We start from the raw sequence: 70,917 nt of genomic DNA on the forward strand, positions 1-70,917 counted from the left end.
GGGCCAAGTGACGAGGCCTTGCCTGCAATTAAGAGAGGAAGGAAAGAGGAAGTGGAGTAATAAACACAGGTACTCCGATCCCAGTTGTCCAGGCAACGATGGGACCACAAGGAAACAGAGCTTGTTGTTAAGCTAAGATGGGAACATGATATGAGAGGAAGGCAAGCGCCACTGGTCCTCATCCAGATAAGGAAAACAACAATAAAGGCGAAAACGGGTTATTGAGGACTTTGGAAAATGGGTCACACCTGCTTCTTTTTGTTTACTCATCTATCCAACCATGCATTTCCTTATCAATAAGGTATTTATTAAGCACTTACTTTGTTTCATCTAGAAGAGGACCCTGGTTTATGTGTTAATATTTGCAACTAGTTCACCTGTGTTCCCCAAAGGTACTGGCAGTTGAACTATTTTGCAATCTAAAAAGTTTCTCTAGGAGACAGCATCTTAGCCTTCTGACTTCCTTTTGCTGGTTTTTGATCTCCAGTTGGGGAGCTGAAGTGGTAGTTAGAGAAGAGGGGATGTGGTGTTTGTGGCGACAGTGTCTGCAGTGGGGTATGAATGGACTGGACATTGGACAGGGTGGTGGGAAAGGGGAAGTGTCTCTGATGGTTAATTCTGGCAAGAACTCAGCTAAGTCTGTGGCATTAAAATTTCGTGGGGGAGTAAGAACAAACTATCTAAAAAGACTTCTGGGGGAGGTGATAATGAAAAATAGATTGAGAAAGCTGATCTAGCTTATCTCAAATGATATCGTTATGAAGCATATCATGTCTGTTTTTGTTTTTTTTTTCTGTCCCTTTGTCTTTTTTCCCCTTTCTGTGTCACCTCTAGAACACTTTTGCTACCAGAGCCAAGATGAATATATGCTTGAGACATTTTAAGACAAGCCTCATTCTTAAATTTTCTATTCCTTTGTCCCCATAAGTGTTTTAAATTTTTCTTTTTAAAAAAATCCTCACCAGAAGATTTGTTTTTATTGTTTTTTTTAGATAGAGATACAGGCAGAGAGAGCCAGAGACAGAAAGAGAGAGAGATGAGAGAGAGAAACATTCATCAATTGCCTCCCATATGCGCTCCCACAGGGGATCTAACCTGCAACCTGGGTATGTGCCCTGACTGGGAATTGAACCTGTAACCTTTTTGGTGTACACCAACTGAGTCACCAGGCCAGGGCCCCAGGCATATCCTTGATTTGTGACTTGGAAAATTATGTTCAGTTTACCCAGGGCCTTGATGGTCTCTCGACTTCTCTTGAATAGAAGTGTTCCTAACAGTTTCTTAATGTTCTTTTGTGGGGGTTGTAGAAAGAAGAGCCAGGGTCAGCTTATGTATGTGGAATTTACAAAAGTTTATTTTGCCTTGAGGTATAATAAAGGAAGATGCACATTTAATCTTTCACTTAGGAGATTGAGAATGTTTGGGCTTAGAGGGTACAGTAAATCAAAGATAGTTTTCCTGTCACTGATACCTGGCTAATAGAGTGATTTTGCGTTGAGAGATGAAATGCTGAACACTAGCTCTGTAAGTAAATAGAGGAGGCAGATGTCTGTGACGCACCCGTGGACAAAACATCTCCCCAACTAGAGAACATCGTCTCCTGCGGGGTAAAGCACGTGAGGCTAATATAAATGAGCCCCTGTATCTCAAAACTATTAAACAAACCAATGAGAAGTAAGATCCTACCTCCAGGGTAATGCCCTGGAAGTGAGCCAGAGCTCTGATGGACAGAAGGGATGGAAGGGAACACTATACGACACTAACACCTAGCCAAAGTGTGGGACCATGACGGTGACCTTCTGCTTGTTCAGATGATGCTCTGAGACTCGAGTTGACCCCCTTGGCATATAATCATTGCTCAGTAAATATTTATTAAATGAATGCACACATGAGGAAATGCCTGTCATCAACCATGAAGATTCCCAGAAAGAACAGCTAGATTGTGAGGATGCCCTGCCCTGGACACAAGGGTAGAGCAGTGATGGGGGGGGGAGGGGGAGATGAACATCCTGTGCCCCTTTCTTTTTTTCCTCACTTTATCCACTGCTCCCAGTAAATAGGCATCTTTTCTTTTTTAACCTGAATGCTTAGTTTGAACTGTTCCTCTGGGTGGCGACTTCATTACCTAAATGTAGGAGTCCTTCTGAAACAGCTCCTGTATTCTTTATCCTGTTATTCTACAAACTAGAGGCCGGTGCACGAGATTCATGCACTCAGGGGGGTCCCTCAGCCCAGCCTGTGCCCTCTTGCAGACCGGAAGCCAACAAGGGATGTCCCAGCGGGCCTAAGCTGTCAGTTGGACATCCTTAGCGTTGCCACTGAGGAGGCAGAGGCTACAGCCACGGCCGCTGTGCTCCGCAGCTATGAGCCCAGCTTCTGGTTGAGTGGTGCTCCCCCTGTGGGAGCGCACTGACCACCAGGGGGCAGCTCCTGCATTGAGCTTCTGCCCCCTGATGGTCAGTGCGCATCATAGTGACTGGTTGTTCTGCCGTTCGCTTGATTGCATATTAGCCTTTTATTATATAGGATCCTTGCTACTCAAAGAGTGATCTGTAGACCAGTAGACTCAGCCTTGCCTGAGAGCTTGTTAGAAATGCAGAATCTTGTCTGGCCGGCATAGTTCAGTGGTTGAGTGTTGACCTATGAGCCAGGAGGTCACGGTTCAATTCCCGATCAGGGCATATACCCAGGTTGCAGGCTCAATCCCCAGTGTGGGGCATGCAGGAGGCAGCCAATCAATGATTCTTTCTCATCATTGATGTTTCTGTCTCTCTATCCCTCTACCTTCTGCTCTGAAATCAATAAAAATATATTGGGAAAAAAAGAAATGCAGAATCTCACCCATTAAATCAGTATATGTGTTTTATCAAGATTCCCAGGTGTGATTCATGCAAATGAAAAATTGAGAGAAACTGCTGTATCTGATTATAATGACAATGACCTCTTATAAGTAATAAGAGTGTAAGAGAAAGGAAAAATGGTATAAATAAGCAATTGTTCCCATCTGTGAGCCAGAAAAGGAAGTTTTGTGTGGAAAGATGCCCCAGAGACACCTTACCTCCCCCATCTAGTGAACCAGTTATTGGCACCTCTTCCTTTGAGGTGAGATGTCCCCATTGGATGTGATGTTCATAATGCTGACTGCCTCAGAAAGAGAGCTGGACCATGCCTTTCTGATAATGATATGGTAAGGAAGGAGTTAATCTTCTCTTGATTTCAAATTCACTGCTTTTGAAAAGGTTAAAGACAAATCTAATAGGATCTTTTAAAAGAATAATTAAAGACTCCTTGATATTAAGAAATATATTTTACTTGGAAACCATTTTATGATCAGAACATTTCCTTAACTGAATAGTTTATTGCTCACACGAGCACAAGAACTATCCATGTACCATGTCCTATTGTAGGATTGTATAAATGCTCACTGTGGATCCATGAAATGCTACATTTTACAGTGTGGTGCTTCTCAAACTTAAATATGTGTCATATCAACTCTGTGTTCATGCTTGTCACCTCTTGGTCACAATTTGGCTACTATGGGTCCAGGCATCACCATCACATTCGAAGGTCGAAGCAATGTTCTAATCAGTGGTAAGAGAGCACATCTTATGTTGACCTTGCTTTTTCTTTTAAGATGGGAGCAGAATATCTCCCCACATTCTTTCCTCTTCATAGATGTCACTTTGTGGCTCACTGGCCACTACTAGCCACAAGGGAAGCTGACAAATTGGGTTTCTGGTTTTTCATAGCCTCTGTAAAGAGAGAGCAAGGAATAAACAAGTTGGGAGAAATGGCTATTGGATAAGTTGACCAGTTGTGCCTGTCACACTGAGAAAGAGGGTTTTGTGGTATGAACATGAAGAGATCATTTATTAACAACTTGAAAAAAGACGTACCAGTCATGACTATAGTATTTTTAAATGACACCTGGTGAAGACAGTTAATATCTTGGATGACAGAATTTAGTTTAAAAAATTATATTTTTTCTTAAAGATAATATCCTTACATATAGATGAAACACAAATTCCCTGAGCACAGAGGCATACCTGACTTGACATCAGTTATGTGAAAAAGCCATGGAGATTTAAATTAATCACTAATTCCAATATGAGTAACTGAGAGTATGTGACTGAATTCACAGAAATAGAAATACACAAATTGTAACTTAACTACAGATAGGCTTAATCTTATTTTGTGTGATTATATCTCTATTCTATTATTAATTCATTCATCCATTCATATACCTTCATCGAGTATATCCTATGTGCAGGACAGAGTGGTATGGTACAGGCACTGGAGAAACACCAATGCAAAAGTTAGAAACCAACTAAGTAGTAGAGTAATCAGCAAGCATGATAAATCCTACAAAAATAAAAAGTTATGGGAACTATGAAACTGGACAAGGGGAGGTTTGGACTTGGCATTGGGGATTGCAGAAGATTTCTCTGAGGAAGTGATGATTCTGCTGAGACTGCAAGGATGAAAAGAAACTGGCTAGGCAGATTCATGGGGGAAGCAGGTATAGGCAGAAAAAACCCCACGCTTTTGAAGGTGCTGATGTGGAGAAGAGCAGGGTGAGCGTGAGGAAATGAAAGCCCTGTGTGGTTTGCAGAGTGGAACTGGGAGGGGGCGTGGGAGATGGGAAGGTAAGTAGAGGTGAGGCTGTAGAATTGTGCAAAGACACAACTTCACAGCTTTATGGGCCACGATAATGTTGTCGATCTTTACTCTAAAAGCATTAGAATGCATTGCTTTGCCGTGTAGGAAGATCCCCCTGGCTGATGTGTACAGAATGAACTGGAGGGGGCAGAATGGATGCAGAGACACTGGTCAATAAGACAGAGATGCTGGCAGCTTGGACGGTGGAAGGAAAGAGAAGGAGAGATACTTAGAATTTGGAGATGGAGTAGCTGTGGGATGAGGCAGACGGGAGGTTTCAAGACTGATTCCCAGTGTTCCCACTTTTGAAATTGAGCAAATGGATCTACATTCACTGAGAAAGGAGGACATTGGAGGAAGGGATGGAGGTCAGTTAGGGACACACTGAGTTGGAGGTGCCTGTGAGACATCCGAGGGGCTCTTGTCCACCGGCAGCTGTACTGATGGGCCTGGGGCTTTGAAGAAAGGTCTGGATGGAGATCAAATGTGTGGCCATCTGAGTAGAGATGGTGAGGAATGAGGGTGTGGGTGAGATTGTTGAGGTAGAAAGCACATCAGAGAGAAAAAATGCTGGCCTGGGACCAAGCCTTTGGAGGCAACATTCAAATATGAGTTGAGGAGGAAGATCTTGCTAATGACCCTGAGGAGTGGGATGATGGGAGGGAGGAGGAAACCAGGAGAGTTTGGCATCGCAGAAGCCAGAAGAATGGTATTGAACAGGAATGGGCAGACTGTAGAATGCAGGCTTCACATGCATGAAGCCTGGTGGACTAAAAGGCCTCCTTACCTGCCCCTCATCTGAAATTGAAACACATTCTCCCAAATCGGCTATCCCTAATGAATGTTTAAAATTCCCTATTCTGAACATTTAAATGGTGTGAGTTTAACCTCTGATGCATCTTGACCTAAATTACTTTTGGTGATCATTTCCCACCCCATTTTGTGAGCCACTGGCCCTAAATAGAAGACAAAGTTTCCAAACCCTCAGCTCTGGAAGTTTTCATTTCAAAACACCCTTCAGGGGCTGCCGCAGGCCTTCGATGGGTGAGCAGTCAGTCTTGGTTTTTCACTTCCTCTACCGGGAAGAGCGGTGCGGCTCACTAAATGAGGACAGGGTGTTGACCTGGAGTTGGCCCCCATCCACTGTGCATTTCAAAGCAGATTAGGAGACACTTTGAACAAGCCCTTGCTGCACGCAGGTGTCCTTCCCAATGCCTGAGGTGGAACCAGAAATGAGTTCCATGAATTGTTAATGCTGATCCGAAACAGGGCTTTCAATAATTCCTGCCCTCATCTCTTCTCTGGCTGAAGCTCACATTCCAAAGGATGGCAGGAGGCAGTCCTCACAGAGCAGCCCCAGAAGTGATCACTGACAAATTAGAGAGCTCAGAAACTCAGGGGCAAAATACAAGTTCGTTTGGTTCCTTTTTAGGTCACTAACTTTCCATTCTGAGTGGATGTGTACACATCTCCCCCACCATCCTTTCCTGACACTTCCCCCTCCTTTCTGGCATCTGGGGGTGATCTCTCATGAAGCATTTGGGGGGGGCATCATTAACATTTTTGGTTGCTGTGCTCAAACAATAGCTTTGGTTTGGTGAATTTTTGTGTATCCTAAAGCAATTTAAACACATGCACATACAACTACAGCTTACTAGACTTTTTTTTTTCTTAAAGAGAGAGTAGAAGCAAGGAAGGGGTGGGGGAGAGAGAGGGAAACATTGATGTGAGAGAGACATATTGATTGGTTGCCGCCGGCAAGTAAGTGTGTCAGGGCCGAGGATTGAACCTGCAACCCAGATATGGGCTCCCACCTGGGAATCCAACCCGTGACCCTTCGTTCCATGGGCCGATGCTCTAACCATTGTACCACACTGGCCAGGGCTAGGTTTTTTATTTTTAATTAAAAAATGCTTTGTATCTGCTGACTTTTCATAAATTCTGCCCTCCCAACACCCCTCCCCGCCAATCCCCAGCGCCCCCGGCATGTTGTTTCTGCCCTCGGCAGCTTTTGCCCCTTCCCGGCTAAGTGAATTCTCCAGGCACAGTGACATCTGGCAGTACAAGAAAAAATAATCAACTGCCACTAAGAAATGTTCCCCAGTGATACTTGCAATACTGAAGTTTCAGCCTAGTGTCAGGGGGAGAAGCGAAGGACTGCTTGCAGGAAGTTTCCCTTTCCAATCTGAAAAAATATTTAAGCAGAGAGTACACAGTCACGGATTAGGAAGAAGTTGGATAATGAGGCTTTCTCAGTATTATCAGCACAGGAATCCAAAGTCATAGGGTTTAGAAGGACCTTCAGGGGTCATTTAGTTCAATCCCCTGCCTCTAGGCAGGATGGAACCGGAATTATTTTAGACAGGTGGTTGTCTACATCTGATTTTAAATGGCCTCCGGGGGAAAAATTTCACAGCTTTTCTTAGTAACGAATTCCAGTCTATAATAATAGTGATGGCAACGAGGATGGTTTACTCTGAGATGTCGGACCACATCACTGTCAGTTAACGAAGAAACGATGGGTAGGACTGGACTGCGCCACCTGTGAGTTTCTCTAAGTTTAGTCCCTTTTCCAGCTCTCTCATTTTAGTCTTCATTTTACAACCTTGACAGTCTAAAGGCTCTTTCTTCCAGCTCCTCACCAGTCCTCTTGCTGTATTTTAAACAAGTTTCTTTTTGTTTGGGCCTTAGGGGAGAAGAGGCTGCGGGCCTGCCCCTTCCTGCTCTGGGCTATCTTTCGCAGACGAAGGAATTGTTATTTCACATCTGTCTGAATTTTACTCTTTGCTACATACTCAATCTGATTGGCATTATTAATGGGAAGCACAACAAAAAAATTAAGACAAAGCTGCTCACAATTTTGCCATATTTATGGTTCAAATGTTTCATTTTTAGGGGCTTCTTTCTAGTACATGTCCATATGTAAATTTAGTGGTTTTTTGCATAATTTTTATTAGCTATACCTTAAGAGTCTGTGTTTTTTAAAAAATGTAATATTATAGGTTAAGCATTCACCTCTTCCTCAGGACGATTTTATAAATCAGTGCGTACAAGTATAGTACAGCATTGGTTTCCCCATAACTTATATAGCCATTCTTCTTAGTGGGCATTAAAATAATTTCCAGTTTTTAAAAACAACATGAAAAAATTAGTGTCAGAGCAAATAGAACTCTTCAGTAACACCCCCCCTCCCCCCGCCCCGCCACACACACACACACACACACACACACCAAATTGGCAGCTGAATGGAGAGGTGAAAAGCACAGAGAGGTCTCTGGAGTGTCCCTGATGTTCACATTCCAAGACATGATGAAGGCAAAGCCCTGATCCTTCCCTCAAAGCATTTGAGCAAAATCTCACTAAATGAGCTGCCAATAAGGCTCCAATTCAGCTCAAGCATAAATTAAATTGTCTCATTCCTGTGCCCCTCTCCCACCACCATGCACTGGCAGCCTGACGGAGGAATGGGCATGCTCTTTTCAAGGGTAAATATTATTGACTTCAGTCTCTACTGTTCCTTTGCATACAGTAATAAAAATAAACCATGAGACAAAGTAGGAAAATATGACCTATAAGCCAGAGGAAAACAGCCCAAGGAATTGACCCACCTATGACACAAAGGTTGGAATTAGCAGTCAGGAACTTATAAATAGCTATTATAAATCTGTTAAAGAATCTAGTGGAAAAGCATAAACAAGTCTAGAATCTTAGCCAAAAAATAAAAGGAAAATGTTAAAAGGAATCAAATGGGAATGCTAGAACTGAAAATATCTATCAAAATTGATTTTAATAGTTGAATTGCTAGACTTAAAGGCAGGAAAGGATCAGTGAATATGGAGACAGGTTAATAGAGATTATACAAGCTGAAAACAAAGGGAAAATAAGAATGGGAAACCAAAAATAACAGCTGAGACCTTCGGGAGAATATGAAGTGATCTACTATAAGTACTGTGGAAGTCTTAGAAAGAGGGGAGAGTGATAATGGAATGGAAGAAATATTTGAAGAGATAATGACCTTGAATTTACCCAAATTGATAAAATATAACAACCCACAGCTCCAAGAATCTCAATGAACCTCAAGCTGGATAAATTCAAAGTAAATCATAGGCAAACATAGTCAACTTCTGAACAGCAGCAATAAAAGGATTTTGTAAAATTAGCCTGAAGAAAAAGATACATTACTTACAGAATAATGGCAGATTTGTCACCAGAAATAATGTATATAATATACATATCCACACACACATATGTTCTTTAAAAGATTATTTGCTCTTTAAAACAGCAATAAAATGTATTGTGGGGTAACATGTAGAAGCAACTTATATGATGACAAGAGCACAAAGATTAGAGAAGGCTAAATGCAATTAGACTGCAAGTTTTCTAAATTATTAGTAAGGTAGTTGAACATTCTTTTACTGTTGATAGCTAAAGAAAATACTTGTAAGGCCTTTTTTATTCCCAACTCACACATACACATGTGGACATTCTCATACTGACCAAAAGCTCTGGCACTTTTGCAGGCAGGATCATGCCTCCAGGACTATGAGAAAGGTGTAGGAGTGTTGGTTCATAACATGAGCAGGAGAGCCCTTTACTAGTACAGCAGGGCTTCCTGTTGCTCAGCAATCCCAGGAGGAATAACGTGTGGGAAGATGTAGACACTCAGCCCTCCCAGCTGCCAGGAGGAGTCTGTCCCCTCAGCCATGAAGAGGCTACCATTTCCCCCAGTGACCAGATTTATCGGTGTGCCATGATGTAGAAAATGTGGGAAAACTCTGTTCTGTCATATTCTTCCCTTCCCTTCCCTATCTCCCTCCCACTGCTGGTCTGTTCTTGTTGCCAGGCACTGGCTTATATATTTTTTTATTCTTAGTGTAAACTGTTTATTGTAAGATAATTTATAAATACCTTGCTGTCTTCAGTAATTTAAACAATGGGCCAATAATTTCTTATGACCAGCACAGCAGCAAGGTAAAAACAAAATCAGCTGGCTGAGTTTTCCTCCTTTACCTCTTTGTCTGAGGATGAAACTTGATTTTCATTAATCCAGAGCTGCAGCACTGGAGATGATTTCAATCAACTCCTTTGTGCTGACAGCTTGGCCTATGTGGTTGAAGGTCAAAGTCAATTTGTCGATCACCTTAGAAGCATTCTTGCTCGCATTGTCCATGGCCGTCATGCTGGCATTTTGCTCACTAGTGGTGTAGTCCTTCAGAGAATAGGAGGTGATATTGGCCAGATGTATTCCTGGTAATTCTCCAGCATGTCAGCATCAATGTCGTCATAGGTACTCGTGCACTCAGCACTTACAATGGTATTAAGAGAAGAGAAAAGATGGGCTATTTTTTTGTCTTGTAGGAGATGACAGACCTGAATCGATTAAAGATGATAGATCCTTCATCAAGTTCATATCCAGAATTTAGTAGTTCCAGGGCAATGACTGACACATCTCCAAAAGTAGGGGGTTTTCTTCCCACTTCTTTGAAGGTGATCAGAAACTGGTCAGAATGAGTCTTATGAAGTATACCCCTAATTTTATCACCTATTCCAACCATCTTAACTTTCCCAGCTGCTGTGAGCATAGCCACCTCCCTTTATTATTTTATTTTATTTTATTGATTTTTTTAGAGAGAGAGGAAGGGAGAAAGATAGGAAGATAGAAACATCAATGAGAGAAACATCTATTGGTTGCCTCCCACATGCCCCCTACTGGGGATAGAGCCCTCAACCAGGGCAAGTGCCCTGACCAGGAACTGAACCAGTGACCTCTTGGTTCATGGGTTGATGCTCAATCACTGAGCCATACCTTCCGGGCTCACTTTTCATCTGTTTAGCAAGCAAGAAATGGGTAGCACTGCAAAGCACTCTATCTGAGGACATACCGATAAGGAGGTGTGTAAAACTGGCAGGCACCAATTTTTCTTCTTGTTTGCAGGCACCTTATCACAAGCCTGTTCATACAAAGCTGAAGATCCTGTTCCACACATTCGAGCTGATTGCAGCTTCCTTTCAGCTCGGGCATATTTTGCTGCTGCTGCCATTTTCATAGACTTGCTAATTTTCAGGATGATTATGATTGACTTCAGTCACCTGGGAATGTCTTTCAAAGTTGCCATATTTCAAATTTGTATCTAGTTGCACAGCCCAGGCCAAAACCCTCAACAACGCCTACCTGAGAAAACTTGGTGGTCCTGGCCCTGCTGAAGGTCGGTCAGACAGGCCTCACTGCACATGTTGTCTTACGTTCTGAGTGGAGCATTCTGTAGTGCCCCTGTAGTCTCTTGAGGTCAGTAGGGCCCTGACAAGCTGAGGCTGTTCTAGTAACCACTGGTGCCACAGAGGGCCTGGCGATGGCTCCTGGAGATGCTGTGTGGGCTGAGGGCCCCGCTTGGAGGTGTGAGTCCTGGTCCAGCTCTTGGTGATGCACCTGCTACCTGGGAGATGGTGACATAGGCTTTCTTGTAGGTAAAGTCCACTTTTAAATGTTGGGAGAAAGAGCTTGGCATAACTTACTCTGCCCCAGATTTTTAAAAAGCAAAATTTTTTGAGTTTGGGTATATTAAGAGAGATTATGAAGCAATGGAGTCCTTTTTGAAGGAGGTCAGTCTTGAGAACAAGGATCAGAAATGCTGGGCCTGGAGGCAAATAATAAAAAAGCTTTAAAGGTTCCTTCTCGAGGTTAAGATAGACTTGTCAGTAAAAGGATGGAGGATAGAGAAATCTAAATGTCCAGGATGAGCATCACAAGGATGCTTAGTGACTAACAGATAGATCAAAAGCCATTCAATCCCAAGTGGTACTAGAAGAATGAGAAACAACCAATGACAACATCAAAGGTGTGGATGAACATGACCATTTTCAGGAAAGCACAAAACTACTTTCATAAAACAATGAAGCATAGAGTGAAAAACACAGTTAAAAGAAAATAAATGGTTGAAAAGTCTAAAGCAACAGTTCTCAGTTTTGGTGACAGGACCCATAAGGGTCCTGTCATAAAAATTATTGAGGACCCCAAATGGCCATTGTTTATGTAGGTTATATTTATTGATATTTACTGTATCAGAAATTAAAATGGAGAAATGTTAAGAATAGTATTTATTCATTATTGCATTTGTTATAATAATACAATTACTCATTATAAACTCCTATCATTAAAAATAAATAACAAATATTAATGAAAAATTGCCAAATTTCTCCAACTCCCCCCTATAAATTAGTGAGAAGACTGACATTATTTTATAGATTTGTAAATTTTTAAAAGATCTAACTTAATAGAACATAGCTGGATTCTTATATCTGCTGCATTCAATATATTGCAGTATAATGCTATAATTCAGATATATGAAGAAAATTCTGTTTTGTGCAAAGATGTAGTTGGAAAAGGGAGAAATATGTTAACAGCCATTTTAGATACATGTGGGTATTCTTTGTTACTATACTAAAACTTGACAATTGTTTATTAAAGGGTAGTTGCAATGTGGAATCTGACATCATATCAATGAAATTGACATACTCCGTTACATTAAAATTCATTGGTCTATCTTGCACTTTATATAGATCTTTTACCTATGCATGATTTTGCAATATCATATTAGGTCACTTGAAAATTTTTGGTTTACTGACTTATTCACGCCTTCCAAATGTTGACATATTTCATTATTAAATATAAAAATATCATGTCTGTTAATAAGGCCATTGATTTAATCAGAAAAGGTTTTAAATATTGGGAAGCTGTCAAGCTCATGGTGATAGATACAATTTTTCTCAAATTCCAATATTCACTTGACACCTTGAATTGGCAAAATATATGCTGTCAGTTATTTTTCCTTGAAATGACAGGCTTACTTTTTTATTTTCAAAAAATTGTCCACTAAATACCTAAGTCTGTACAGTTTATTAATTTTTATTTCAAGTGAATATAGTGTTCAATGGAAAAAGCAGCTAGTTCTGCTTGTAACTTAACAAATTGTACACAAGCTTTCACGTTAGATAATCATATACCTCAGAATGAAGCAGAAGTGTTTTATGTGTACTTTCCATTTTGTCGTTCAAGAATGTTATAGATCAAAGGTCAACTTTTAATAAAATTGCACACCACCTAGATGACCAGTCAATATGAGCTTTGAGAAAACTGATGGATGCCGTCAAACTAAATGTTTCCTTTTAAACCCTTGAAGAAGAAAGTAACCAAATATATATTTAAGCAGCTGGAGAAGAAAAAACAATCACTAACAGGTTATACAGCACAATTCTCCAAATAAACAAACAAGCAAACAGAAATGCATTGTTGGATTCAGAAAATGCAAAGATTAAGTGAGGTTCCAAAGCTTCAGCCTATACTCAAAGACCAAACTGTGTCAAGACAAGAATAAGAAATCTCCCAGGAAATTTTCCTGCAGAGGAAGAAGAATAATTTAGACGAATTTCAAAGCAGATAAAAACATGAGCCAGGCCATGAAGAGCTGGTTACCAAAACAAAACACACATACGAAACCAAACAAACCAAAAATCAAGCCAAAGCTCTAGGAGAAGAAATGGAAGAACTTACTTGTCCTCTGAGAAGCCAGCTTATTGCTCTTGATTATAGTAAATTCATGTGGAAGGCCAAAATTAACCACAGATGATATAAACTTGGGAGATTTTAGAAAAGGATCCTCAAGGACTCGATGATCTAAGTGCAGCATGTGGCCAAGGCCCATGAGAACCAGGGAATCTTCTGGATCAGTGCATCATCAAGGCAGGGGGTATGTCCAGCTACGATGGTTCAGAGATTCAGGGTTCAGTGTTTCCCTGCATCACCAGATGTCATCTCCCTGGGATCTAGTGTCCAGGATGACATAGTGTCTACCAGGCCATCTACATCCTGGTCTAGCTCTTCCTTAACAAGCACAAGACACAATTTTCATTTCTGCTTCAGACACTGGCTATCTTTCTACACTAGCAAGATTTATAAGTTTTAATGGGCCTTGTTTAGAAGGAAAAATTGGTCCATATCTTTAAAAAAATGGGATCTGGTGGGACCCATCCTGAAGATGCTTTTGGTAATGTAGGTCCTCCTGATCCATCTCTACTACTTGAAAGTGAAGTTGGTGTAGGCTTTTTATTCTTGTCCACCTCATCCAGTTGAAGGTTGCATGCTGGGAATGGATCCATAGGGTATGTTACAAGAGGAGAACCTCATCTGTCATCTTCTCCAGGAAACCTGTACGAATTCTTGATATTACTTCCCACAGGGGATTTTCCTGGCCCCTTCAATCTCCATTAGTGCCGAGTAACATCTGCCCACCAAGGGGGTTTCTGTGTGATTCTTGTTCAAGAGCTATAGCCAAAGTGTGCATTTCCTAGGGCTGAGCCAGCCTTCGGAGAGCCTCCTTCTGAAGGGCTGAACCAGGGCAATCATGTTAATAATGTTCCTGTCACTCTTCTAAAGACATTTTGAATTTTTTTTTTTTAGTGTAACAGCTGTTGTCTAAATGATTGTACATTTGTTCAAATCAAAGCTTGATAGAATTATAATTCTTAGGGTAGTATTTTAAAAGTAGTGAAGTTGGTTTATAAATTAGAATCTTATGAATGAATTATTTCCATTCTATTATACTCTCTAGGTAGTAGAAGATTTGTATTTTGATTTGACTAACCAGTCTATCATAACATAAGCCATCAGAGGCATTTTGCATGAGCAACTACACACATTTAAAACTTGGAAGGCTGATTTTTTTTCTGCAAAGAACTAGGTTTTCTATTATAGTATTGAGAAAATGTTGAAAGTGGTTTGAAGTTTACTGAAATACATTTTATTGGTTTTAACAAGTAGTAAATAAGCGAATAAAGTGGTGTCACAGAATGCCTTTTTCAGAGCTGCAGCTGGGGTAAAAGAGTGTTGTTAAGTGTCCATGCATCTACAGAGGGGTGCCTGATTACCCACATGGTCCTTCCTAAAGGGAGATCCAAAAAACTAACTCTCCCCACCTAGCCTATGGCCCACCCCTATTCTATATGTATTGGAAGACAGAGGAATTAGGGGATATTACTAGTGAGATTCTCTTTGGGGAGAGCTGAAAGAGTGCTTTGGTTTTGCCTCATCCCCCCACCCCCCAACTCAAGTGATGTGAGGGGGTCCACGGTAGAACTCCTGCAGGCGTGTCTTGTGTTGGAGAAGAGAGGCTGGTGTCTGGTTCACACCCAGAAATAGATAAAGGTGAGAGGCTAGTTATACCTTCCGTTGAAGTCCGAGCATTAAGAGTGCTTTCAGCTGTGGGTGGGACAATGGTGGTCCTCGGAAGGTAACTGGCCTTGCGTTCAATTTAAAAGATCCTACCAAGAGGTCTACCGAAAACTAAGAATCTGTGCTTAACTGGAACAGTGTAGGGAGGCCCCCAAGTGAGGCATTTCCTCCACAAAAGGGACTAAGGAGAAAGGGCTACTAGTATTCAGGTATCTGTAACACACAGAGGGCTCTGACCCCACATTTACATTGTTCGAGTAAGACTTTTCACCGTCTTTACCTCTCCTCTCTTCTCCCGGTCCCCATGCTGAGCGGGGAAGTAGGGAAGAAAGTAAAACAAAATATAGAAAAAGCTATCTCCTTATCCCCAGCCCTCGGCTGCTTCTCAGTCTTCATTACAGGTTTCTAAGCTCAGATAAGATCAAGAGTTTTAGTTAAATGAGGTTAAAGTTTTGATTTAGATTGTATTAAACATTTTAATAACCCAAATAAGACTGTTATTTATTTTTAATACTTTAAAGTGATTAACAAGCTCTAGGATCCGCTTCAAATATCATCCAACTGACAGAAAAGTTAAGAAAAAAGAAGATATTTCAATATTTTACTCCCACTTGGTTTGGATTGTTATAATGATGAATATCTTTGGGCCTGGACCTTTGTTCTTCATTGGAGCAATTTCCTTAAGATAACAGGCCATGTGTGGAATAATTGATCAAAGGTTATGAACATCTTTATGGCTTCAGATAAGCAATGCTAAACGGACAACCCATATGTTTACCAACATAAGCTGCCACTAGCAACATAGAAAAAAATCAATTTATGCCGGATTTCATTGTACCATAGTCGCTTTATTTATTTATTTTATTGTCTAAAGTTTTACATGTCTCCTTTCCCCCCAATTGATCCCCCGCAGCCATTCCCACCCTGGGCAAGCCCCCACCTTCCCAGTGTCTGTGTCCATTGGTATGCTAATATGCATGCATACAACTCCTTTGGTTGCTCTCTACCCCCACCCTCCCATCAAATTATGTTGATCATTATATCCCACATATGAGTGAGATCATGTGATGCTTATCTTTCTCTGACTGGCTTATTTTGCTTAGTACAATGTTCTCTAGTTCCATCCATGCTGTTGCAAATGGTAAAAGTTCCTTCTCATAGTCACTCTTGTGAGAAGATGTCCCAAGTGTGGAATGTAGAACAGTACTCAGAGCACCTCATTTTCTCTCTGCACCTATGACTATGTCTTTAGGGAAAAATATGTAAATATTCACACAGACTTTTTTCCCCCAAAACAAAATTGTGATTATATAGTACATATTTATATTCACAGTGTTGTCTTTTTCCACATCAGTATGAAAATTTCTACCTTACTCTGCTAATGGATGTCCCAATTTCTTTTCTTTTTTTAAAAAATATGTTTTTTATTGATTTCAGAGAGAGGAAGGGAGAGGGAGAAAGGGATAGAAATATTAATGATGAGAGACAGTCACTGACTGGCTGCCTCTTACATGCCCCCTACTGGGGATTGAGCCTGCAAGTAACCTGGGTGGGTGCCCCAACTGGGAATTGAACCCGTGACCTCTTGGTTCATAGGTGGGCACTCAAGCACTGAGCCACACCAGCCAGGCTGTTTCAATGTCTTTTAACAGAATCAATAGCATACAGTAGAAGTCAACTTTAGTCAAAAATCACATTAAATTTCTCAATTAATTAATTGATTGATTGATTTTACGGACACTGTAGTCTTTTTTCCTTCCTCCCTCTAGGGTCCCTCTCTTTATTATTGCATCCTGTATTGTGCATTATTTGCCATGAATAAAACAAACATAGCATCTGCCCTCTGGAGTTTGCACCCAGTGGAGTTGTTTTTCTCTTTCTACTTTGCCTTTTAAGGGTAAGCTTAATATTTAAGCCCAAAATACACATCATCTTATATTGCTTGCTAGAAGTTTGGCCACTAAAAGTGTTCTTTCTAGTACCCAAGGCAAAGTGGGAAATTTAATCAGATTCTTACATTATAGTTGCTGAAGAAATGAATAGTTATTCATACTTCTGGGGATGGAGAGAATTTTTCCTGATTTTCATTGAAAAGATACCTTATGATGTACTAGTAGAGAACTCTGTTCTTAATATTATCTCTTTAGCACAAACTGAATGTTATAGTACTGTTTTCCATTATGTTTTAAAATATAGGTCAATGAGCTAATGGCAAATGTAATTCAGAAAAATAAGTTTTCTAAGGAGTACAAAGCTTGTAGACTAGGCATACAGCTTTCTGACTTAATTCAATGACATAATTTAGAGCAGGGGTCCTCAAACTTTTTAAACAGGGGGCCAGTTCACTGTCCCTCAGACCGTTGAAGGGCCGGACTATAGTTTTAAAAAAAACTATGAACAAATTCCTATGCACACTGCATATATCTTATTTTGAAGTAAAAAACCAAAACGGGAACAAATACAATATTTGTATTTGCATATGGCCCGCGGGCCGTAGTTTGAGGACCCCTGATTTAGAGGGTCTGGACCAAGCATGTCAAACTTGCGACAGGCAGGTCACATGCTTTTAAACGAGGCATGTGGTCCGTGGGCTGCGAGTTTGACATGCTTGGTCTGGAATCTAGGCTCCAGACACTAGAAGAATACATGGACCATATTTGTTTCCTGGAATCCTCTATTATATCTTGTGAATTGAACTTTCAATAAGAACAAGGGACAGGGAATTAGAGAGTATATTTCATGATGAGTGGTAGATATTCCATGTCTCTAATTTATGGCAAATATGGATACTTTAATAGGCTCTGCAGTGTGTCAAACATGATGCTAGAAGCTGGTGTAGAGTGTGGGTTTGATACATTCCTACCCACAATGCTCACAGTCATTCATAAAAGGAGTCAAGATTTGTATACAAACAGCTGCAAGACACCAAATATCAAGGGCCATAAAAAGAGTCCAGATAAAGTGCAATTCATGCATTAGGTAATTTGACAAATATTTATTTAAATGCCTGTGCTTGATCTACAGCTCTTTGTATGTAAAAAACAATTGCATTAGAAACTTTCTGTGAAAATTGTATGGAAATATAAGAGATTTAGGAGAGCTGCAGTAAGCAGATTGAGCCCCAAAGATGTCCACACCTAATCTCTGGAACCTGTGACTATGTTGCGTGATATGGTAAAAGGACTTTGTAGATGTAATTAAGGCCATGGATTTTAAATAAGGAGGTTGTCCTGGTTTATCTGGATGGGCCCATTCAAATCATATGAGCCCTGGAAAGCAGAGAACTTTCTTTGGCTGAAGACAGAAGAGAGGCAGCAAGGAAATTAGAGGATTTGAAGTACCATAAAGATTCAACATGCCATTGCTGATTAAAGGTGGAAGGGGAAATGTGACACGTAGCTTTCAAGAACAGACAGAGGCTCCCAGCCGACAGCCACAAGGACACAGAGACCTCAGCCTCATGGCTATAAAGGACTGAATTCAGCCCACCACCTGAATAAGCTTGAAAGCAGATTCCCCCTAAGAGGCTCCAAATGAAATTCCAAGCTGGCTGATGTCTTGGTTTTGGCCGTGTGAGACCCAGAGCAGAGGAACTAGCTGAGCTCATCCAGACCTTTGGTCTACAGAACTGTGGGAATCAATTTGAGTGGTGAATTGTTATGGCAGCCATAGAAAACGAATACAATGCCAAAGGCAATTTTAAGAACAACACCGGAGGACTTACGCTCCAGAAATCAAAGATCCTACCTTCTTAAAATCTACACTTTAATGCCACGAGACTTCAAGGAAGAGATGGTACTGCATTTATCAAAAATTGTCAGGAGTCATGTTAGGTACTTGCTCATCATGACCCTTTACAGCCAGGTCTCACTATCTCCTCTATGGGCCCTGCTCATTTCCTCCTTGCCAACGTCATTGTGCCACATAGAATGTCTTTCTTTCTCCCCTTGTCCTACCTAAATTCCACTAATAATTCCAGGTCACATGCTATAAGACACAAGAACAACAACAAAAATAAATTTTCTTGAATATTTCGGATGACATTGATCACACTCTTTCTTGGACTCTTATATTCAGTCAGCCTCACAGAGTTTAGCATTTAATGACCTGTTTCATGGGTGTTGATGTAATCAACCTATTTGGTGGTATCCTCTCAGTCCATACCCTCATTTCTAAGGACTGTTCCACTCTTCTTTCAGGTTCCTGCACTTGAATATTTTTCTTTTCTGATTTCTCTTCTGGGGTCTCCAGCCTTGGTAAATTCCACAAATTGCTTTTTCTAGTTCTTATTTGGATGAGCTAAAATACAGGTATTATTTTGTATCTTGTTTAATTTTATTCATAACCTTTCCTGTACTGTCTGGCTTCCTTATTTTCCTGTTTTCTGTCAGGCAGTTTCTGACATTTTGATCATTAATATTTATACTATTCACATCTGTGTTTAATTTATATTAAATGACCCTTGTCATGCACACTTGAAGAAATGGGCTATTTATTTTTCCTACCATTACTGACTTTTAAAAAAAAATCCTCACCTGAGGATATATTTTTATTGATTTTAGAGAGAGAGGGAAGGAGAGAGAGAGAAACATTGATCCATTGCCTTCCATATTTACCCCTGCCAGAGATCGAACCCACAACCTACGTATGTGCCCTGATTGGGAATTGAACCCACAAACTTTTGGTGTACAGGATGATGCTCCAATGAACTGAGACATGTGGCCAGGGCCAATTACTATCTCCTGGTGGGACATTTCTTTATAACAGAAACTGGGCCTCTTTTAAAGCATTGAGATCTGAAGGTTTGCACTGAATTCTCTCCAAATTCACACTTCCTGGAGAAATCTGGAGTTTTCCATATTCTTTGGTAGTTCAGTTCTGCACAGGCAGAATTTGGGGACAAAAGAGATGGCTTTTCTTGTACATCAGGCAAATAAGTGTTTTCTTACTACATTTGCTCACAGAACAGATCCTTATCTCAGAATCCCTTAGCCATGTTATGAGATCCCTAGTGACTTAAGCTTTGATGGAGTGAGAAATTAATCAATTTCTGCCTCCAAGGTTTCTGTTAGCGCTACCAGACCATGGGCCTCACTGAAGCTTTGAATTGATATACAGCAATAACATGCAGGAAGACAGAGGCATTGTAGTGGGACTGCGGGAAATCTTACAGCGTGAAGAATGGTTTAAGAGTCCAGATTGTGGTGTTGGTATTGGTACATTTGCTTCTCTTTCAGGAAAGGCTACTCTGAAAATTGGGAATTTGCTGGTAGGTGTCTTAGGTTGGGGATCCCTCAAAGCAGAACCCAAGATACCATAAACTTGAATGGGGGACTTACTGAATAGGAATGGGACATCTTTACTTTTGGTTCAAGAAGAGAAATGACTACATTATTGTATATCCAAAGAAAAGGACAATCACAAGGTCTATGTCCATAACACGTTTTTAGGGATCAAGTTTGCTCAAGAAATGAAGGAAATTATTTAAATCAGTCATTGATTTTACTATCAAAATAGGAGCAAGCAGGAGAATAAAAGGGGAAAAAGGAAGACAACTGGCTAAGGTGGAAAAGAGAGAAGTTTCTTTAACATCATGATTGAGATAGTGCATAATCTAGGCAGATATGAAATGGGAAATGAGATCTCAGAGACCAGGTTAGACACATCTAAGAGTAGAAGGGAGACGCAGATCCATCTATCTGCTCCTTAATAAAACTGCTCTAAGATCAGAAAAGGTAACTGATATCAAGGAAGAGATGTGCATAATCCTCCCAGAGTTCCTGGGTGTAGGATATGATTGAGGGATAGCTCTATAAACTGCAGCTAAATTCCCTAATCAGAACAATTGGGTAAGTCCCCCTCAAGGACTGAGACAGCCATGCATAATATTTGGACAGAGGAGGAGGCCTGAGAAGCCAGGATAAAATTCTCAAGGCATTGAGTCATGAATTGGCAGGTGGTACAGTGACCATAGATGGGGAAGCAGGAATTGCCTGTGTCTCGAGGGAACCTGCCAAAAAAATGTATGGAATTAGGATCCTCTCAAGGGAAGGCCCAGAGGAAATAAGACCTACTCCAAGGGAGCCAGCAACAGAAAACTAAACGAGGTCAGTCCTGAGTTGGCTAGTGATCTGATGAGGTCATGCCTCCTGAGTGGGATTGAACAGCTCAGGAAAGTGAAGATAGACAGATCTGTTTGAAAATTGTGCATTTTGGAAAGCTGTTTACTCCTTGACTCAGTATAGGGTACTCTGGGGGACCCCAGAAAGCAAACTCTAGAGGAGTACCTTCAAAAGACAAATGTCTGGGCCAGAAAAACAATATGAAAGCGAACAGAACGAAAGCACCAAGCCAAGCAAGCAGTTTCATCCTCTCAATGGGGAAGGCTAGCGGTCTCTTTAAGAAGCAGGTAAAACTGCTGACATTTCAGCTGAGGCTATTGAGGGGAACAGGGGATGTGGAACACTGGAGGGCCATCCGTGCAGAAAGCAGATGCCACAGAAGGTGATATTAACGGCCTGGAACTCACAAAAGCAGAAGAGAGGAGCTCCAGGAATATTCAAAATTTAACATATTTTAATTAGTTTAACATATTTCTTGATATCTTATTTATTTTGAGGAGATTCGTGCTTAATGTAGTGGAGTGACATGCAGACCTAGATTCTAATACTAGTTTTGCCATGTAGTTATTTCTGTGCTTTTAAATTAATACTGAAATTCTCTGGGACTGTTATTTTTATAATGACAGAACTATCATCGACCTCAAAGGGTTGTTGTGAGAATTGTTATTATTATTTTTTGTTGTGGTGGTTGTTGTTAATCCTCACTGAGGATATTTTCCCATTGATTTTTAGAGAGAGTGGAAGGGGGAGGGAGAGAGAGAAACATCCATGTGAGAAAGACACATTGATTGGTTGCCTCCTGCATGCACCCCGATCAGGGCCGGAGAGCCTGCAACCAAGATATGTGCCCTTGATCGGAATCGAACCCAGGACCTTTCAGTCTGTGGGCTTACGCTCTATCCACTGAGCCAAACCAGGTAGGGCATGAGAATTAAATGAGATAACATATATAAAGCACCCACACTTTTTGGAACATTATGGCTGCTCTATAAATGATAGTTCTCTTTCCCCCTTAGACCATTGCTCTGCTACAAGACAAAAAACAAAGCATTTCATACTCATCCAACAGTGAAATCCTTGTTTGGAAAGCTTTGCTCTTCTTGATTTCAAATATATTCATTCATTCATTCATTCATTCAATATTGTCTTAAATGTAACCCAGTTGCCATTTATCATTTATTTTGTCATTGCTCTTAGTCCTGATAACTATTTTGCCATAAAGAGAAGTCGATTAATATAATGTGTCAAGTTCTGCTTGATAAAAGTAGAGTACTGTGTAAGGTATTGTGGGGCCAGGGAAAGGGTGGAAATAGATATTAGAAACACCCTTTGTCCAGTATGAGCTTATAGTTTAATCAAGAAACCAAGATATATATACTAAAAAGAAGTAACAAATGAACATATAGACAAATTGACATAAAAATGCATACCAGATAAGGTAGAAAGTAATGACCTATTTATATTGAGGGTCAGCAAAATGTACATATCGAAGAAAGCTCATTGCTATATTTCTACTAAGAATGTGGCTGAAGATGTTGATCGCATTAGCTTCCCTTTTATAAAAATCTAAAGGAGAAATACTTGTCTCATTTTTTTTTCAGGAATAGTTGTGGTTCTTTGAAGTCACTTAAAATTATTTTTATGGGCTCAGGAAATCTGGTAACACCATGATTTGCAAATGCTGGTCTGCAGACTGTTGTAAGTTGATAAGAAATATCAAAAGAAATTTGTGTGTGTGTGTTGTTAGGGATTTTTGTATGTCGTCTTTATATATTGCACACACAATATTCCATCTGTCACAGTATTCAACTTTAGAGTGTGTTATCTCCCAATTGGTGCTGTACTTGAATCTTCATTGGGCTACTTCAGCATTCTTTTATGCTAGTTGCTTCTGTGTAATGTGGAAGATATGAAGATCAGTAAATCCTAAGTGTGTGACATTATTATTGTGGTATTTTTATTTTTTCCATAAAATAAATTCCTAGCTGAGAACTAAAGTTGTGTGTGAATACTATAATGATGAGTAAGGTATTCTGTAAAACCATGGGTGATGGCGTTGCTGGCATAAACATTGAGAGCAAAGTAGGTAAACCCATAATAAATGTCTATTACATGGACACATTGATGCCACCATGAAGATGGAAATAGTCCAGTGAAACAAACCTGCCTCAGCTAACTGGCTGGTTCCTCTAGGACTGGTGCCACTGGATGTAATATGTTTCCCTCTTGCTCCTATCTTTGTCTTTTGACAGTTTGATTATGATGTATTTAGATGTGGATCTCTTCGCATTTATTCAACTTGGACTTCATTGATCTTTACTTTCTCCATCACTCTCTGTCCAGGTAAAATGGATAATCAGAGGTACTACTTAACATTTTGCCCAGGAAATGATTCCTCATTATTTTAAAGACATTTCAGAGTGAATCAGTAATATTTTCTTCTGGCTTGTGGCACAATATGGTATAGACCATCTATAAACCAGACCTGCATTTTCTTTTTTTAATTGGTTTTAGAGAGGGAGGAAGTGAAAGAGAGAGAAAAGAGAGATGCCTTAACTTATTTAACCATCTCCCAATTGATTTTGATCATTTCCTTTTTTTTTTTTTTTTTGCTATTAAGAACAATGCTGAAAAGATGTCCTCTGTATAGGTCTATATGATAAATTCGCTTATATCTATATGTTAAATTCTTATAAGTTCATTCATTTTTAGTTTAATTTGGCTCATTGAATATATAAAGTCCTGTGCACATAAATAATTATATCTACAAGGTAATTTCCTACAAGTTGATTCATTTATTTCTAATTTAATTCCAATCCATGTTGGATATATAAGTCCCCTTAACCTTTTTGTAACATTGTGAGTTACAAACAAAAAATAAGTAAAACAAATGAAAAGAACAGGATCAATAAAGTAAGTCTCTAATTTCATATATAATAATTTCTCACTTCTACATTTGCTGAGCTGCATTTGCCTACTTTGCCCCTGTTTCCAATAAAGTTATCATACCACAAGGTTAACAAAAAATGATCTGAAAATGCTAAAGTGTTTACAATATGTTAAAACCAATAAAGCAAGTTTCTAGATATCTTTCCTTCACCCCTCTGGATCTGCTCTCCATGTTTTCTACCTCGCTCTGTGGCCTGGGAAGCTGACCCATATGGTCTACACCAGGGGTTGTCACACTGTGGCCTGCAAGCTAAGTCTGGTAACCTCCATTTGTTTAAATATTGTCTGCAGCTATTTTTAGGCTACACCTGTAGGCGTATTTGTGACAGAGACCATATGGCTCACAAAGCCTAAACTCTTCGTTATCTGACTCTTTGCAGAAAATGTTTGCCAATCTCTGGTCTATACCACTGGTTCCTTGGGGTGCAGTCACTGGGGTGCATAGCAAGAGATTGAAGGGAAGGAGAAGAGGGGAGTTGGGGACTTGATTTCTGTCTCCCGATGTGGTTGCCACAGGATGGCTCTGTTTCTGGAGTGAGAATCTCAGGTTCTGTCAGGGGCCTCTCTCCAGTCAGCCTTCTCTGTTGTGGGTTCTGATAATCTTATCCTGCCCAACCTCTTTCAGCCTCGGGGATGACACCTTGTTGTTATTAGCCTGGGAGCCCTGTAGTTTTCCCCCCTCATTTCCTGAACCTTTGCCCATACCTGTGCAAAGAGCCCTTTATTAAACTCGCCTTAATTTATCTTAATATAAGGATATCTTCTGCTCCTGTTTGAATTCTGACCAATATAGTAGATTATAATGCCACATATATGGATAGATATGTATTCTCTGATCCTAATTTTATAAAAAAGACAATACTGAAAACAATTTCACAAAAATGAATAATAGTGGTTATCTGTATATAGTAAGATTATCAGTGACTTTTATTTTTGTTGTTTTCATCGAATCTATATGATGAAGATAAACTACTTTTGTGCTAAGGGAAAAACTAAATAAATAATATAATAAATTTAAAAAGGCTAGCATCTTTGACCTTGTAGTTAATTGGGTTAAATCTAGCTATCCCCTAAAACTCAGCAACAGATGTTGACTTTCCTGGAAACAGTGTACAGACTGGAGAGGGCACTGCCTTTGGCATCATCGAGCTTGCTCTGCCACTCAGAGTTTGGTTATGAACATGGACAGAAGACTCAGATACACACATTCATAGGCACATGCCTGCTCTTATGCACACACCCACAGAACTGGAAAGTTGTGTTAGCCCAACAGCACCTTCATTTCAGTTGTGTATTTCTGCACAATGTGATGCATATATACCATGCCTGTTGCTGGGATGGTGCCCATACTCAGTAAAACTACCCAGTGGCAGTGCTAATGTTTCCTTGGACTCAGGGTCCTAGATTTTTCTAGTTCGTGCATGCTCAGCCATTGCTCTCCAAAGCAGGCCACCATACTGATTGGCTGGACTCTGAAGGACCTATAGTGTTGGCTCTATGCTATTCCAGATTCAGCCATCTCCCCAAACCCTTCTTACTCCTGTTTGTTTGTATTTGGATCACCAGCCCAGACTCTTAGATTCCCCCTGCTCTCCTGTTGAGTTCTCCTTTGGGGTACTGGTGGCCAGGACCACACTGATCCAAACCTATCCTGACAGTCTTCCTTAACTTCAAATCCCTAGAATCAGTGGGTAGGGCAGTGATGGCGAACCTGTGACACGCGTGTCAGAGGTGACACGTGAACTCATTTTTTTGGTTGATTTTTCTTTGTTAAGTGGCATTTAAATATATAAAATAAATATAAAAATATAAGTCTTTGTTTTACTATGGTTGCAAATATCAAAAAATTTCTATATGTGACTCGGGACCAGAGTTAAATTAGGGTTTTTCAAAATGCTGACACGCCGAGCTCAAAAGGTTCACTATCACTGGGGTAGGGTCTGTTTATTTGTCTTTCCAGAAGACCTAGAGCTTATGCAAATTGATCTCTGGCACCAGATCTGAATAAAAAGCCTGCATTGGTCAGGCCACAAAAAGCTCCAGTACAGCCTTTTGCAGGTTGATGATCTCTGTGAAGAGTTGAGCTAGAAGAGCCGAGCTTCTCAGTGTTGAGGTGATCAATTAAAATAAGCCAAAGTGAAAGCAGCAGTCTAGCCTTTAATCACTTACTGTGACCATATAAGTAAGAGGCTAAGCAGAAAGAAAGCACCAGATCTCCCTTGTTTCAGTTTTTTTGGAATAGTGTCACCGGGCGAGTTGGATGAATTAGCACAGATTTGGGGATTATCTCACTACTGGGAGAACACTGAACAAAAGGCTTCTGCTGTTTTATGGATCAGCAGACTGAGGGGTAGGTGGAGAAGCGAGGGAAGGGTTAGGAGTAGAAAAATATCAAACATTGAGGCAAAAAAGTGTCTTCATTGCCCACCCGATGTGGTGATCATGGCAGAGGTGCCTGAGAAAGGCCATGGTTGAGGGCTCCCCAATAAGAAGGTTTCCACGTGGAGGTGCCTGGGTGAGAAATGCTGGTACGAATATAACTGAGCCCTGCAGCAAGCCCAAAGAATGGTCCACTCACCACCTACCCCTCAAGGCCTGCCAGGGAAAGCCTTTGTAATTGCCTGTGGTCAGGCCTGAAAGATCACACATAGGATTTTGACCTGGAGCTGGACCCCTCAATGTCTACTTGCTCACACTAGATAACTAGGGAAGAACATTCTAGTAACTGCTGTCTAGCACAAAGAATGTCACTCCAAGGTGACTTGTTAATGCCTGCATACCAGAAGCAGATCTTGAAGCAAGAATTCAAGTATAAGTAGTTTATTTGGGAAGTGAATTAAAACACCAGGAGGGGAGAGGGGAGTTGAAAATGGCAAGGCACCAAGCTAAGTGGTTTCGCTGTGTCATGTCAGTTATTGCCATTTTACAGAAGAGGCAAATAAAATTGTAGGAGGTAAAGGAGCTAACCCAAGGCCCACAGCTTGTAAACAGCAGAACCTTTTCTGATGGCAAAGGCCATTCTATAATTCTTTAACCACTGCTCTCACTAAATTCTGTCCCTAATAAAAAGTTAATAAGAATTCGTAAATGAAAAGCTATAGTACGTGTAACAAACTTTTTTCTAATCTAATGTTTGGTTGGAAGTTGATTTTCATTTAATCTTAGTTTTTTCAAAACAAATGCATTTATTACGCTTTTTCACAGGAATTCTGGGAAGCTCATAACTGCTGAGTGTAAGCTCTGGAGTATGTAACCTCCCCGGGAGAATGCATTTTCCTAAAAGCTTGGACAGCAGAGAGAAAAAAAATGATAAAAAGGACCATGTTGGGCAGATAAAATGCTGATGGCAGAGGACCAGAGGCAAAAGGAAATGGAAAGAAAGCGAGAGAAAGAAATGAGAGAGAAATGAGGGCACTGAGAATATTCACGTAGATCCCCACGGAAGGCAAACGGCCTTAGACTTCTAGAACAGAATGTAATTGCAAAAAGTGCTGAGTCATAAGGGGGCCTTCTTTCTAGGAACCAACATCAGCATAGACAGAAGCGTGAACAGCCCTGAAAAATGAGTGACATGTCATCAGGGAAAATGTTCAACATTGCATGCTCACTCTCTGCTTAAATGTGGGTGGAGGGTGGGTGAAATATCATTGAAGGTCCATTTCAACTTGAATTTTAGCTGTTTCTTTGTAACTTGATATTTTCAACTATTTGCTTAAGAGTTTCTTTATACCCTCCATCCCTCCCCCAGGTATGTTTCAATTACTCCTTCCCTGACTCTGTCTTTTTCTATCTCCCCTCTCCTCCACCCTCTCAAATACTTTTTAAAAAATATCTCCCATTGTTTCAAGTTCTGAATTATACATATATTTTGCTTTTAATAATTTCCTGTTGAGTGATTGAGGTTTGACTGCTAAGAGCCATTGATGCTTCTTGCTATTTGTGGAGCTTTCCTACTAACGTAGAAGACAAATTTCTGCAGTGGCAAGAGGAGAAATTTAATTTAGCAAATATTTATTGAGTACCGGCTATGTACAAGCTATGACAGAGGCTTCCAGGAACCCCTAGTCTAGTAGCGGGATAAAATGCAGCATCCAATGATCGTTAGCCTTAGCAAAGCAGCAAAGCCAAGATATAAAACAAATGAAAAAGGCAATGAAAAAACAGAATTTTATTTTTCAAAAAGATCAAGCAGTGAAATATTCATGCTTTAACTTTATTCACATAACTTTTATTATGCTTAACTATTACTGATATTTTTAGAGTGTTTTGTTTGTTTTTTTTACATTGGGAGAACATTATAATTTTTTCAGAATTTAGGATATTTAAAAGTCTTTATCTGGCCATGGTTATGAGAAACAGGGGTTCCTATAATAGTACTCATCTTAATTGCAAAGCACCTTATGGTTTGCATAGTTTCCACACATATCACTCATTTCAGCGTAGTTTTGTGAGAGAGGGAATGCAGGTGGCACTCCTATTTCACAGATAAAGTTGAGTCTTAGGCTAAGTACTTCCTAGAAGCTACTGAAGACTATGCAGTTTTAAAGATCAGACCCTAAGGGCAAGGCCCACTGTGGCTCAAGGGAAGGTCTAAATGCACCTGAAAGGCATCCCAGAAGTGTAGGGTGTGTTGGAGGCAAGCTTTCAGGAACAACTAAAGTTTTAAAAGGTGAAGATGGCAAAAAGGTCTTGTCAGGTAGGGACAATCACACTGGCACAGACAATTAGGCAGGAAGTCAGATGGCTTTTCAGCACACAGCATGTACTAGTAGCCCAGCTGACTCAGAGGAAAGTAAAAAAGTGGAGAAAAATCAAGAGCAGGAACTAGCAAATGATTACCACCACACTGTTTGAAGTTACAGTCAGATAGCTCTGGCTGGAGCTATTTTGGGGCAGGTGACTTGTGTGTGGGTTTAGGAGGAAGGGCAGACAAAAGTGATTGGCAGAAGGGCCAGATTTCTTTTGTAATGGAGATGAAAAACTATTACGCTAAGTGAAATAAGCCAGTCAGAGAAAGACAGTATCACATGATCTCATTCATAGGCGGAATCTAATGAACAAAATAAAATGATGAACAAAATAGATCCAGAGACATAGAAGCATGGAACAGATTGTTGAATCTCAGAGGGAAGGTGGGGGGAAAGTGGGTGGGTGGGAGGAGATCAACCAAATAACTTGTATGCATATATGCATAACCCATGGACACAGACAACAGGGTGGTGAAAGCCTGGGGCGTGGGTTGGGGGCAGGCTAGAAGGGGTCAATGGTGGAAAAAAGGGGACATATGTAATACTTTCAATAATAAAGATTAATAAATAAATCAGACTCTTGAATCTTTTCTTTTTATGTTCATTCTAATATCCCCCCTGCCTCCGCCTCCTGCCCAGTAATTATCTTGTTGGTTTGGCATCTTCCCCATGGTTTTAGAATTCCCTCTGCTTTTTTCTTCTGTAAATCCCTATTAGCGATTCTGAAAACATTAAAGGAAAATCATACCGTATTATAATAAGAGTAAAAGAAGCCCCTGAATCCACTGAAAGGTTGTTTTTGTTTGATGGGATCATACTGAATAGAGCACTAATACTAGACCCAGAATCAGATCAATTCCCTTGGTCTTTCCCATAAGTCCAAATCAAATACACTGAAGATCCCATATATAGGTTTAGAGATAAGCCAATAAGGAAATATTCCTGTAGCTTCTGCGCTTCCATCTGGTTGTTTAAAATGAAGACATTTACCTAGATTTATCTATTCATGGCAAACATTCTTTAGTTCAATGACAAGTCATTGAGAAACTAGAGAATTTCAGAAGCACTCTTCTTTCAAGAACTGTACAGTCTAGTGTTTCAGTCATAGCTTCCTTTAAGATTAATTATTGACAGCCAGACCTAGGATCTGAGGCGGTCAGGGATAAGACTTGGATGAAATGTGTTCCCTTGAGACCCAGCATTTCCATCCATTTTCCATGTTGACTAGTATAGAAGACTGGGTGTCTGCTTGGGGTCCTACTGCATCCCAATTCCCCTTCATGTACTTACCATCTCCATCTACGTCTGGGTCTTATCCTTGAACTCAGGGCACTTCCCCCAGTACCTGCCTTGCACTGGTGTATAGTTTAAGAGTCAGGTCTTTCCTTCATCTGCTCTGTGTTCCTGTGGATATTCCCACTGTGCCTTGTTCCTACGATGTGATAACAGTTTACCTGTCCATAAAACTCCATTGCCATTCATTGCTAACCCAGTACAGCCCTCATAAAGATGATAACCACTAAATAATAATATGTAAAAAGATAAACTTGATCTTCATTTCACACAGGTGGCTGTTAAGCCAAAGAAAATCTTAAGTCCTTAAAAGGAATCATTAAGGTATGTTATTCTCAGCTTGGTCATGGGTCCCCTTTCTTCTTCAAACCAGAATTGATGAAGCTTTTTGTGGTTTGGTTTCCCTCATTATTTCAGAAACGTAAAACCTTTGAATCATGTCAAGGTGTCTGTCTAGAGAAGAATATAATTTCTTTCTTCTGGGTGACCTATCCGGATCAGACATTAATGACACAGCTTGATGCTGTTGAGAAGGATTCATGAAAAAGGAACCAGTGATAGCTGGGAGCACTTCCAAGCTTTTGCTTTTTTGAAAAGCCATAGGCATAGATCACTCCAGTCAGCAAAGCTAACAAGTCCTCCTCAGGAATGGTTAGGGGAAACTTTAGAATCCTGCAGGCGACTCTGACTGTGAGATTTAACTCTTTCCCAAAGCCTCAGGGTCATGTAACTCTATCCTCCCTTGAGCAAAAGAAATTTCCAGGTGGTCCAGGGAAGCTAAGATGAGACAAACAGGAACTTTTCCAACTGGATTTTTTGAAAGCTTTTTTTTTTTTTTTTTTTTTTTTTTTTTACTAATATTTGCTTGCCAAGAGAAAGAAGCATAATGTTGTTTCTTTACTTGTGTATCAGAACCATATAAGAATAAGCAGGACAAATGTGGAGGGAGAAGGAGCCAGAATTTTCCTAAGAGTGTAAAGTATTTTTTCCTCTGTTGTTTCTGCATTTGTCCACAGAGTGTGTTTCCCACACAATAAACAGAGTGGTCCTTATAAAATTTGAGTCGGAACATGTTACACCTTTGCTCAGAACTTTCTGGCTGTTCATCTTCCTCAGAGTAAAATCCAAAATCCTTACAATGACTTACAGATCCCTGCCTAGATTTATACTGGTTCCTCCTTTGTTTCTCTGTTGCCTGCTTCCATCCTTTGCCCCTGACAATCATGGCATCCTTTGAAAATATAGACAGGGTGGGGCAAAAGTAGGTTTACAGTTGTGAGTATGTGAAACACAGAGTTTATTCTTATATTATTATTTATTATTTTCTATATGAACAACTATAAGCCTACTTTTGCCCCACCCTGTATAAGAACATGTTACCACTCTGTATAAAATTCTCCAATGGCTTCTAAATTTCTCCAGAGTAAAAGTCAAAGTCTTACAGGGCAAGTATCTATAAGATCTTTGCTCTTTTGAGCCTCTGAGAATTCTCTTTCTTCTGTGCTTTGCTTTATCATTTTTTTCCCATAGAATTGATCACCAACAAATACACTGTATACTTGTTTATATGCCTTTTGGGGTCTTTTCATACTAACCTATAAACTCTATGAGCTAAGAGATGTTGTTTCTGATTAATTGTTGTATCTCTAGTGCCTAGAACAATGCTGGAACCTGATATTTGATTCAATACATATGTAATACATGTGAGTGATATATAGTCAGCTTTACCTGGCAGCTAGTTAGCTCTTTATTGGGAAGCAGAAAGAGCAGGGTAATATACTGTACTCATGCTATTATTTTCCCCAGTTAATCTGTTTTATTTTAAAATGTGAAATTATGTGTTCTGAAATATTAATAGTTTTGTTTCATTCGTGCCACCAATTTAAATTTTCTTCTTAATACATTGATTAGAACTTTCGGGAGAATGAGCATGATAGTGAGGATAGAGAGCATCTGTTTTGGTCCTGATTTTAAAGGGGATGCCTCCAGTGCAGGATTTCTCAACTTTGAAACTATTGACATTTTGGGATGGATAATTCTTAGTTATTGGGGATGCTTGGTGCATTGTAGGATGTTTAGCAGCACCCCTGGCCTCTATCTACTAGACATCAGTAGCATCCTACCAATTGTGACAACCAACTGTCCTCTGGGGGCAAAATTGCCTAGAGTGAGAAACACTGCTCTAATGTTTCAATGTTAAATTGTTTATAGGTTCAATTTTTTTGTGTTTGTACTCCTTGTGGAAGGAAAAAATTAATACAAGCTTTCTGGAGAGCATTTTGGCACTGAGTATCAAAAGCTTAAAAAATATTTCTTCCCTTGACCCAATTACTTATTCTCTAACAATTTATCCTAAGAAAATAATCAAAGGTGTGGACAAAGATTTATGTTCAGGGATGTCTGTTGATGAATTATTTATGATTGTGAAAGAATTGAAAGTAACCTTCTGTCCAATAATAGGAATAGCTCAAGAAATTATAACTTATTATAGGATGGGATTTGTTTTCTCTAGAAAAAAATTATGCTCTTGCCCAGCCAGTGTGGCTCAGTGGTTGAGTGTCAACCCATGAACCAGGAGGTTGTGGTTCCATTAGCAGTCAGGGCACATGCCCGGGTTGCAGAATTGATCTCCAGTAGAGGGTATTCAGGAGGCAGCTGATCAGTGATTCTCTCTCATTGTTGATGCTTCTATCCCTCTTCCTTCCTCTCTCTGAAATCAGTAAAAATATATTTAAAATTATGCTCTTAAAGAATAGTAACAGCAACAACAGAGTAGATAAGAGCAACAACAACAATAGTTAACACTTATATTCTAATGCCTTGGGTAGCCATTAGGACTGTTAAAATATATATAATGGTTTTTCTCTCCTTCTGGGGACATCATACATGATTGGTATTTCTCCAACCCCTATGAAAGTAGACATAGCTATGTGACTTGCTGTGACCAGTGAAGTGTTAGTGAAACTGATAGGGTGATTCCTTTCTGGGTAAAGTCTTTAAAAACCTTATGACTTTTGCCACATTTTTTTATTCATTGTATAAGCATGTACTGGGAAGCTAGAGATCCGAATTGGATAAGTAGCATGAATAAGGAATAAACTTTTACTGGGTTAAGATTGTTGGTATTGTTTATTACTCAAGCATAATTGTTTAAGCATAGCACATAGGCACTGTACTTGCATTACAATCTGTGAAGTGGTCAGAATTAGTAACCTAATTATTATGAATGAGGAAACTGAGGCACAGAGGGGTTATGTCCAAATTCACATTATTGGTAAGTGGCAGTGCTAAGTCCAGGTTTCAGATCCAAGGAGTGGTCTCCAAATCTAACTGCTAAATAGTATAAAAAAATAAGGGGGAGGCAATGAGAGAAAGGTACTTAGAGAAAGATATATGGTGATGGTGGGTAGAACTTTGAGGAACAGCACTGTGTGGGATGGTTTTGTACACTCTGCTGCTGTGTTTGGTTTTATTTAATTGCTTTGTTCTTTTAGTTGCTCGCTTAGAGGAGGAGAGAGTCTGTAAGTATCTCTGGTATGCTTTTGACATTTTGTATTTCATGCCCGTGAAATCGTGGAGAATTTTTAATTGGTTGATTTTTGAGAATAAATACAGAAACTGCATTTAAAAGAATTTCTGCATGCCACATGGAAAGTCTTTGATGATGTGTTGGCATTTGGAGAATTAAGCATCCAAATGAATGAATAGCTGTTGCATGTGATGGGGCAGAATTTAAATGGCAGCAAGGAAGGACCGAGGAATATCTTCTCAGGTCCGTCTTGGCCCTTGTATCCTTTGAACACTTAATTGGATTTTCCTTCAAACATCTTTTATTGTCTCCTGCAGTTTGAATGGAAAGCAAACTCATGGAGTATATTCGTGAATTATGAACAGTCATGTTTTGACTTTGGGAGACAGGTCTGAAGCAGAGCTGAGGAAGAGTATCCTGGGAGGCTCTGAGAGGGAGAGAAAGTGTAAGAAGTTGGCTCCAGCCTGTCCATCTCCCAGGCCTCAGGGACATCCTCCTCTGAGCCCTCCTGGCAGTAAGGTCTGTACCAGTTGTCCTGTCTGTATCAAACAAGCTCTGCCTGCTCATGTTCACTAGCTTCTCTGTCCTTTGTCTGTTCCCATGCTTTCCATCAGCCCATAAACAAACATCCTGTAGTTGCCACTTTGATTCAATCCCTGATATAGAGCTCTGGATGTAGAAAACAGTATTTATGAATTACAGTTGAGCAGGAAATGGGGATTTATTGGGAAGTTGGACTGAACATGCTTGCTCCATCTCTATGGTATCCTCTGAGAGATTTTTCTGTAGGAAAGAATAGTTGGCCATCAAAACCTCAAAAAGGGCCCTAGCTGGTTTGGCTCAGTGGATAGAGCGTCGGCCTGTGGACTGAAGGGTCCCAGGTTCGTTTCTGGTCAAGGGCGTGTACCTTGGTTGCGGGCACATCCCCAGTGGGGGGCGTGCAGGAGGTAGCTGATCGATGTGTCTCTCTCACCGATGTTTCTAACTCTCTATCCCTCCCCCTTCTTCTCTGTAAGAAATCAATAAAATATATTTTAAAAAAACCCTCAAAAAGGCCACCAGAAAAGTCTGTTGGTCAACAAAAGCTAAGTTTATTAGACTTCCTGCAGTTAGGGAAAATGCTACCCTGACAGTGTTAACAGTATCTAAGAAGGGGAAGTCAGGGAGGGTACTTATTGGGTTTAGGACCTGGAGTGGCAGAGAACTAATTGATATTGGGCAGAGTTTATGACATAATATTTTATGTAATATAAAGGTGAGGGTCTTGAGGTATATATTTGATACAAAAGCTGTTAGTTTCGTTGCTTCATAGTCTTGTCTTCTGGGTGCCAGTATTTTCTGGATCAAGTAGCTATTTTATTTATTTATTTATTTATTTAGCCTGGTCCCAGTATTGTTTAGCACTGAGGAGGAAAATGCATTTGTGCGTAAATATTTTTCAATTAAGTTGACAAGCAAAAAGAAAGAATGTCTAATCCCGGTATTGTTTAGCAGAGAACAGGGAAGTTTGCTGGTTTCAGTTCTGAGGGTGGATAGAGAATCTGGTTGATCTTTTGGAGACTATGTTTGTGTGTCCCATCCATTAGCAAATATCTTTTCTCTAACCCTTCCCACAATTAGGATCTGCTCCATTTACATGGTACTGATCATGGAAGTATGAACTGAATTATTTAAACGAACTGCGGTTGAGCTAAGGTGATAATAGAATCCTCTGGCAGAAAAGGCTTAGTTTTCTGCTTTTCAGACTCACAGCCTAAATGAGTCAAGTCTCTTTCAATGAGTGCAGTGGTCTATTTATTTTGTTTCTGGTCAATCAGAAATAATTTGACATTTGCATTTGTGGTAGTTCCTTTTCCAAAAGGGTTGACCTTACATTGCTCTATAAATGGTTCTTCCCCAAATGGCCGTGTTTCCCCACAAGAGTTAATAAATGTGATTACTCCCTACTCTTAAGTAAAACATTCCATGCTTCTTGAATGCACTGGTACAAAGACCTCTTTCTTAGGGAATACACTAAGTAGAGTGGATTATTTTATTTACTTGAATCATTAGCCATTGCATCCTAGCCCCCAACTGGCATAAAGACAAAGTTGAAAATCATTTATTTAAATTAGTAATTTTATGCACCAGTGATTTGCGAAATGCAGGCAGAGGAGAACTGAACAATAAAGAAACATGCCTGTGCCCACAGAAAGATAAATTATACAGTCAGCATCTGGAATTTAAATGACATGTTTTCATCTTGGCTTGCAAATAATAGTTAATGGTGATAAGGGCATAGCAATCCTAATGTAATTTCTTCTCTGGAAATATGTATTAAAATGATGAAGCTATTTTCAGTTCAAAAGATGACTTTAAAAGAACTAAGTTAGAGGGCTACCCAAAACAAAATAAACTCAGAGAGAATTAATTTGTTTTCTTTGAAAAAGCAACTTTTTAGTCCTCCTCTATTTATTTTTGTTTTCTTAGGATATCAGCATTTTCTATGCATAATAAATAAAATCATCATCATAATTATTATGTCATTTGTTGAGTAACTACAATGTGATAGGCATAGTGCAAGACCATTTAATTGCATTACCTCAATCAATCCTGTGTAGGTATTATTACCTAATTTTCAGATGATAAATTTGAAGGTCAGAGAGATTATATTATTTTCATTGCACATTGTTTCTCTCAAAGACTCATGAGTCATTGAATGTTGGAGTCAGAATTCAACTTAGAATTCAACTTAGAAACCATCCAGTTTTACTGATAAGGAAGCAGAGGCATAAGAAAAGGAAATGACTTGAGTAGAATATTATTGTGGGTTGCACATTATGGTGGAATTAGATATTCACCATCCATACTAGGTCAACATTGATAATCTCTGCCCCCCCCCTCCTATTGTTGATCCAAGAAGAGACAATTATAGTCAGTGAAGTGTGAGAGAAAGAATGCTGTAGGGCTTCCAGGAACAATTTCACTGATCCTTAAAGAACTACAAGGAGAGAAGGTAGCCATCTTTCCTTTAGTCCGAGAAATGATTCCAATCCTAAGGTTGGTAGAGTGGAGAATAGAAAGCACTTATATTTCTTTTCTTTTTTCATTTTTAGAGGCTGGGAGGTAAATGAATAGAGCAATGTTTTCTATCCAATCATCTCCCCTTGCCTGTGTTTCAGTGTCCCAAAGTTTAATTAACAGAAAGCACTTGTATTCTTGATGTCATTGTTGGACTTCTGATTCAATGAAATTTGAACCTTATCCTACTTCTGGACTCTATAGTTATATACAAGATCTATAGTTATATAGTTATAAGTATATGGTTATAAATACATTTTCTAATGATTTAATTCAGTTTGAGTCAGGGTTTCTACTTGCTGCTGAAAGGATATAAACATTTGACTTGCATCTCTCTCTCTCTCTCTCTCTCTCTCTCTCTCATGATCAGGGGGAGTGCTGGAAAAGAGAGGAATGAAATTTGAAAGCAGGCCAAATTACTTTAAGTGGAAAAGGATGAGGCCAGGAGGGGCAGCCTGAGAAAATGAAGAAACCAGCAAGAATTGAGGTCTGGAGAAGTGGGAAGAAGAAGAGAGAGAAAGAGTGGGAAAGAGGAAAAGGAAGAGAAACAGGTGCTGTGATGGGTAGCTTTGGAGAGACTTGAAGTATTATTTTTTGGAAACTCTGCTTTGTTGTGCCATGTGAAGCCCTGGTTTCTGGCTTCTCAAGAGACACTTCGGAATTCATTTTATCTAGTTCTAAGAAAAATAGTCAGTATTTTTATTCCTATCACATTACATCACATATATAAATTACTTTTGGGAGAATTGACAGTCTTCCCATACAAGGACAGAGTATGCATATTCATTCCTTCAATTTTTCTTACTTACCTCAGTTTTTTTTCTTCATGCATCTTGCATATTTCTTGTTAATTTGAGTCACTTCTATTCAAATTTATTCCTAGATATTTTATAATTTTGTTTCTCTTGTAATAGGTATCTTTTTTCCATGATATTTTCTAATAGCTTGCTGTTTTTATACAGGAATACTGTCTATATTGTATATTATTATTATACACCACCTTACCTGTTTTTTATTGAAATCATTATGACATTAGAGTTATGATTCTCATAGGCTTTCCAGATATACAATCATATTATCTTCAGATGGTAATTTTATTTCTTTCTAATTTTTTATACTTTTAATTTTATTCTCTTAGATAATTTTATTGGCTTGCATCTCCATATTAATGTTAAATAATGTGGTATCAGTGGATGTCATTGACCTATTACCAACTTTATTGATATTTGTAGTGTTTTCCTGATGCTGCCTTAGTTCTTTTTTAAAAAAATATATTTTTATTGATTTCAGAGAGGAAGGGAGAGCGAGAGCGAGAAAGAGAGAGAGGAACATCAATGATGAGAGAGAATCATTGATTGGCTGCCTCCTGCATGTGCCCCACTGGGGACCGAGCCCGCAACCCGGGCATGTGCCCTTGACTGAAATTGAACCTGGGACCCTTCTGTCTGCAGGCCGATGCTCTATCTACTGAGCCAAACCAGCTAGAGCTGCCTTAGTTCTTTTAAAGTTGAAATGTACTAGTATGTATAATCATAGCTATCTTTATCTCTATCTCTATTAAAAAGGAAGTATTCATCTATTTCTATGGAAATCACCATAACCAACTCATCCATTTTGCCTGAGAATTTCCCTGCTTATCATTGAAAGTCCAGCATCCTGGGAAACTCCTCATTTCCAGACAAACCAGGATGATTGGTCACTTGAATTAAAGTCAGGATTGGATGTGAATCTTATCTAGTCACTTTTCAGCATCTATGTGGCTACCTTATGATTTTCAATTAGACTGATTTATATGATTAATTGTATTATATGTTTTATAATATAGAACTGTCTTTTTTCTCTTGGCATGGATTCCAATTAATCATGTTATATTAGTTCTCTCCCTGATTACTGGTTTCTATTTGCTAATATTTTATGTTAGGTATTTTTGTCAGAGGTCAAAAATGAGATCAGCTTGTGTTTTTCATTTTTATGTGTGATCTTTGTTGTGTCTGTGTACCAATGTTGTAGTGATTTAATACAAAATTTTGGAATCTTTATTTCTTTTTATGTGTTCTGAAACAATTTAAATAACATTGGCTTTGCTATTCCTTAAACTTTTGGTGGCTTTCCCTGTAAAACCATCTGGACTTGGTCTTTTTGCAATGGGTAGCTATTTGATAATTTTTTTTCCAATCCACATCCCCTCCCGTTTGCAGTAGCGGTTCATTTAAATTTTCTATTTCTTTGTGGTTTTATTTTTTAGTAATTTATGTTTCATTGAACAATCCATTCTTCAGGTTTTCAAATTATTTTATTTTCAAGTGTTAAAATATTTTAATAGAATTGCTCAATATAGTCTCATGATTTTTTTCAAATGGGACTACTTTAAAAATTTTTGCACAGCAAAGGAAACCATCAACAAAATGAAAAGACAGCCTACTAAATGGGAGAATATATTTACTGATATATCTGACAAGAGGTTAATATCCAAAATTTATAAAGGACTTATAAACACAACACCAAAGAAATCCCAAGCAATCAAATTAAAAAATGAGAAAAGGATCTGAATAGTACTTCTCCAAAGAGAATATACAGATGGTCAATTGACATATGAAAAGATGCTCAACATCACTAATCATCAGAGAAATGCCAATTAAAACCACAATGAGGTATCATCTTACTCCTGTCAGAATGGCTATCATCAATAAATCAACAAACAAGTGTTGGTGAAGATGTGGATAAAAGGGAACCCTTGTGCACTGTTGGTGGGAATGCTCATTGGTGCATCCCCTGTGAAAAGCAGTATGGAGTTACCTCAAAAAATTAAAAATGGAACTGGCTTATGACCCAGGGATTCCACTTCTGGGAATATATCCAGAGAAACCCAAAACACTAATTCAAAAGAATATATTTACCCCTTTGTTCATTGCAGCATTGTTTACAATAGCCAAGATTTGGAAGCAGCCCAAGTGCCTATCAGTAGATGAGTAGATTAAAAAAGATGTGCTACATTTACACAATGGAATACTACATGGATATAAATAAAGAAGGAAATCTTACCTTTTGAGACTACATGGATGGACCTTGGGGATATTAATACTAAGTGAAATAAGCCAGTCATAGAGAAACAAGTGCCATTGAATTTCACTCATATGTAAAATCTAATGAACAAAATAAATTAACAAACAAAATAGAAACAGACTCAGAGATAGAGAACAGACTGACAGCTATCAGAGGGGCGGGAGTTTGGAGCTAGAGGGGGAGGGTGAGGGAATTAAGCAAAGAAAAAAAAGAAAGACTCATGGACACAGACAACAGTATTGTGATTGCCAGAGGGAAAGGGGAATAGAGAGGTAGAAGAAGGGAAAGGGGGGATAAATGGTGACGGAAGGAGACTTGGGGTGGTAAACACCCAATACAATATACAGATGCTGTATTGTAGAATTGTATACCTGAAACCTACATAATTTTATTAACTAATGTCACCCCAATAAATTCATTTAAATATATCTACTCTATATATCTGTAAATTTTTCCATTTTCATTTTTTATGCTTTGTACTTTTATCTCTTAATTTAGCTTATGGTTTTCTATTTTTTCTCTCAAAACAAATGCCTTTGAGTCTGCCTCTTTTCCTTATCTATATGTTTCTTTATGTAGTTTTCCTATTTTCTTATTTATGTAATTCTTTGATTTCTGTTTTGATTATTTATCATGTAAGTACTTAAGAATATGAACTTTTCTCTGAGAACACTTTAGCTATGGCCCATAGATTCTGACATGTAGTGTTTTCAAAGTGTATGTCATTCATTTATAGCTTGAAGTGCATTGTACTTGGAGAATGTTATTCATATAATTTCCACTTTAGTGTATCTGGCCCCCTTTCTTCTGTCATTCTGTGGAATCCAGGGAAGTTCCCCAGACAGCTCACACACCCCTTCCCTGATCCAAATAAAGGATTGTTAATTTTGTCCCTCAAGATTCACCACATACTTTGTAATTTCAGCATCTTCCATAACTCTCATTTTCTCCTCTTTTGGCACGTCTTCCTCGTGGTTCAGCTTTACAGACGCTCCCTCCTTCTGTCAGAAATGGAGCTTGTGTTCTGTCTTTCGTTTTCCTTGTTGTTTTGGGTGATATCCAAGAGAAAAGGGGGTCAGGAACTTCTTTACTCTGCCATCTTATAACTGGCAGGCGTGGGCATGCTGTTCTGCGGAGGACTTTGGGAGGTCATCAGTTCCACACTCATGCCTGCAGGCATCCCATTAAACCAGACTCATCTACCAAGCCTGGTCAGATGGAATCTTTCAATGTGTGTTCACTCTTAACTCAGACAAATCAGATTCATCTCCCTCAGTTGCTTCTCCAAAAACTAGTTGCTTTGCATTTTCCCCCTTATATTTCTCCTCAGCTCTTCAGCCTCTGGGGAAGGAGTATTTGAGCTGAATCCTCTGAGAACATTCTAGGTGAGGGGAGAGCATGTGCAAAGGGCTGGAGGTAAGAAAGAGTCTGCATGTTTGGGGCACTGCAAGAGGGCCAATGTGAGTGGCTCATCGCAGTGAGGAAGAGGAGGGTGAAGAGGACAGGATAGTAAGCCATAGTAAGAAGTGAGGATTTTTTTTAAAAGCTATTAATCTTGCTTACCTGTACCTGTTGTACATCAGAGTCATTAGGAACATTGTTAAGGCTTGACTAATGATGGGGATTAAAAATTCCACAACAGGGAAGTTTTTCAGGGTTGGGGATGTTTGCTTTTTTTTTTTTTGAGATCACACAAAGTGGGTATTTCTCAACAGGGTGGTCCTGCTGGGATGTCCTTCTTTGCCCGCAGACCAAGGAATGTGCAATTCTTAAATAAATGTGGTTTTTAGTCACCGCTTGAGTAACCCACCTGCTGTCAGGTGGCCTCCTCCTGTTGAAGGCTCCCCTGCCAGTTCTTGGCACTCACCCTCTGAGGAATAGCAATAGAGGGATCGTAATGAATTCTGTGAAATTACATGTGTAGATACCATTCATCCCTGTGTAGGAGGCAACTAACTTTTAAGATGAGGACCCCATTTTACCTAACAAGGGCATTTGGTTCTCTTTTTCCCTTCTGCTTCTTAGCACCTTTCAAGTGGTAAGTGTAATGAAAATAAAAATATGTATTAGCCACTTGTCACTAGCTCTTTAACAGTGTGTGATGGTTGGAAGCTTTAGGATAGTAGGGGATAGTGCCAGATCCAAAGGCTTCTCTCCTGTTACCACTCCACCCCACCCCACTGCAACAACTGGTCCTGCTGGAAACTCCCTGTGACACCTCTGATAGCCTCTGTGCTCACCCCGTTCCTTGTCCTCATCATTTTCACTTCTGCTGTCTGCTTCTTGCATGTTGATGCTCGGCAGGCTCTGTCTTCTGTTCTTATTCTCTTTGGGCTCCGAGTTGTGCCTGGTGGCCCCGTCCATGTACATAAGGAGAACTATCACCCAGGTCTGTGTTCTCCTGCTTGGAACTCTGTTGGGCACCTGAACTGAATTATCTCCCAGCATATCAGCATCCCCAGCGCCCTGCACTCGGCCAGTTCCACATGCAGCCTGCTGATGAGAGTGACACCACCAGCCACATAGTCACTCAAGGCCAAAACCTAGGAGTCATCTTTCATATCACCCTCTCTCTCCCTTACCTCACATCTCATCAGTTACAAATCCTGCAGACTCTGCCTAGAAAACTTCTCTCTATTCTCTTCCTCCCTCTCTACTTCCATTATCACTACCTAATTCAGACCAAATTCATCATTGCTCCCCTGGACACTTAAAACAACCCTTGAGCTCGTCTTCTTGCCCACAGTCTTTGTCTGCACCTCTCCACCACCACCTTCCACCCTATGGCACAATTATCTTTTAAAAATGGCCTCATCCTTCCACTACCACCTCTCCCCAAAGACCAAGGATCAGAGGGGCAGTGACATGTTATGCCAGCCACTATGATTAGAGGGTGACCAAAGGTCCTTTGTTTCCCTTCCTTGGTTGTATGTTAACCTCTCGAAAATGAGACACAGCTGCAGGGAAAACCAGGTCACTTACATGTCTGTCACTGGGACAGAATGAGGGCCAGAAATAGAATAATCTTGAGTTATAGAAGAGAAGTTTATCATTCTAACACACCTGAAGGCTGCACTAGTTCTTTTAATATGTTTGTCTTCACTAGATGGAAAAGCCCTGAGGGTTCATGTCTAACTCATCTGTGTGATCACTGAAACTGACTCAGGGCCAGGAACATAGCAGGCAGTCAATATACATGTGTAGAATTTGGAGAGGGAGGAACTTGGAGGGAGGGAAGAGAGAGATAGAGATAGAGAGAGTTAGAGAGAGAGAGAGAGAGAAAGAGAGAGAGAGAGAGAGAGAAAGCATGTGAGCTGCTCTTCTCTGAGTATAAGAATTGCAGATTATTATTCAAGCACTTCCAACAAGAGCATAAACTGGGTACTTTTCAGTGGATCAGCTCTTGGGTTGGCAAGGAAGAACCTAGATAAGGCCGAGCAGGGCTCACTCCAATTATGTATTCCTTCTCATTAATGGGGAGGAAATTATCGTTGGCCATGCATATAACTGTGAACTGGAGCATGCAGTCCTGGCTAATACTAATGCAATGAAGCGGGTCTGTCCTTTGGCTCTAGCATCCCCTGCCCTAAATGGAAAAGCTAAGGGCAGCCTGGGGAGCCTCAGCTTTCCTCCAGACTTCCCACACTGCTCTCCCTCTAGGTAGTGGTAGACGTCTGGAGCGTTACTGTGACTTGTGTTTGTTCTCAGTCTTCCTCGAGACAGACGTTTTTGCTCATAATCCCAGAGATTTATTTAGAATGCTCAGTCTTGCCCCATATCCTACTGTTTTTGGTCTTTGTAAGCTGGCCAATTTGTTTAAAATTTATTACCTTCCCTAACCTTAATGTGGCATCACTTGCATTTTCAATAGGCTTTCTATTACATAGAAGTCCTGCAACATATAAAAAATGTATTTTTAAAATATCAGGTTCCAGGCTATGGACAATGTCCATAAACCCACATATCACTTAAGCAAATTGCCAGAACTCTTTCCCCAGGAGCGATTGTTTAATGAGCAAGATACCTAATTACTCAATGACAGCATAGGTATGTGACAGGCAGCGGTCCACAGGTAACTGAGGTAATTTGGTAGTTACCATGCTGCACAAGTTCTCACCAACTCTCATAGGCCGAGTTCTATGGCTGAACATCCAACCTGACCCCACGTGTGGTGGACGCTGCTGCTGCCTTGACCAGGTCCCCTTTACTAGGCTAGTCATTGGGGTTGGCCGCTGATGGCTCTCAGCTGCTCCCGCTCCAGAGAATTGTTCCAGGTGGAACAGGAGCGACTTCCACTGGGACTTTATGCCTCCACCCACCCATCCTGCATCCCATGATTGACTGACATGGACCTACAGAAGAGTGGATCCTCACCATAAGCAGGGACCAACTCTGTGGTGCACCTCATGGCCCAGAGCTCCAGCTGAGACCATGTTCCCGCTCAGCTTCTTCTCTAGCCCCACCCTGCTTCCTTCACTCCCTTTCTCCTGGGATCTCTGTCTCTATAAACCATGTGAAGGCAAGATACTGGCTCAGGATCTGTCTTTAGGGTACGTGACCCAAGACATCACTCATGTACTTTCCACAAGAGGAAGAAAAGTGTAACCCGAAGGTTAGGTGGTGGAGCAAATTAATCAAAAGGGGACAACAAGAAATGATGTAGGATTGGAGCAACACTTCTTCATTTCCACCTCTTATCTCAATTCAATTCCTCAGCCATTTTTTGAGCAACCAACCCCTCACTGTCGGACATTTCGGTTATTTTCAATATCTAGCCATTATAAATAATGCTGCAGCAAGTACTCTCAAACATAAATCTTCAATTGCATCTCAACTCTGATTTTTTTTTATTTTTTTGGCTAAATTTAAATAAGGGAAATTACCGAGGCATGAAAGGTATAAGTAGTTTTCAAACTCCTGATACATAATGTCAGATTTCTCCAGAAATGGGATAATCACTCACTCTGTTATCCTTGATATGAAGATGGCCCATTTTATAAATCTGCTATCATTATTAGTTTTAAGAAAAGTTTGACACTTCCAGGGGAAGATAGTTTCTAGGTTTAATTTAATTTTCTTTGAGTACTTATGAGGTTGGCTATTTTCTTTTTATGGTTATTAGAAATGTTAATTACTTTTCTTGTCAATTGTCTGTACATGTCCTTGCTTATTATTCTGAAGGACTATTTTTCTTCTATTTGCCCTTAATGGTAATAGCTCATTTTAACAAACTCTTGCAATGTGCAAGTCATGGAGCTAAGTGTTTTGCATATATTATTTTGAATCATTTCAGTGTAATCATTACTTACATTTTACTATATTTTATTTAATTATGATCAGGTCAATGCTAGTTCATATGGCTCCTTAAGACAAGTGAGGAAATGTGCCCACTATCTCAGGTAGGAAAATATAGTCATGCTCAGGGGTTATGACTTGGTAAGTGGAAAGGGAGCTGGATTTTAGTTTCCAGTTGTTCCCTCCACTGTGCTCTCTTGTGCAATGAACAGCCCACACAACTGTACATGTTGTTCTTAAGTTTCACAATAACTCTCTGTAGTAGGAATTATTTGGTCTATTTTGTAGGTAAGGTCATTGAGGCTCAGGCAATTTTTAAATTGACTTGTCCAAGGTCATACACCTATACAGTAAGCCAGGATTTGAGTACAAACCTGGGTGATACCAAAACCAGAACCTCTAGTCATGGTGCTATGCTGCCTTTGTGTAGCATGCCTTAGCCTAGTGGCAGAAATACATTTTTAAAAACTATTTTGTCTTTTAGCTTAATTTTTGATGTACAGAAGATTTAAGTGTTTATGTATTCAAATTAAGCTATCCTTTTTTGTTCAAAAATTTTTTTGGTTTTGGTTTTATGTTTAGAAAGTGATGATTTTTTGGGTTTATAAGTCTTTTCTTTGACTTGCTACCCCAAATTAGGAGCTATTTCAGCTAAAAATATTCAACATGGTATTTCAAAGTCAGTATAACATTGCTCAATATTTCTACAGGTTTCCTTTTGAGAATTGTACAGTTTTTGCCTGAACAGGTGGTCCAACTAGTACATCTTTTTTAGAAGTCACATTATATTGCATCAACTTACAAACGTTTATTCATACGCTTGCATAAGGTGTCATGTTAGGGAGTAAAGCAGTTTCCCTTAACACATTGTACTTCAGAGTCAACAAGGTTTAACACAGAAAAGAGGAGCTCTGTGAAGATCAGAATCATGAGTTTAGACGTGTCTTTGAGGATTTCATCTGCTGTGTACCAATCATACCTCGATGATGATTTTGAGAATGAACTGTTCTTCCTTCCAACTCCAACCCAAGCATTCTGAGTTTTAGCTTATGAGCAATGAGGATGACAGGATGGAGTAATAAAAGGTTAATTTACATAAACATAAAAAAGGAGCAATGAGGAATCATGGATACGTTTTCAGCAAAGAAGTTATACAATTTGCCATTTCAGCTTGTCACAACAAATAACAATGCCCTCCAGGGATGACTTTTTCTTCTCTCCACAGGTACATTAATATAACCAAACAATGTAAGAACAATAATGCTATATTCACTTAGGAGGCACACAGAAGTGATGGCCAGCTAATGTTTGTGGAGCATCCACTATGTGTCAGCTACTATATCAAGGGCTAAACATATCTCATTCGATACTCATAACACCCCAGGCAGCTGAACCTGCTTCATCTTTATCTGTACTGATGAGAAAACGAAGGCAGAGGCCATGACTGCATCATTAGGAAGTGGTAGATCTGGGATTTGAACCAAGGAAGCCTAATGTTGTACCACGCCCTTAGGCAACATGCTGTCCTGTGCTGTGGACATTAGCCCATTACATTCTAATCAGAATTTGAGAAGGTTTTTCAGACAGATTGGTTTTCCCTGAAACACAGTCCCAAGAAGATGCAGACCAGAGACATAAATGGGCAAAGTTCAGAAAATAGGAGGAAGGCCTCATTTTGGGGCTCAGTCACCATGTGGAACCTATTTTGACGTTCATATATCTTTCTAGGTTTTAATGAAATATTTTCTGAAATGGTCCCAGACTCCCAGCCTTGTTTGTGTTTTTTTTTTTTTTTTTTTTTTTTTGCCAAATACAAAACCCTACAAAGAACCCCTGTCCTTCACTTTGGGTTTCCGTTGTTGATTTTCTCCTCCTTCACTTCTGATTCCTCCTCCTTCCCTGACCACATTCCTGCTTTTCCCGCAGGGTCTCACTTCCTCTTTTGTGTGTGTGTGTGTGTGTGTGTGTGTGTGTGTGTGTGTGTGCATAAGGCAAAGATAAAATCAAGCCACAGAAAGGAAAGTCTGCTACTGTCTACTACAGGAACCGTGTTAAATACGCCTCCTATAAGAGCGAAAACTGACACAGAGTCTTCCTGCCAGGATCCCCAGGGCGCCTGCAGCTACACCACCAGGGCTTTCAGGAGCCAGGCCCATTACAGGAGCCAATCAGTCACAGGCATTATTGCACATCCACAGAGATGGGGCCCACTTCGGAGAGGGCTGCTTGCTCTGACCTTATTTCTAGTCCTCCGGCACCTCAGGCTGCTGGGCTTCTATCCATATTGTACCCTCTACCTGGAGCCCTCCTCTCACCCCCTCCATTTTAGCTCTTGCATTTACTAGTCTCCTTTGTGCCAAACACCTTACAGCCACTCTCTACAATCTATTCAAAGGAATTTTTTTATTGAGACATAATTGGCATACACTATATTAGTTTCAGGTGTACAACATAATGATTTGATATTTGTATACATTGTGAAATGATACCACAATAAGTCTAGTTAACATCTGTCACATAGTTACACATAGTTACAGAATGTTTTTCTTGTGATGAAAGCGTTTAAGATTTATTAGTAACTTTCAAGTATGCCATGCGGAATTATTAACTGTAGTCACCATGGGTACATTACACCCCTATAACTCACTTATTTTATAACTGAAAGTTTGTAACTTTTGACTCCCTTCACTCATTTCACCCGGTCCCCACTCTTGGTCACTAATCTGTTCTCTGTATCTTTGAACTTGTGTTTTTGTTTCTTACTGTTTTTAGATTCCACATGTAAGAGAGATTGTGCAGTATTTGTATTTATCTGTCTGGCTTATTTCACTTAGCATAATGCCCTCATGTTGTTGCAAGTGGCATAATTTTATTTTTTTATGGCTGAATAATATTCTCGGGTGTGTGTGTGTATGTGTGATTTCCTTTATCCATTCATCTTAGGCTGTTTCCATATCTTGGCTGTTATGGATAATGCTGCAATAAACAGGGGGTGCAGATATCTTTTTGAGTTAGTGTTTTTATTTTCTTCAGATAAATACTCAGAATTGGAATTGCTGGATCATACGGTAGTTCTATTTTTAATTTTTTTGAGGAATTTCTATACTGTTTTTTATAGTAGTTGCAGTGATTTACATTCCCACCAACAATGCACAAGGATTCCCTTTTCTCTACATCCTTGCCAGCTCTTGTTATTTCTTGTGTTTTTGTTAACAGCCTGGAAAGCCTGTTTAATAGTGATGACATCACACTTGAGTTTTGGAATATTAACTCTTGCTGCCAAGTGGAGAGCATTGCAAATCTGTCAACTTCTTGCCATCTCCATGGCTACCACCCAGTTCTAAGCCACAAGCACATCTTGCCTGAACTACTATAATAGCCTTCCAACCAATCTCCCCACCTATAGTCTCCTCATGATAGAAAGGGTCATCTTCTCAAAACTTAACTGGATTATATTACACCAAAGGCTCCTCAATATACGTAAGATTAAACTCAAACACATTCTATGACTTACAAGGCTCGACACCCCCTAGCTCGAGCATCCCACTTAGACATTGCCGGAAATATCCTCTTTCTGATCTTTCTCATCAGACTGTAACTTTCTGGAGGGCTGGGGCCATGGCTGTTTGGTCCACCACTGTCAGTGATTCCCTGTCTAACCTCATGCTTGGCATTAGCAGACGTTTCAGTAAGTGTTTCTTAAGCTGAATTCAAATTAGATGGAACCGAACTTGGACAGCTAAGGATTTCTGATCTGCCTATCTCAAAGATTAATGGCCTCCATTTATATGCACAGGCAGTGCCTACTTCTCCACCTGCTGCATTTTTCTCCTTTCTTTATTTTATCCGTCTGCATGGACCCCTAGGCTTTACTTCTGGCTTCTCGGGCCCTTCATTCTACCGTCTGGTTTGTGTGACAGGTTCTGCCCGTGCTACCCACGTTTGGTGGAGCCTTGCCTGGTCTGCCTAAGGATGATCAGCACCATAACATCTGTTTCCGGGAATGTACTGCATTTTAATTGCCTCTTAAAAGCAGAGGCATCCTGTACTGAGTTACCTTTGGGGGATTTGGTGTGAAGTACTATCGATTGATTTATAATTCATAGTCTACTCACTTCTGAAAAAAAAATACCTTGAAGCTGCTGGTGAACAGTGCAAGTGTATGTTAGAGAAGAAACAGTTGTGGTCCTTGATTTGAAGTCTTGGTTGTCTCTAACTCACTGTGTGACCTTGGGCAACTCATCTGACCTTCTGGGCCTTGGTCTTCCTCATCTGTGAAATGGGAGACTGAGTATTCTGAGTGGGTGGAGGATATATATATATATTTATGAGGTGATGTCCACAGTTTGCTCTTGCACAGCCTTCTATGATGCTGTGAGTATGGATGTGGCAGAAACCTTGTTTGATATGCACAATTACAAGACAGAAGCTACAGAAATGAACTGTGGAAACCCAGGAGGAGAGCTCACTTATGAAAAGTAACCTTTTAATCTATTCTGCACTGTGGCATGTTTGTATTGATTGACAAAACGCTTTGGTAACCCACTAAATGCTGGCATCAATTGTATTGCTAGCACATTTCAGACCTGTTAGCCCTTGAATATGATCTGACTTTATTATTTTCCTCTCTGCTTTTGTTTTTAATAATGACGACACCCCCCAGATAGATAAAGACATTTTAATAACTCTCTTTAGCAAAAATGTGTTCTGGCACCTGCATCATTGCTGACAGCCAAGAGCATCCATACCATTTTCAGAGATCATGCAGAGAGAAAGCCAAGTTAGCTTCTAAAGCAAAGTTATGGCTATAATTTTCCTCAATTGCAGTCTAGTCTCATTTGATTTGTGCCCAAGGGTACTTCAATTGGATTGATTTCCACCAGTTGGAATATCTTACTACAGCTGGAAGCCTGAAATGGAGCTCACTTCACTGATACTATTAGAAACCAATGTATTTGGTATACGGAGTGATCCAGGAGTCTGTCTCCAGATTTGGGATGAGTAGGAGGATTGGGTGGGTAGACAGCAACCTGAAATTGTATGGTATGTTACTTCAGTATAAGAAATCTCCAGGTGCAATCACAGCTTTTCCCATTTAAGGGTAATTCACATAATTTTCTTAATTTTTATGACTGGAAAAAAGCAATGACCATTATGATGAGAAAAAGAACTGACATGAGCATTTGTCTATAGGAAATTCCTATAATTATGTATGTTAATCAGTCAGCATTCTGCCTTCTTTCTATTTTTAGCCAAAGACCAGCATCCTCACAAACATCTTTCCCACAAATTCCTGTGTGCTCTTTTTGCCAAAAATTGCAAAGTCCATTTTAATCCACAGTTTAATAAAAATGAATCTCCAACACTGTTCCCAAGCCCATTGCATCTCAGACAAGCACACAGGTCATACATCAAATCCAGACGGTCCCTTAGCACTAGGCTGCTGGCACCATTCCACGGGAAAGTGAGTGACCAATTGAGCTGCTCTAAACTGGCATCTGCTGGATGCTTCCTTTCCCTCCCTTCTTATTTTATAATAGAGAAAACAGATGCCAAAATAGATTTGTATTCATGAATCTTTCGTCACTTGTCAGGATTATTTTCTTGTTCATCTGAAGTTGTATAAATTCATCCAGAACATTAAGTTCCTAAAGGTAGTTTTGTTCCCTTGAATCCACTATAAAGGATTTGCAAAAGAAAAAAAATAGAATTATGGTACAGAATGGAAAAACGATTGATGAACATATAGAGCCATGCAGGGTATATATTTTAAGAAACAGTTTTCAAAGCGGAATCCATCACGGCAGAGCCGTGAAGTGTATATTCTATCACAGAAGTTCTAGACTGTAAAAATCAAGATGGTTATTTTTTTCTCCTTTAAAAAATATTCCATTCAGGATATAAAACCAGAAGCATTTTTCTTAAAAGTGCTAGCTGGTGATAAAACTAACACAATAAAAAGCCCACCTAACTTATTACTTGTGGCAGTGGACATATAGAGAAAGGCAGATGGAAAAAAATTATTTTCTCAAATCCTATGTCAAAATAATCTACAATTTTTGTATGGGTGGAGAAGAGGACTAAGAGAGATGGCAGAATTTGTGTATTGGTCAGTATGGGTTAAGTTATGCTGTGGTAACCAAGAGCTCAACATCTCAGTAACTTGTAATAACCAATTTCTTTCTTGTGTGTTCTACATGACCATGGGTTGTCTGTGAGGGTGTTTATAGATGAGATTCAGATTTGATTCAGTAGACTGAGTAAAGAGATCCATACTCACCAATGCAAGTTGGCATCATCCACTCCATTGGGGGCCCAAATGGAATAAAAAGGTAAAAGAGGGGCAAATTCTCTCTGAGTTGGGATACCCATCTTCTCCTGCCCCATGGACATCAGAGCTCCTGGTTCTCAGGTCTTTGACTTTGGACTGGGTGTTACACCACTGGCTTTGTATTCATCTATCATCTAGCCCAGCAGTTCTCAACCTGTGGGTTGCGACCCCTTTGGGGGTCAAACGACCCTTTCACAGGGGTCGCCTAAGACCATCGGAAAACACATATATAATTACATATTGTTTTTGTGATTAATCACTATGCTTTAATTATATTCAATTTGTAACAATTTAAATACATCCTGCATATCAGATATTTACATTATGATTCATAACAGTAGCAGAATTACAGTTATGAAGTAGCAATGAAAATAATTTTATGGTTGGGGGTCACCACAACATGAGGAACTGTATTAAAGGGTCGTGGCATTAGGAAGGTTGAGAACCACTGATCTAGCCCATTGGTTCTTTTCTCTGGAGAATCATGACTAATACAGAAGGTGATTCTAGGAATCACAAGTGCAGACTTGGAAAAGTGGGACATGCAGAAGAGAAAAACTAATAAAGAGTTAATGAGCCAACTGGGGCTCAACCTTATTGGGAACCTTTCGAGAAACTGTGTGGGACTCATTTAAAAATTATCCCCCTGGAGGACATGGAAGCTGAATATTTAGTCATTGAGTATCTATCACAATAACTAACAATGCCTATTACAGTGAGTAATGACCACATCAGTTGAGAGTTATTACTTCTAGGACATTAATTTCTTCACTCTTCTGGGTGTGACACAGCTGAGCAAGTTTCCTTGGAACCTCAGGTGGAGAAGTCAAAGGATGCTTGAACTCAAAGGGTGGAAAGCTCAGCCTGCTGGAAACTCTGTACCACAGCTGTGGTGGACTTAGAGGTAGGCAGAAAGGGGTCTTGACAGCATCTGCGAAGACATATGTAGAGAAACAGGAGCAGGAATTGAAAAGACACAGAAGAGCATGAAGCAGAATTGCCATAAGTGAGCAGAAAGTATCAAGAAGCTAGTGCTGGGAGCAAGAAGATGCTGTGAAATAGAAGAAGACATAAAGTAGGGAAAAATATATATACAGGGTGGGGAAAAAGTAGGCTTATAGTTGTTTGTATGGAAAATAATACAATAATTAAGAAATAATAGAAATAATAATACTCTGTATTGAATAGCTAGTTAGATCATTGACAGATTAGTCACTGGAAAGTTTGAGGACCAAAGAAAGTTTCGTTCCACAGTGGTGTTTATTTAGCAGGGGTGGGACTTGCTCAGGAACCCTAAAGGGATTGCCTTGAAGATGAATGTAATGACAATATTCTTTCTTGGTAACTAGTGCAACATCATACCATAAAATATTCCAAAGTTCCCTGTCTATTCTCTCCTCTTTCAAAATACACCGGGGCAGTGTTCCATTCCCATGGTGCTTATCTAAGGTGTTCAAGGTCAGGTTTATGGGAGCTGCGATGGGCTTATTGGCTTTTTCATGGAGAACCCCTGAAGATACTGCTGTTGCAGTTTGGGCTCTGGGGGAAGCAGTGGCTGAGATAAAGTTAGGAGAGAAAAAAGTATATTGGGGAGTTATACCTGTGAAAGAAAAAAATATGAATGAAGTAGGATAGGATTTGCAGTGGAAGTCATCAGACTCTGATGCAGAGAGGATAAAGCTTTTGCCAGCCCAGAGGGGAACTCCAGAACAAAGATGACCACCCCAACATTGTGTGTGTGTGTGTGTGTGTGTGTGTGTGTGTGTATTGGGGGGGGGTCCTGTTTTAGGTGGCAAAGACTAGATCCTATAAGACTGTTTTTTTAAAAAAATATATTTTATTGATTTTTTACAGAGAGGAAGGGAGAGGGATAGAGAGTTAGAAACATCGATGAGAGAGAAACATCGATCAGCTGCCTCCTGCACACCCACTACTGGGGATGTGCCCGCAACCAAGGTACATGCCCTTGACCGGAATCGAACCTGGGACCCTTCAGTCTGCAGGCCGACGCTCTATCCACTGAGCCAAACTGGTTAGGGCCTATAAGACTGTTTTGCTCAGTTATTGCCTGGGGGCCACCCTGAAAAGAGCACAACCTAGGCTTGAACGTGGAGGCAGACTCTAAAGACATTCTCAGAGAGAGAGCTGAGTGGTGCATCCCCGTGTCTGCCACATTGATTGACAAAGGAAAAACTGTATCATGTAGAAACTTCAAGGCCTGTGGTGAGCTTCGAAGGGAGAGATCTTTCGTGTTCATAAATGTTTAGTCGGAGTCTACTTTGTGCTGGATGCTTTTACCAAGCAGTGTTTGCTGACACTTGGAGCAAAGGAAGGGAAAGAAAAAAGAGATCACTTTTTTTGTTGCTCCCTTCCCACTCCTTGTCTATTGTTTGGTTGTCTTGCTTGGCAGACTATTTAAATGCTGCTTATCTGTCAAGGCTCAGATCAGAATTGTCATGGTGACAAAATATTTAAAATTGGATTCTCCCATAAAATCCAAGACTTATGTGAAAGCCTGTGCCCTCGAATCGCCAGTGCTGGCCAGCCTTGTGGATTTTCTATAGGTAGAAATTGCTTTGTTTTTGTTTGGTCTGACCAGCACCTTAACCTATTTTATGTTTCCTGACACAATGACTGTTTAGCCACTGGGGCAAGGTGTGACCTTAATGCTCCCATTACATCTCAGTGGATTTACCTGGATCAAGTCTTTACATTTTTAGCCTGTTCTATCTTGACACATATTGACATCTATCTTTCCTCCCTTCATAATAAAGATTCAGAGAAGAATTTTGTTTTTTAATGTTTTGTGTGATTTTTTAAATTCCTTCTCTAAATCTTTTCTTCTGCACCATTCTCCTTGGTGCCTCCCCCCCCTCCCCCAATGGCTGCAAGAATCTCTCTGGTCCCACATGCCCGCACGCTCTCTAAGAATCTTGCCCCTCCCTTGTTAAGAAGTGGAGCTGAATTCCATTCCCTTTACATCTCAGTGGGCTTGTAATTGCTGCTATCCATAGGAGGCAGCAGAAGTGATGCTTTGTGACCTCGAGGCTGCATTAGTTAAGGCCATGCAGCTTCATGGTTCTTTTGGGAACCTTACACTTGGAACCCAGCCACCATGCTGTGAGGGAGCCCAAGCATCCCACGGAGAAGCTCGTGTGGAAAGGAGCTGAGGCCTTAACTCCCAGCCCTGGTAGATCTCTCAGCTCCTTTCCAAGCTGCCAATCATAAGAATGAGCTGCCTTAAAAGGAATCCTTCGGGCCATAGTCAGGCTGATCAGGCTGAAGCCATGGGAATCAGAGATGGGCCTTCCTCACTGAATCCTACACAAATCACAGATGTGTAGGCAAAACAAATGGTAGTTGCTCTTTGAAGTCACTGTGTTTTCAAATGATTTGCTACACAGCAATAGTAACCAGAATACTAGAACCTTCACTTTGTGACCTTAAATGTGATATATTTCTGCCCTTTTAGTGACTGCTACGATGGGTAATTTTATTATATTGCACTGTGCAGTGATCTCAAGGGAAGATGACAAGCAAGTTAATTTTTAAATGATTGCAATGTAGACTTTCCGGAAATGCTTTTTCAGAGTGGTGGTAGCTGAGGAGTCACATTCTCTTTTATTCTTCCATTGATGTTCAGGAGTCGGTAATGTTCCTCTGGTCTTTTTCATTGATGGATACATCTTCACAACAAGTTTTGGGAGATTTACATGATTATGATGAGAACCAGTGTCATCTTTCATGATGCTGTTTTTCTAAGGACCTCTAAAAGTAAGAATTCATATTTTTTAAATCTGCCCTAGATTTCTGCGAAGCTCTGACTTCTAGGAATACTCTCTTCTTCCACTTTACTTACCCCAGGATTTTCCTAACTCTATTCTGTGGGGCCCTGTTCCCTTGAACATTAACAGGTTTTTTGCAGATAGGCGAATTAGTTTGGGAAACACTGCATACTTTATTATTCTCTTAGAGATTGATGATGCTCATTAGCATCTAAGAGTCACGCAGTAAAGAGTCTCGTTTCAATTATTTATTCATTCACACAGCATTTATTGAGCACCTCTCTGATTCAGGCTTTGTGCAGGTGCTGGGTGTACAGCAGTGAACAGACGTCCATGGTCCTCCCCTGAACAATCTGGTAGGGAAGACAACTAATTTATAATCACAAATTGCAACGTCTACTATGAAGGAAAAGAACTATTGGACATGGGAGAGAATGGTAGGTGGTCTACATTAGAGAGAGTGACAGGAAAAGCATCTCCGAGAAAATGATGTTTCAGCTGATACTTGATGGAAGAGCTGGTGTTGGCCAGTTGAAGAGTTTTCTAGGCAGAAAAAGGAGCACACACAAAGGCCATGAGGCAAAAAAAAAAGACTTTGGCAATGAGAACAATGCTGACAATGGAGGCAATGAGGAAAGGCCAATGTGAGGAGAGGAGAGCATAGGGTGAGTTAGCTCAGCCTTTTGCAAATGGCAGTAGACAGGTGCCAGGGAGGCCTGCCTGAAAGGGAGGAAGCCCAGAGCCCAGAGATCATGTGTTTGTAACAGCACAGAATGGCAGAGAGGCTGGTAAGACCACACCAAACTTTAATGTGCACACACAGGAGATTCTGATTCAGGAGGCCTGGGGTGAGACCGGAGACTCTGAAATTCTAAGTTAAGGTTTGTGTGGGGAGCATATGCCTGGACAGACAGAACTCCGTCTTCAAAGAAAAGATGTTGAAAGCAAGAATGAAGTTAGACAGCCCTTCAAATGGTTACAAAATTACCCCTGGAACGAGATGATAGAGATCATACATCTAGGTCTTACTGTTTAAGTGCTGGTTGGTGCCCATATGCAATAATGTAAAGGTCTTCTTGGCAATTAAACTTTGTTATTATAGCAATTCTTTCTCTAGATTTAGCCTTCGTATGTTTTCCTTGAACTTTCTGCCAATTCTTCCTCAAAATGTGGTATTGCAGACAGGAGCTGCTTGGAAAAAGATCCTTTGCCTTTGAAGCCTATTTATCTTCCAGGCGCTAAAATAATAATTTGCGATGTCTCTCATAGAGTTTAAATGAATGAATAAATTTAGCTTTTATGTTATTGTGAAGTTTATATTGTCAGCTGTAAAGTGGGATTTTTATAGTTCTGTGGACTTAGGCAAGAGTAGATGTGTATCAAAGCTAATAAAGATTTTGGCTTTTATGTGTTAAAAATGGAAAATTTACAATATACTCATAATGCAGGAAATGACATCTTTTAGTAGAGATTAAGTGAATAAAAGCACCTTTTAACATAACATAAATTTAACATTTTCATTATTTTTCTCCAAACGTGGCACTGTGATAGCTCACTTGGTACTGTGGTGATGTTAGCTTTGGTTAGTAATTAAATATGGTTCTGAGAACTTTTGTTTCCCAGTAGATTTCTCAAAATTAGCTCCAGGTCTCTATATTCTTGTTATCTAGTGCATAGTAGGCCCATAGTATATATGTTGAACCAACACATAACTTTGGGTCTGTCAGGTTCCAAGAGCTGACATTTGCAAAAATAAGAAGACTTGGTAATATGATTCCTTAAATATGAGGTATGAGAGGGCAAGGAAGGGGCCCAATGTATATGAGCACCTACTGTGTGCCGGGCATTCCGATAGATGTTGTCAGAACACACTGTATCTGTGATGCTAACTTAGGTTCTGTGGAGTTATCTGTATCAATTTAACCTTTTCAGCCCTTTAAGAATGGGGGACAGACCAAATCCTATCAGAGCTAAGCCAGTTACTAGGAGAAATCACAAATAGTTAAAGTATTTCTAGGTTCTTGGTGGTTCCCTTATTTCAAGAACTTTCCAGGACAGGAAATGACCTTGCATTGTTCCCAGGGTTCATTCTAGTGGGACTAGCCTTGGAATAGTTTCTCGGTTATTGTCCAAGTTTCCTGGCTCATTTTAGAGTCACTTTTGGCCCAGGGAAGGCGAGGAAAAGCTCTGTCCCAGAAGTCCATGTCAGAGTTATGAACTCCTTTCTAACTATGTTCCAGGGTTACTCAGAGTGGCTTCTGTTTTAGGAAAGCCACTATCAAATCCCGCCTCGGTAAGCTTAGGCAATTTGCTTAACCTCTCCATGCAAATGAAAATTCTGATATCTAACTTGCAGGTGGAGAATGAAATGAGCTTATTCATATGTAAACAGCTGGCAGATTGTATCAGTTATCCATCATCACAATAATGCTTTGTAACAAATGACAGCAAAACCTCAGGGGCATATAATCATACGCATTTATTGCACAAGTGTTTGGGCCAGCTGGGGGTTGACTAGATGGTTTTGCAAATCTAGGCTGCGTTTGCTCATATGTCTGTGGCTTATCTAGCTGTCAGCTGGCTGATCTAGGGTGAAACAGCTGGGAACTCCTGCTTTGGTCCACGTGTCTCTCATTCTCTGTCAGGCTAACCTAGGCATGTTCCCATGGTGACGACGGAGGTATAAAAAAACAAGTCTCAGTGTGCAAGCCCGTTGCAAGCCTCTGCTTGTGGTACATCTGCTAACATCCCATGGGCCAATGTGAGCACATGAATCACATGAATGTCAAAGAGTGAGGCAGGTCACACTGTCCATGGAAGGAGGCCAGAGCAATCTATAGTGCAAAGGGCATAGATCCAAAAGGGGTGGAGAATTGGGGATGTTCTATAATATACCCCAACAGACATAGGGTGGTTTGAAAGAACAACTGTCAGATTTTTGGCTCTTCAGTATCTGAACTTCTTTTCTATGTTTGGGGTATTTCCCACCTTATAGTCTCAGGCAGAACCCATTTTCTCCTAATGAAGTGAAAAAAGTCTCAATACTTTCTTTCCCAGTGTTTTCGATGCATTTTGTGTACAACTCCATCATCTAGTCCCAACTATCCTGATATGCTTGCCTGGAAACCTAAATCTGGAGTTGGGATGCAAAGAAGCATGGAGAAGCTACACAGGTGATGGTGGCAGCGAAGGAAGCCAGGCACAGTTTCCGGGCAGAAGTGGCAGAGGTGTTAGTGGTGGATTCCCGTGAGTGGTAGAGTGATTGTGTCAGTGTTCCCAATGTGTAACCCTCTGTGTCAGTTTTGCAGTTCCCTTGCTAATGAGGCAGAGTCTGTTTCTTCACTTCTTAAACCAAGGTTGATCTTGTGACTTGCTTTGGCCAATAAGGTGTTGGTGTTTCCAGTTCTAAGCCTAGACCTCAAGAGGCATATGTGCCTGTGCAATTCTTTAGCTCCTCTGCCCTCACCATGAGAACATGCTGGGTCTCAATACCCTGGAGGATGAGAGCCATATAGCATAAGAAATGTCCAAACATGGAGAGAATTTTGATACAAGTTAACTTGAACCAAACTGATGACATATGCTGGGGAGCAAAATCTCAAATTCTCCAGAGAATAACAGTTTTACAGCTTCTTTTATGCATTTGAAATTTAAGGAGGGAACATAAGGAAGACTGGATAAATTGAGGTACAGATTGCATTACAGGACAGTTAACAAAATTGTGTGCTCTCTTGAGGATTAATACCCCTTTGAGGCGTATTGCTAATAGTATTTCAAAGGTGTGTTAAACTAGATGCACAATAACCATGGACAGGGTTGGCTTAAAACTTTTCACTAAAGAAGTTATAGACCTGAGGCATGACTACCCACCATGACCTGCCCAATTAGGAATTTCTGATAAGATCACCCTGTGAGATTCCTTTCCATAGAACCCTTGTTTTTCATCCACACGAGTCATCCCAGTCACTGCAACTGAAGCCAGCCTAGAAAAGCCAATAGCTGGCCAAGATGGAGCCTCATGATTGGCTCAGTCAAGATTGCAGTGCTTCTACCAGCCTCTGAGTGACACCAGGCACATGAGCAACAAACACTTATTATCATATGTCACTGCGTGTCTGTGGTCATTTGTTAGTTGGCATTATTATAAATTTAGCTAACTGATTCTCTGTGTCCAGTGCTAGACTAGTTGAGTGGTGGGATTTCAAATGGTTCTGGCTGCCTAGTGTCTCTTTGTCCCTGTCCATTTTTCAGAGCCTGGTCCTCCAGAATTCTTGGCAATTATGCAATTTACCCATTATCTTTTCAGCAAATTCCCTTTGTGCTTCCATCAGCCAGAGCCAATTTTTGTTTCTCATACTTAAGAACTATCTAGTACCACGCAAGTAGAGTGCTAGTTCTGATGATTGTTCTCCCATTTCTGCCTCTGTTTGCACTTATCTGCCTGAACTTGTTTCATTTCTGAATTAAACAGCCTCTGATAGTGTCTTCCCAAGAAGCCCCTCCTGACTAGTTGGGAAGTCCCAATTTTCCCTCGTATCTGTCTTCTCTGGGTGCTAGCATCTTCTCAGCCTCACTCGTTACTGTCTCCTGCCATTCTCTGAGCAACAGAAAAACAACTGCCATTGTTCTCATATAAGTGATTCATATGCTGGATGTTTACAGAACCATCGGTGTCCTTCATGTCAACATTGCCTATTATAGCGAGTGGCTGCAGATGGTGTTGATTTAACTGATTTTTGAACGCCATGTGGGTATTCACTTGATTCAGTTGAGTGGATCAGTCTTTTGATGATGACAAGCTAATTCAGATATTGGGTAGAGACAGGGAGTTCGTGGCCAGTCAAATTTACTTCAAAGGAGGTTGCCTGGGCTAAGCTGTGTCTCAGGCTTCTCTCAATGGAATCTAAGAAGTCTTCTGGAAGCACTGGCACATTGGAAAGGGTGGGGACCTTGGCATCAAAGGGCTGAGTTTGTATCCTGGCTCTGTGCCTTGGGCAAATAACTTAGCCTCTCCAAGTTCCAGTTTCCTGAGCTCTAAAATGGGGACTCAAGCCAATACTGTCCCTGTTCATTGGCCAAAGTTGTTGTGACAATCAAAATAAATTCTGCTCACGACCATGTTTGTAAGCTGTAAAGGACCCTGTAAGAGCAAGGGAGTAATGACAGACATTAACTGTTGGGCTCTTTTGACCCCAGGTTCACTCTTTTAGGGAGGTCAGGAGATAAGAGGTCAGTATAAGCCAGGAATCTGGAGTCAGTGTCCAGCTCATTACCTGGTAATACGTTCTAAGTCCTAGTCAGGAACCAGTGGCCACAGACCTGATTATCTTTGGCTGCAGACAGGGCATAGGGCAGGGTAATGCCAGCCAACTGGGCTCTCCAATTCTTCTCCAGCAAGAAGGTCAGTAGAGAGTGATGCTAAAGAGCGAGTCCTCTAAGTATAGTATGGAGTGAGAGTTAGAGAGGGCTATGTCAGATAGGAGTTGCTTATGGCCATGAGTAATAGAAGCCTGAAACAGAGTGGCTTGTGAGATAATAGAAAATATATATTAGTCTCTGCCCCAGGTTCTTCACACATCACTTCGTAATTTCATGGATGATAGGCATGTCTTTTGTTCTAATGAGGTGACTATGGGTGGACCTCCTGATGGTTCTGGATGAGGGCTGATCACCAAGCCATAGTTAGAAGCTTGGAATTCTCAGCCCCATTCTCTTGAGAATGGAGAAAGGCTGAAAATGGAGTTAGTGACCGATCATGCCTATGTGATGAAGCCTTCATAAAATCTTGAAAGTACAGGGTGAGGAGATCCTCCGTGCTGGGGAACACAACCACACCAGGAAGGTGACACCCCTAGCCCTCAACTGCACTGGGACAAGCTCCTACCTCAGGACCCTCCCAATGCTCATTTTATGTATCTCTTCATCTAACTGTTCATCTGTGGCCTCCTTTAGTAAACTGGTAAATATAAATAAGTGTTTCTTTCAGTTTTGTGAGCCATTCTGACAAATTAATCAAACCCAAGGAGTGCGTCATGGGGACCTCTGATTTGTAGCCAAATTGGACAGAGGTTGTGGGTAACCTGGGGACCTCCTATGTTCAAGTGGCATCTGAAGCGGGTAATTTGCTGCCTCTGCCACAGGATTCTTATGCTATGACACCCCAATATCATGATGCACAGTCCTCAGAGGGGAAATGTAACTTTTGGAAACAGTGTAGTATTATTGGCAAAGAGTCTGCATTTGGAGAAAGACAGTGTTGGTCTCAAATTTGCCCTCATCACTTACTAGATATTTACTCAACTTTAATGAGCCTAAGTTTTCTTATCTGCAAAATAGAGATAATGATATTATTTTTCTCATGGGGTTCCTGTGCGGAGTTAGTGGTTCAGCAGAGCCCTAGTGCAGTGCGTGGCACTCAGAAAACACTCGAGGAAGGTCTCTGTAAATCAATTATGAAATCAATTATTTAGTTGTCAGATGTGAGTCATAGTCTTTTTGGTGTTGTTTTCTTAATCCTCACCTGAGGATATTTTTCCCATTGATTTTTAGAGAGAGTGTAAATGGGGGCGAGGGGGAGAGAGGGAAAGGATAGATGATAGACAGATAGATAGATAGAGAAACATTGATGTGAGAGAGACACATTGATTGGTTGCCTCCCGCATGTACCCCAACCAGGCTGGGAATTGAACCTGCAACCCAGATACATGCCCTTGACTTGAACCTGCAACCCAGGTACATGCCCTTGACCAGGAATCAAACCTGGGACCCTTTGGTGCACAGGTTGGTTCTACAATAGTGAAAACAAGACATGTAATCTCTTATTGGTTCTACAATAGTGAAAACAAGACATGTTTTTAATCAAGATAGAGTACAAGGCCTAAATAATTTATTATCTAACAGCTGGCACCAGAATTCCTAGGAAGGAAACTGTCTTTGTGTTGGAATTTGCCTAGCTGAGCCTGGTGGGGAATGGGATGGGGTGAGTCCTGAAAAAGAGACAACACAGATGATGGTAAAGGAGAGTGATGTGAAAGACAACAGAATAGGCATGAGATTGTCCAGCCACAGTTCTCCAGCCCATCATCTATTTTTATAGGACCTATGGGCTCATATTCTATTGAGGGGATGAGGCCTGGGAGAGAAACAGGTAAATAAATAATTACAGCAGCCTGGCTGGTGTAGCTCAGTGGTTGAGAGTTGACCTATGAACCAGGAGGTCAGGGTTCGATTCCCAGTCAGGGCACATACCCAGGTTGTGGTTTCGATCCCCAGTTTGGGGTGTGCAGGAAGCAACAGATCAAACAATGTTTCTATCTCTCTAAAAATAAATGAAAACATATTTTTTTAAAAAAAGGAAAGATCCTCAAAATACATTAGGGTGCAGGTGCAGACCAATGTGAAAGCATTTGTGTAAAACAGAGGGAAGAACAGAATATACTTATGTATATGTACATAAAATCTCAGAAAAGATACTTAAGAAATTGTTAATATTACTTGCCTCTGGGGAGGAAACTAGATGTCTACAGGATAAAATAATATACTCTTTTTACTTTTTAAATTAACAATCATGTTAACACATTGCCTTTTTATAAAAAATAAATAAGAGTTTAAACTTTGAAAAGAAATAATTACATTAAATAAACAAAGCCCTCATGGAGGTATGTATACAATACTATTGGGGTGCTAAGGAGATTTGTGTATGAATTATAAGACATCTGATGGGGAGAGTTGGTGTCATATTAAATATCCTTGAATATTCTTAGAATCCTGGGCATCTATAAAAATAAGGGATTCTATTAGAGGATGCCAGAGTTCCTTTCAGATGCCAGAATTCTGTGATTCAATAATTTTAAGTAATTGAAGGAGAGTTGGAGTAGAGGTTTGTGTATATATGTATGGAAGGGAAACTTTAAAAATTACATGCTAGGGGTACACTCGTTAACCATTCAATCTTCAAGGAAGACTGTTTAAATATACATGTCTTCATCATGCAAAGGGAGGCAAACCTCTACTGGTGTGTATGCTGACGGCTGGAGTTACAGCCCACTAGCTGCTCAGGTGTTGTTCTGCCTCTTTAAATCAAAGCAAGGCAAGTAAATTTAGTACTCCAAGTGGGAGGCTTCTGAATAATTAAAGATTTTCCCTTTGTTTTCTTGAACACACCAGTTATTTTGTTAGCCTCCCGCTGTGGGAAATAGGCAGCATTGTGACTTTAGCCATTGTTGAAGAGGCTTGAAGGAAAAAACTTAAAGATTTATTAGGTGATTTCTCTGATTTTTAATAAACCAGGGAAGAAATGTTATGAGCCAAGGAGCAGTACTGGGAACAACAAGCCAAGGCCAGACACAAAAATAACCCCTAGAAAAGATGCTTGCCTGTGGCAAACAGGATGCCACGGGAGCCACCTGCCCAACTCCTTTGTGAGGCTGGGCCTTCCCCCACGGTGGTTCCCAAGAGGAGCCTGGGAGGGTTGCCCTCTTGAACAAAGCCAGAACCAGGCAGGCCCAGTCCACCCACCCTGCACACTCTGCCTAATTCACAGGAGTTCTGCTACAGCTGGAGTTCTAGGTACCACAACCTGTTCTGGCTCTTTGTACAGTTTTAGTGACCCCTATGTGGTAAGACTGGCCAGGTGTTTTATTTCCAATCTGAAAGGCTGAGTTTATGCACAATTCACCCTTAACTATTTCCCAATTTTATTTCCAGCTTTCCTAGAAAGTCCTTAGTATGGTTTCTTTAAAAAAACATATTTTTATTGATTTCAGAGGGACGAGAGAGGGAGAGAGAGAAACATCAATGATGAGAGAGAATCATTGATCGGCTGCCTCCTGCGTGCCCCACTCTGGGGATCGAGCCCCAAACCCAGGCATGTGCCCTGACCAGGAATCAAACCTGACCTCCTGGTTCATAGGCTGATGCTCAACCACTGAGCCAACCAGCTGCGTGGGTGGTTTCTCTAGGGAAGGGGAGCCCCATTTGTTACTGTGTTCCTGGGTCACCTCCTGGGTGAGTAAGAATAGAGGGTATCTGCTGCACACTTAGGATGGTTTCCTATGAGGGACTCGTCTTCCCTCAGTCAGTTGGAAAGACTCCAGGTTCCCAAGTTCATTTCCTAGAGAGGCCTGGTGGTCCAGCTGGACACCCTATCCCTCAGCTCTCTGCTCCCAGCCCCTGAATTTCGGAGTGACATTAAATCTGCTTCTTGCCAGAATAGGTCTTCTACACAACTAACTAAACTACCACTGCTCCTTACCCCATAGCATAAAAAAATTATTTATAATATATATATATATATTATGACATGAAATTGACCATTTTAACCATTTTTAAGTATACTATCCAGTGCCATTAGGTCCAATCACACTGTTGTGCACCACCATCCATCTCTAGAACTCTCATCTTCCTAAACTGAAATTCCATATCCATTACACAATAACCCCCACCACTGCCTCCCCCCAGCCCCTCGAAACCACTCTTCTACTTTCTGCTTCTGAGTTTGACCACACCAGGTTCCTCATATGAGTGGAATCGCACCATATTTGTCCTCTTGTAACTGGCTCACATCACTGAGCATGAGCTTTTCAAGGTTCATCTTTGCTCTGGCTTGTCCCGCCTCCCACCCCCTCCTTAGTTTTTATTCATATCCGCACAGGCTCTGTGCTTTCTCCTTTTTGCCACTTCCCGTCTCCCCCTCCCCCCACCCCTTGTCCCGTGCCCTCTCTGTGACCCTTGTTCTGAGGTAAACCAAATCCTTAAACTAGTCACAGAATGGGGCCCCAATCTTCCACCAGACACTTACCCTGCAGCAGGGACCCAGACCGCATTCTTTAAAAGTGGGACCTGGTGGACAGACAATAGAGTGGTGAAGGCCTGGGGTGACAATAGAGTGGTGAAGGCCTGGGTTGGGGGTGGGGGAGGGAACATCTGTAATACTTTCAACAATAAAGATCAATTAATTTTTTAAGAAGTGGGACCTTTGCAAGAATTGATTTGAAGGTCACCTCTTGACAGGAGTTATGATAAGATTATCAAGAAAGTAGAGAGGAAGCAGCAAAACAAAGAGACCAGGAGACAAGAGGAAGGTGTTCAAAAGGCCGCCTCCTGACTTCATTGAAACGTGGGGCTCCTGGAGGCCACCACTCCCTGCAGCCTTTTTCAGGGATCACCTGGCACACAGCACAGGGGGCCCCTGGGACAGTCCCCCCTGCCTCAGGCTGTTCCTTTCCCATCTTTGTGGAATTGTCCAGGGTTTCCCACATGATGGCACATCAGAACCCAAGCAGTGGGGAGGCAGGAGCACCACAAATAGCAATGCCTTTCCCGAGGCCTTTATGTGAAGCAGCACAGAGGGTGGGGGAGCCACAGAGCTGCTGGGCCTGTGTGAAGGGAAAGCTTTACAAAACCCTATGAAAAATATTACCTGTTATTGTGCTTAATATGCTTGGCTGTCATTTCTAAGAAGAAGGAACCGCTGGCAGCCTGCTTGTGGAATTTCTCTGGAAGGGCTGTCTGTCTGCAGCTCACACTTGGCCATTCCTTTCATCAGCTACTTGTCCGGTCATTGTGTGATGGGTTAAATTGGACACTTACAAACAAGTAAGTTCTTTCCTATCAGATTCATCAGTCTCTCTGCTGGCTGCTGGTTTTTATTTGCATTCTCAGGCTTAGTGGCCGATGGACGAAATATTGCAATTGTTTTCTAATAGCCGAGTTCCATGCCAGTGTTTACATGGCTCCCGTGTTCTGGTGTTTTGTTTTATGTTGTGGGGGAGGGGAGGTTATTTTCTTCTTAACTGCCATCGCAGATCAAGGCAGCTCCAGGAGCCGGCTCCAGGCTGGTCTGGGCAAGGTTCAAAAGTCAAGAAGGAAGACGTAATTGGGTCTGAATGGGCTTTGGTGTTCTTACTCAACCTCGGCTGCTTGGCACTTTCTGAAAGCTGCCTCAAGGTAAGTGAGGTAGTGTTATGCCCAGATTTCAAGATCCCCAATAGACCACCAGGGAGCCAGCTGAGTCCGATGCAAAAGGTCTTTATTCGAGCTAGCTCGGCTCCCCAACCACACTCATCGACGCAACAGCAAGCGGCAGAGAGAGGGAGAGCTCTGTGGGGAGAGGGGTTTTATAGGGGGGTTGGAGTAAGGGGAGGAGAGAGGACTGTGGGCCCTGCCGATTGGCCAGGCGCAAGTCGGTGTCTTGTTACACAGGATGTGGTCATATCTATGGCACGCACTTCCCTTGATTATCATTGGTTAGTTTAAAGAAATCCTAGGTGTGGCTAGCAGAGGTTTGGGCTTCTGGGAAGAAGCTCCTTGCTGAGCACATGGCTGCTGCCAAAAATGGAGGATTTGGGGCAAGATGGAGGGTGTAGCCCTCACCCTTTCAGTAGAAAAAGAACTGGAGTAGAGTAGTTACTGACTTCTATATAGGATATTGAGAGATAGCCATATCCATCTGCATCTTGTCACCCACCCACTTAATCTGCTTCCCCACCTTGCCCCTATGAAAGGGACCCACCCATTGGCCTCCCCTTGGTAGTCTTTTTCCATGCAAAAAGTTCTTATTATTTGGAAATCTTCAGTTTTGCCTCACCCAGTTCCCTGATGCGGTGGTGCAAGCCCTTATTTTTACTGATAGATTCACCTTTCTTTGGAAGGTGATTACTAAACCCACCCATCCCTGGAATGGCGATGACTTACTGTAAATGTGATATGGCCCCAACCCAGAAGGAACACCTTGTATGGACAGATACATGGACTAACCAACCAGCTCTCGCCAAGTACCCCAAGCCCTCATCCCTTCCTCATTCTCCTTAAAAAGAGTTCTAACCACTGCAGGGGCTGCTGCTCTCCCTTTGTGAGACAGCCTGGCAGGTCTTTCCTCTAATAAAGCCTGTGTCACCTGGTTTTCGGCCTCTGACTGATCTTTCATTTACTGCTTCCTTTTGAGCTGGAGAAAGCTAGGCACCACCCTCATAGTGGATTTACTAAACCTCCCATCAACTTAGAAAATGAACATCATTGAGTCTTCCTTCCTTCTTATCTTCTCCAAGCTTACCAAAAAGTCAGTTTCCTTACTAAAATCTGGCATCCTTTACCCACACCTGCCTGTGAGATCTAATTTTCTAAGTACACATTTGAAAGGGGAGGCTTTGGGTTTGCCAGTCCTCCCAGAGAAGGGACCTTTTGTGTCAGTAATTCAGTAATCCTTTAATTCATGGATAGGAAGAGGGCTTGCTTCCAAGGAAGAGGGGAAGGATGGGTTAAGGGAATATGTATGAGTGGGGAGTGAAATGCTTAAGAGGGCAGGGTCTGAAGCCCGACTGTGTCTATTACATGTCATTGAATTAACTCTGACTCCTGGTGACCCTATGAATGAATGAGTGATGTCCACAGCATTCTGTCCTCAGCAGCTCTGCTCAGCTCCTGTGGACTCATGTTTATAGCTTCTTTTGTGGAACCAATCCATCTCCTATTTTTTTCCTCTTTTCCTGTTGCCTTCTATTTTCTCCAGCATTATTGTCTTTTCCAAAGATTCCCTGTCTTCTCTTGATATGCCCAAGGTAGAACAGCTTCCATTTGTCATTTTTGCCTCCAGCAATGCTTCAAGCTAAATTTGCTCTAGGACCCACTTGTTCCTCTTTCTGGTGGTCAAGGGTATCCACAGGGCTCTCCTTAAATACTGTATTTCAAACAAATCTATTTTCTTCCTATCAGCCTTCCCCACTGTCCAATTTCCACACCCGTGCACAGCAATTGGGAATATAAGGGTGTGGATAATGGACTGTGCATTGGAATTCTTGTTCTGCAACGTGCCAACTGGGTGACCTTGAATAAATTATTTTTACCTTTCTGTGCCTCAGTTTCTTTTCTATAAAATGGGATTGCAAAAGAACTTTCTTTAGAGAGTTTTCCTAATAGGATTACAGGAGATTATACATGTAAATGGTTTGACACAGTACCTGAGATATGATACACTTAATAAATATCATCTTTATCATCATCATTATTATTATTATCATTCATTGACTAGACTATGAGTTGCTTGGTGACAGGACCTAGATTTATCTGAGTGTAGGAGGGGCTCAGCAAATGTTTTCGGAATGAGTGATCGAATGTTGCTTAGTGTTAGTCTTTCCTTTTTGCATTTTCTTTTAGTATTTAGTGTGTATCAGGTATAGTATCTTGCATACATTTAATCCTTTCAACAATTTTAGGAAGTAAGCCATTCCTTAGTATTAAAGCCACAGGTGGTGTGACATGCATTTACACATATGGACTCTGGAGCCAGACTGCCTGGGTTTGAATCCTTCTGCCACTTCTTAGCTGTGTGACCTTGAGAAAGTCACTTAACCTCTCATTTTTCAGTTTCCTCACTACAATGATGATAATAATAATAGTGTCTACTTTATAGAGTTGTAATTGTGAAGTTTTAGTGAGTTGATATACCTGTACATGTAGACTAATGCCTGGCCTATAGAATTCATGTTAGCTTTTCTTTTTTCTTTTTACAGTTGAGGAAACTGAATTCAGAGATGCTAACAGCTTGCTCAGAGTCAGACAGTTAGTAAAGTACAGTGCATCAACTATGTCACTTAGCTAGGGTTCTTTAATGATTCCCATATTATTGAGAAAGTATTTGGATTTTCAGGGTCTCGCCTCCCTACTCCTCCACCCCCCTGAAATTATAAAATAAGAATGCACAGAAAAATAAGTTGCTACAGCAAATGTTGGTAGTGAAGTGTTAAACACTGTCCAGGCAAGCAGAGACTCTTATCTAACAGACTTTGGGTATTGAGTTTCCACTGTCAAGTCCAATCTTAGGCAGAGAGAGAATTTCGGCTTTAGAGAGTTTAATACTTGGCCTAAAGTCACATGGTGCTAAGAGGCAGGGCAAAAACAACTTGGGTTTTTCACAGCACCAGGTTATTTCTCTAAGAACAATCAGTGATTGTTCATTTAAAGAGAGAAGGAGTGATCCATCAAAGATTAATTCTGCTGTGTAGCAATGACCCACTTAAAACTTAGCTAGGGTTTTGTTTTTCACTGCTGTAGCAAGAAGCACTAAGTGGTTTTCTTGCTTGTGCTTGGGTTGGAGAATAAAAGGGGAGGCAGGGAAATTATTCCTTCCTCCGTCATGAATAGAGAGACTTCTCTCTCCTCTGGACTCTTGAAGGAGGTCTGATGTCTTCTTAGATGTTAGCATTCCCTATTGTTTTGAGAGCAGAAAGCCAGCAATGTTCATATTCCAGGGTCAAAAAGGCAAAGCTGACTGTGAGGTTCTTTGTTTTGAGGGTTTGAATCCTTCAATCCCTACCAATGAACAGAGGAGGAGTAGAGGAAATCGTTTGTGCTCTCAGTGTTGAAAAGGGAGATGATAGGGAAGCATTTGAGATCTTGCTTCCCAGCAATTCTCATCAATTTGGCTCAAATAAAATCTTATAAAAACTCTTTAAAAAAGGAAAGAAAGAAAGAAAAGGGAGATGATGGATGTCAGGTATGTGGCTGTAGGTCCTGGGGGAGAAAATGGAATAAACAGTTGTTTTAATTGACAAGTGATGGGCTCCTGAATGTATTTCTGACTTGGTTGCCTTGGCTGTAACCATGGGAAGAATGGCTCTCAGCCCAGGACCTGCACTAAGTGAGAGGCATCTGGAGCTAGACTTGCAGTAGAGAGAATGGAGACATCATCTCTCACAGGACAGTGGTTCCCATGCTGGGAGCTGGAGCAAGTTTTGGGTTGGCATCACCACCGGTTGGCCAGAAGCATCCTTTGGTTCTAGAGCCCCAAAAGGTGAGAAGCAAAAACAGCAGTGGCAGCAAATGGCAGAGTAGACCCCAGTGTTCTTGCAGTTGGTGGGGGAAGTCAGGCTGATCTTTTCGTTCTAAGGTTTGTGATCTTGAGGTTTGACTTTTGTATAATAGCTCATGCGAGGCAGGTTCCTGTGGGTGGGGAGATCATCCGCATCATGTCCAAGGTGATGGGGGGGCAGGTAAGGGAAGGGAAGGGACCTCTTCTCATTTGAGGAGAAGACATAAAAGAAATGCTTGAGTGTTGGGAAGCTCTCCAAGCCAGTTAGTCATAACCCCTAGGAGCTGTTTAAGAGAACATTACCAATGTCCCTGTTTTTCAAATGGAAAAAAATCAAGAATGCATTCTTCTGATTGACCATAGTATTTCTGCAGCACCCCCAAGAGAGCAATGGCCGGAGATGAGGATATGAAATTTTAAGTGTGAATTGCTTTTATAGGCAGAAGAAAGCTACCAAACTTTGTTCCTATTGCAAAACATATATATAAAAGTCATGCAGCATACTTAATGACATGGAAAAATGTTCTCAACATAATGCCAAATGAAAAAAATCAAGTTCATTACCAAAATGTGAAATGTGATCTCCTTTTGCAACACTAAATGGGTAGATATCTGCAGAGGAAGGAGTCTGGAAAGATGTATGCCAACACAGTCACTGTGCTTATTCTTTGTTGGATGCTTTAATGGGTGCTTTTAATGTCTGCTTCCTGCCTCTCTGCTATTTGAATGCATTTATGACACACATGTATTGCTTTTGTTGTAGAAAAAAAGTGTAACATAGGTTTTTATTTTAAAAAACGGAAAACAAATCTAAACAACAACAAAAAAAACTCCTGCTGCCTTTGAATTCAGGATGGCAGAGATGGTGGCTCTTTCATCTAATGGGGTGTCAATGTCAGGGCTGGAGGACAATGACTCAGTGCTGGTGGAAATGTGACCCGCAGAACAAGTTTCAAACAGGAAAGTGCTTGTGGGGTGACCCCTGGGGTCAGTCACTGAGCTCACCACAGATTCCACAAAGAGAGAAAGAGCTCCAAACGGGCAGGGCTAGA

The 70,917-nt window shown here is 40.7% G+C and overlaps 2 pseudogenes; both read right to left on the reverse strand.

Annotated features, from left to right (window-relative positions):
* Nucleotides 1-9,669: 9,669 nt before the first annotated feature.
* On the reverse strand, nt 9,670-10,784 carry LOC102420005 (annotated as a pseudogene).
* Nucleotides 10,785-36,614: 25,830 nt separating this feature from the next.
* On the reverse strand, nt 36,615-36,763 carry LOC111825780 (annotated as a pseudogene).
* Nucleotides 36,764-70,917: the final 34,154 nt, after the last annotated feature.

Source organism: Myotis lucifugus, unplaced genomic scaffold (assembly GCF_000147115.1).
Source record: "Myotis lucifugus unplaced genomic scaffold, Myoluc2.0 scaffold_39, whole genome shotgun sequence".
NCBI lineage: Eukaryota > Metazoa > Chordata > Mammalia > Chiroptera > Vespertilionidae > Myotis > Myotis lucifugus.